The 72,089-nt window shown below is 44.0% G+C and overlaps 1 protein-coding gene across 5 annotated transcripts; it reads right to left on the bottom strand.

Moving 5' to 3' along the window:
• Positions 1–13,983: 13,983 nt before the first annotated feature.
• LOC147619082 (uncharacterized) lies at positions 13,984–70,769 on the bottom strand. 5 transcript variants are annotated; one of them, XR_015262021.1, is made up of 6 exons: positions 70,298–70,766; positions 50,164–50,304; positions 16,780–16,899; positions 16,567–16,662; positions 14,810–14,930; positions 13,984–14,371 (listed from the first exon to the last, which is right to left on the bottom strand). XR_015262021.1 is itself a non-coding variant. In XM_086774284.1 (6 exons), the coding sequence occupies exons 1-6, from the start codon at positions 70,526–70,528 to the stop codon at positions 15,324–15,326; spliced, it is 864 nt and encodes a 287-aa protein (XP_086630410.1). In that variant the 5' UTR covers positions 70,529–70,769; the 3' UTR covers positions 14,995–15,323. The 5 variants fall into 5 exon arrangements, 3 of the variants coding, with proteins under 3 accessions (XP_086630410.1, XP_086630411.1, XP_086630412.1); XR_015262022.1 differs by having other exon boundaries at positions 14,837–14,930; XM_086774284.1 differs by lacking the exons at positions 13,984–14,371; positions 14,810–14,930 and adding exons at positions 14,995–15,370; positions 15,776–16,004 and having other exon boundaries at positions 70,298–70,769.
• Between the last annotated feature and the right edge of the window lie 1,320 nt (positions 70,770–72,089).

The raw sequence follows: 72,089 nt of genomic DNA, 5'->3' as shown, positions 1-72,089 counted from the left end.
CTGAAGATGACGATCCTTATAGTAATCTTGTGGATAGGGCGGACCCTTAGTGGTGGCTGACCTTCCAGTGGCTGCTTGGAGAACCCGTCATGTCTGAAGATGACGATCCTTATAGTAATCTTGTGGATAGGGCGGACCCCTAGTGGTGGCTGACCTTCCAGTGGCTCTCCCAAGTCCCTCCCCAAACTTTCTCTCTATTTTTTGTTTCACTAACCTCTCTCTTTGCCAATAAAACGTTAACCTAAGTGAGGAACTAACTCAAGAGGATCTCACCACACTACATGGACCCTACTATCATTATGTTTATCTTTACAAGGGCCCTTAAACTTCAAGCGATGCTATTCATGTATATATATCCCTTACACCCTATAGTCCTTAATTCTTTATCTTTGGTGCAGGGTGCTGATTAACTCTACTAACTTTTAATGAAGGGGAGGAACCTATTTATCTAATGCTACCATCTCTTCCTAACTCTTATGTAGCTCCCCTCCCTAAACTATACGAAATTTTAACATGGATGCTAACTCACAGTGGATGGGTAGAGTCTTGGGACACCCACCAACACCTCCTCTTACATAATAGTAAAATTTATCATCCCTATGGCATTCTTGACCTTTTTGATATAATCTGTGTGCATTTATAAACTTTAGTAACAAGCTTAATCTATGATTTTGCACAAGTGCACATAGACTATCCCACATTTACTGAGGAAGAAGATCTACATGCTCTACATGATTTAATCATCTATCGCCACCTTCCAATGATGGGGATGAGGATGGGGATAAGAGGGATAATGTAGAGGACAATAGCTACCCGATGTTTAGTCCTATATCCTCTTATCTATATATTCCACATGGAAGTAAAAATATAGACCCCAATGCACCACTAACTGAGAGAGGACCCCAATGCACCACTAAGTGAGAGAGATTTTCTTGACACCTCTTTCAATTTTCCCACTAACCCTCTCACCCCCGAGGAACCACTGGACGACCAACCAAAGGATGAAGTCGATCCCTTGCCCCAAGACCAAGACATTGTGGGTTCTACTCTCAATCCCTTGCTTGCCCCAAGACTAAGACATGGTGGGTTCTACTCTCAATCCCATCCCACATCTCTCAGCCCCCCCTGGAATATGAGCTGATCATTTTGGTTCGGAATTCACTTTTGAAACCTCACCTCATGCACCAGACCCTCTCATAATACAGATAACACCATTTGACCTAACAACACCTCTCCAAGTTGTAGCATATGCAAGTTGTGGCCTTCAAATGTCTCCTACCCTTTAGTGGGTGATAAGCCAGAGGACAGAGAGCTAGGGCATATGGCGGCACACAAGAGACCTTATGGTGTCTGATGTTGCTCGTGGGTGGATTTGCTTGAGATATGAATTTTCACTTACATGATTGCCCACACATACAAGCAGTGGAGGCCCAAGAATTCCATTGTCATGGTCGGGAGGCTATGACAGAATTCAAGTGGAGACTAATGGCCAGATTTCACTTGCTAACTTTGTTATCCAGCCAGCTTGGAGATTGTTGCCTTTCCTCTCCAATCAAGGAATATTCTGACATCTACATGGCATCTTCCCACGGCATCTACGAGTGGACCCCCTGTATATGCCGATCAAAAGAAGATTCACAACCCCAGGGAGTTCCACGAAAGACATGCTCTTGGCTCACATTTTGTCTACAACTTTCCCTACTTCAAGAACAACACATTTGAGTCCCTTAGTCAATAATGCCAATTTATGCTCACCACAGTCCATGCATGGCAGGTCATCCCCAATCCAGCAATAGTAGCCATGGTCATATTTTTTAAACTCACAATCCTTCCTTCTCATAGACATTTAGGACGACTATGTCCATGACTATAAACAGGGAAGGTATGCGGTTTGACCTTAACAAAGTGCCTTCCAATAGTGGCATATTGAATTATTATCACCGCCTCCACCGTCTTTGCTCTTATATGCACACAACATTTGAACACGATTGACACAAACTTCTAGAGCGATCATTGTATTTCTTGCACCGTATCTATCGTGTCCTCTAGACACGACAGAGCCGTCACAAGGAATACTTGGGACAGCAAGCCCTATGGGGCAATGACTTCGAGGACGGAATCTGATCAAGTAGGGGGGATGTTAACCCCATTATGGGATTAACCTAGCATCTCTCCATTACACATGAGACATAACACACTAAGTGTCATGTAATGACAGTCTAAATGTTGTAATTATGAGAATAGCTAGCTATCCACAAAATCATGTAATTTATAACTATTAAGTCCAAATTTCATTAAGTTTTAGGTGCCCAAGTGTGAATAAAGGCCAAATGTGAAAATAACACTATTCTCAAAGTGAAAGACACAATCCCCCTTTGTGCCAATTGAGTTTAGTTTTATACCCTTTCTTTCTTCCTTGTCTATGGTGTTTGAGGGAGAGAGTTGAGAGGAGAGAGCTACATTCTTGGTACATGTTCCTTTCATGCTTATGTACTTGAGTGTGAGAGTTGAGAGGAGTGAATATCCTTGTGATGAGAAGCATGGAAACCTCATGGTCACAGCTTGAGGAGGAGGCAAGAGAGTGGTGCATAGATACCACCACTAAAGCTTGGAGTCTACAGAGATACAAGCTTAGATATAAGCAATTACCCCAAGACAAGTTAAGGTGAGCGTTAAATCCTTTCCATTAGGGGAGGGGTGGGGTAGCCTATAACAACAAGGGGCCCTAATTGTGTTTCTCTCTACATGAGCCTCTACCACCTCACCTGAGGCTAACCATCATCAAGAGAGGCAGAGCCCCTTCCCATGACTATCTTGGAGCTAGTGGCCTGATCTCTTCCTGGATCCTCTAGATGGCCCTATTTCATCGTTCTTGTTTCTACAGTCTAAGTTCTCTCATTATCTTCTAGTTGTCCCCAAGACTCCCATGTCGGCTCTCATTGCATGTTGTGCATGATTCTCGATGTGAGGGAACATTGTCCAAATCTTCTCTTTTGATTTATCCTTTATTTTAATTAGGTCCACAAGTAGTCTAATTTTATGCTCCCTGAGTCCCTTCCACATCTCCTATTCTTTGGTGAACCATTCCCAAAAAATATACTCCCTGAGTCCCATCCATATCACCTATTCTTTGGTGAACATTCTTGAAATTTATTTTCAGGTCATCTTTTCTCTATAACTCCGCTTTGTGCTTATCCTTAATTTGTTGGAATTGTGCTTCTATTTTGGCCAGCTCAGTTGGACATGCATGAGTTTAGCAATTTCTCCTTTGTAGCTTCTTTTTCCTTTATGCTAGTCCATGATAGCCTAGGTGAGATGTCCTTCACCTTCTTTTTTAGCTCTTTGATGGCCTCTATGTCTTTTTTCTACTGCTCTTTGAATTCTCTATATGAGTTTGGAGTGCTTGTTCTTCGTTTATTTTCTTTTCCAGCTATCTTTGGAAGTATCCCATAGCATTCTCCCATAGCTCCTTCTTCTCAAGTATGTTATCTATTTATGTATTTGTCCTGAGTAATAGCTCCCTCTTGGAGGTCTTTTCCTATTGTACAATTACTTTTTTGCCTTTTTCTTCTAGGTTTTGAAACTTTCCTTGCAGTTCTTTTTATAACTATTCATTCTGTTCTTTGAGAGCATATGGGTTTCTCAAATCACACTCTCCTTGAACATTAGAAGCCTGGTTCTCTCTTTGGATCCTTCTCCTTGAATCACACTCTCCTTGAACATTAGAATCCTGGTTCTCTCTTTGGATCCTTCTCCTCGAATCACACTCTCCTTGAACATTAGAATTCTGGATCTCTCTTCAGATCCTTCTCCTACCTATGCCAATTGGTCGTATCCTACTATCCTTTTCCCTCATCTAGATTACCTTGGCTCCTCTTCCTCCGTACGTATTAGATCTTGTACTCGATTCTGTAGTGGGCCTATCAAATTGGTTGTTAGGTAATGTATGGTAGCCTGAATGCGCCCGACCCATTCCTGTTAGAGCAAGTGAACACGAACCTTCAAGGTTGGTTGAAGGCAGCATGCCTTTAGGACCTGTATCTATTGTTGGTTCTAACAAACCCAAGGGTGGCTTATCTTTAGGACCCTTATCTAACCAAGGCCTTCTCCAAAAACAAGAGTCATACCTTCATGAAAATATTGCATTGTACTTGTGCCCGTTTAGAGCCCTCTTCGCTGGGGATTAAGTCACCTCGTTCAGACTCAAATTGCTTTTTATCATCTTTTTTGTAAATAACCACCTATCTACATAGGTGGGGTTGGGTGCTTCCAGCATAGCTTTAAGCTTGTTAAGGTATCCCTCCCACACTACTCTGAGCTCATCCATAGTATGGTCTTCCCATTCTTCCATTTTTTTTTGTAGCATCAAGCTCATATATGATGTTGAGATATCAAGATCAACTACTATTATGGATATTAATGACCCACCTGGGTGATGGCTTCTAAACTGCATGGTTGGTTAGATTATGGTTGATATTATGCTGCTAGTGGGAATGACAGGCTATGTGGCGGCATAACCACATTTGGATTACAAGAGTATGGCATAGTTATAGGACTAACTCATATAATCGGGTATCCACTATCGACCATTGTATGTTATAGTAGGAGAGTACTTTCCTTTATTGTATATATGCTTATCCCTATGGTTTATGGTTGTACAGAAGAGAAGAAGATAGATAAAATTTCATCCATCCATCTCTCTCGTGTGTCTTGCTCTCTCTATAAGTGTATGTTTTGCTTGCAAAAGGAACTCAAGCTCTCCCTCTCCCCGCATTCTCTTTATGGTATCAAAGATCTAGTTTTTTATGTGAGAGAGTTAACGAGGTAAGCAAGAGGCAAGAACAATGCAATCGAGGAAGCGGTACATAGGTAAAGGTTTTTCCATCTCTTTTCCTCTTTGATTTTGGAGCAACACCTTTGGTAGCTATGAGAGCTACAAGAAGATAGGGAAGTCATTGTCTTAGATTGAGGCATCCTTCTGGGTGAAGGAAGAAGACCCTATAGGCACATGACAAACGTGGCATGTACCTTGATGTTTGAAAAAAATATGTCAAATTATTTTTTTGGCAGAATCAGCAGAGCAAACTATTTTTACATTATGAACACTGTAAAATAATTGTTTATGGTATAACGTCTAAATAGAAGTTTATAGGCGTAAAACTAGATGTGTCTCACTTGAAAGTGTTTAGATGTGCATGTTCTCGATGAAGTGAGAACATAGTTGGATCCAAATATAGTGAAATGCATCTTTATTGGTTATGCAAGAAGTGCACAAGTCCAAGGAGAGAAACATAGCATGTTCAAGACCCCCAGAAATTGGTTGGCGTCAAGAAAAACCAAGGAGAGGGTTTCATAAGAGTTGGTAGCTAGTTGGGGCTACCCCCCTATGAATCACTCCATGGGATGAATTTCATCCAAGAGGTGGAGCCAAGGGTGCCACTATCGGTTGTTTGCAAGAAGAAGGATTCATGTTTATGTATAGGGACTTGGTAAGAAGGCAAGAGGACAAAGTGGAACAGAAGCATAGATCTCTACATTAGATCTAGAGGAGATTCAAAGACATAAGGCAAGATTGCCAAGAAGGGAAAGATGATAGGTAAGGAGACCATATGTGAAGACCGGGGTTGATGACAATCATCAAGGATCAAAAGTTGAAATCTCGTCATCAAGTTCAGGAGAAGGGGATGTCATGTGTATGCACATGGACATGCTAATCCCAGGCTAATTCTTGATTTACAATAGATAAAAATATTAGTTTGTTGTCACAAACTTAAGGAGGGCTAAAAGGTGGAGCACAACCTTGTCGACCAGATTTATGAGGTCGTGTACTTTCAATCAATAGAAATGACCACATGGCTTAGTCTTTTATAGGCTAATCAAACACCAATTAAGATGGCCGACTAGTAGTTGGCCTACAGAAAATACCCAATATCTTGGTAGACCAATAGTCAGCCCATATCTTTTGTAAACTATCATCAAGCATGCTGCACAGTGGGCCGACGATTGGTTCTTAGACCTCTAGACTACCTTCTAGTGTATACTTGAGCCTGCCTAGTGCCCTAATATAATGTCTTTCTACTGCCACCAGGGATAAGCCTTGGTTTAAACATTTCCATGTGCATGCACATGACATCCCCTTCTGCTAAACTTGATGATGGGATTCCAACCTTTGACCCTGGATGATTGTTATGTCTCCGTATGTGGTCTCCCATATGTGTCGTCATTTCCTTCCTAGTAACCTTTCACTAAACATCTTGCCTTAGGTCTTTGAATCCACTCCAAATCTTACGTAAAATATAATGTAGAGATCTGTGCATCTTTTCCACTTTGTCCCCTTTCCTTCTTACCTTATACCTAAACACAAACATGAATCCTTCTTCTTGAAAACTGATCATGGAACCCTTGGCTCCTCCCATGGATGAACTTCATCCCTTGGAGTGCTCCATAAAATCTTATGAGGTAGCCCCTTAGGTTTTCTTGAAACCAACCAGCTTCTCGGGGTCTTAACACATGCTAAGTTACTCTGCTTGGACCTATGCACTTCTTCTACGACACCAATAGCACTTAACATAGTTGAGCCTGATGCTCTAATACCATTGTGACATGTAGAACCTCTAGGTAGTCTTCTTTCAGCCCTAAATGCTTCATAGGAACTCTTGATGCAAGAACAATCAACATAGATAGAGAGAATATAGAGAGAGATGGCTATGTATTCGGTATATTCATATCGTACAAAAAAGGTAGAAGCTTTGGCCTTCCCAAAAGGATAACTAAAAGCCTAGCTATGGCCAATCTCCCCTTGGGGGAGACATAACCAACAATGAGCAATGAGATGCCTTGGGAGGAATAATCAAGTGGCTAACCTATTCTAGTTCCATGGACACTCATAACAAACATATAAGCTGCCAAACAACTGGAATTACACAACCTCGTAAATCTAGCCGACGGGGTTCCGGTCCACCTTTTAGCCCTCCTCAAGCTTGTGAGCTGCAACACTGCTTCAAAACCTAATGTTTTAATTTTCAAGGATTAGCATGTCCATGTGCATGCACATGACACAAAGACATATCCTATTATGTAATAGCACATAGTGTGTCACTAGTGCATGTGACCAAAAATCTCCACTCCTCATGGACTACATTAGCATACTGCTTTTTGCTTTATCATTAGAAGTGTCAACTACCGCATTACTTGCATCTTTCTTCTTCTCTTTTGCCATCCGCTTTCTACATTCATTTATGTAGTGGCCAGGCTTATGACATTAGTGACATTTTCCCTTCCTTTCGGCTTGCTCGCATCCCTTTTTTCCGATTAATCACCCCTATAAGAGAAGAGGGCTATCTATGGCCAACCCTATTCCATTTGTGTCCTCCATGCTTAAAGCTCTTTGCTTTCCCTTTTGTCCTTGGGCTAAAAATGCCTTGTCGCCACCATGGTTGCTTGATAGGTTTTCTCTTGTTTGTTCTTTTGCAAGAGTAAACCCATCAACTCTTCGAAGGTGACTCGATAATGAAGAGAAAATTTAGGGTAAAATATTTGTGACACAAATTGAGACACAGATTTTGACCCAAGTTTTAGGCCGTCAAATAATTTTTTTAGACACATTGTTGGGCCTCCAAGGCCTCAGAGGGGTTAGATGAGCTCAAAAGGGCCCAAGCCAGCACCACAGACCTAGGCTTAAATAAGGCTCCTTAGGGCTTCCCAAGGCCTCAGAGGGGTTAGATGAGCTCAAAAGGGCCCAAGCCAGCACCACAGACCTAGGCTTAAATAAGGCTCCTTGTCTAGGCCTTGGGCCTAGGTTGCCTTGTGCTAGGCCGTGGGCCCTTTTGAGCTCATCTAACCCCTCTCAGGCCTTGGAGACCCAACAATGTGTTTTAAAAAAATCTAAAGGCCTAAAAAAATATTCTTTTTTTAATGTTAGATTTTTTCATCATTACAAGAAAATAAAAAAATAGGTCAAATTTTTCTTAAAACATTTTTTTGGAACACTTCATTGATTTCACCTCCCTCAAGCCTTGGGAGAGTCCATCCTGGGGTAACAGTTAACTCCTCCTCTCTTGGAACCAAATCCACCTCTCAGAACTGACCCTCATGGAAGAGTGGGTGCCTCCCACTTGGGTTCTGGACAAATTCTCCTCAAAACCATCAGGGGTTGAGTTCCTAGATTTCCATGCCCCAAGTTTTCCTATTTTATGCTAAGGAAGTACATGAGTAATTTAGTTCATACAAAAAAAGAAATGTGTGAACCTGTATATGTGAGCCTCGAGGCGTAAGTTTACATACGTGAACCTACATATGTGAGCCTAGAGGCTTAAACCTGGACACATGAACCTACATATATGAGCCTAGAGGCATAAACCTGGACATGTGAGGTGAGAGATGTGAGCCAAGAGACATGAACCTGCATACATGAGTCTAAACACGTAAACCTATAGACGTAAGTCAAGACATAAACTTAGAGACGTGAACATGGACACATGAGACTAGCAGCAGCAAAAAAAACAGACAGACAAATGAACAAATTTACCTTTAAAAAAACTTGTCTAAAACCATTCTTAGGCTTGATCTAAAACACAAGGGATCTTTCATGCGTAATTGAATTGGACTAATTTCTAGAAACAACAACACAGTCAATTATAGTGCATCAAACTAGACCTCCTCAAACCTACCAAGCCTTCGATCCCAATAAATGTGACTAGCACTCAACAGAGTGCTCCCTAATTAAGAAAGCTAGAATCCTTTTTGATCCACCTCAAGTGAGGAATTTTGGGAGGAAATAAGGTAATAAAACACAAACATAAGTCAAGGAACATCAGAACACCTGGAAATAGGAGGCGCACGGTCCTTAGAACTTTGGATTCACTAACTCACTCTATAAACAACACCTAAGTTTTATGAAGAAAGTGTTCAACCGCTCTATTTTTGGGTAGGCGCTAATGGAGGAGCAATAGCAAGACTTGAAACCTTAAGGTTCGCTCCCATGAGCCAATAGACTTGGTAGATAACCTACAAGACAAGGATGTAGAAGTCATCCACCCAAACAAACCAAGAGATAGGGAATGCATTATCCAAAAACTCATTGTCCCAAGGGTGCCACCAATGAGAGTCCTAGTCAAGGAAATTACCATGGATGAGTTGGCAAAGAATCTGCTAAACCAGTTAGGCCAAGTCCCAAGGGCAACCGCAAGGCCACCAACACCTCAAGTAGACACCCATATCTATTCCCACGGAGAGATATCGTTTGGTATACGCAATATCCCCGCAAATTATACAAGCACAGATAATCCAACACTGAGACCTAGATAATGATAGTATTGTGCTCATTACCATTGTCCACAAGAACCATGACATAGCTCATTGTTGATACCATGGAAACTTGGCACCACAACCTACGTTCCCGGTGCCAAAGAAACCACTAGCCCTATCGCACATACTAAATGCTTCTCAAGAAAAAACCCTATATCAAGATAGATGTACACATTGTATTGGTGTGCGATTCCCCTTGGAACCGTGCACCAGTACAATAGTGCTCAGTGACTTTGTCAGTGGACTCAAAGAGTCCAAAAAAGGAGAGCTATGAGTCATATAAGCAATATGATTTATATGGGTATCCTAACAAACCTCCAACCATAGACTACACCTCTCTCTTTGAAGCCATGGTGCAACAAAGAGTAAGGAACCTCATCAATATGGCATGTAGGCCACCTCTACAATGTTTCCATTGTAAGGGGCATTGGGTTGCCGAGTGCCCCCAACTCCATCCCTGAATCGAGTGCCAAACCCCAATGTCATTCCATACAAAGGCATATGTTACAAGTGTGGATTCGAACATGCCTTCAAGGATTGTCCCAATAGAGTCACAATCACCTTAGTGGCAGGAACATCAACCACTTCAATGAGCCTTAAATTGTTAAGTGTCCAAGGATGACTTATTCATTAATACAGTCTCCCTTAATGCCCAATAGAGTGACAATACCCCACTGGTAGGAGCATCAGCCACCACTTTAATGAGCCATAACTTGTTAAGTGTCCATGGAGGACATATTCATAAAATCCCCATTAATGTCATCACAAGGCTCCAAACCAAGTCAAGGGTATAATTGTCAAGGAAACATTCAAGGTAACAAAGAAGTAAAAAGCTTAAGCTTCGACTTTGAAGCCGCAACCCAAAAGTGAGAGGTGCAAGCCCCAAAGGCTACACATTCCACAAGAAGAAGACCTCAAAGAGCACGCAAAAACACAGTCAATTTATCAAGGGCAATGACGTCATGACCATTGAAAGAGGTTCGGCGGATGATAGCTCTGAAGCTCGTGAAGACAACAATTGATCTCTCGTTCAAACCAACTCTTCTGAAAGAGTAGAGTCCCATTGACAACCTTTCAAATAAACTCAAGGAGAAGCCGAACCTTATTGTTGGAGAAAGAGAAAATGAAAAGCCCAAGAGCTTGTAAGAAAGGTGCAAGTTGAACTACAACTAGTACTTGAGTAAGTGGTCGAGTATGAACCATTGACCCTACCTGAGCCTAACTCTATCACCCCAAAGCCAATCATAGAAGCAATAAGGGAACCTCAATGCCTGCCAAAGGCCTTGACCGAGACCGTAACCATTCTTAAGAGGTGACGAAAAGATCCAATTCTGGAGCCTCTACCTCTAGAGCCAATCTGACTAGATTCCACATTGCTAGATGCATTGAAGTTTGCCTTCCATGGATCATCAGTCACCACCATAAATTTTTCTCCATATTAACCCCATCAAAGAGGCACCACCTCTTAGGGAAGGATCAGTGCTCATCGCCTTCTTTGTTACATCACTCTGACAAGATTTTCAAACTAGAAAAAGGCACACCTCAAGGAAAGTGGTCACATTAAGCCCTAGGTTAGTACAAATTGAGACTAAGTTGTGGTGTCAATAGCCAGCAACAACTATAAATATAAATGATATCTAAATGGCACTACATCAAGGAGATATAAGAAAGGGCATGATCTTGTCATAGCCAAAACTAGAGTGGAAGTACTCAAGCTACTATCCAAAAAGGTGTATGTTGTAGGGGAAACCAACCATCGAGGTGCATGTTATAGGGCAACTGGCCACTATCAACCCCTTGAGTGTAACTACCATCTCCTTCGAGTGGCTTGCACTGCAGAGTCATCCACTGAAACACCTTATTGGGACACCCCTACAACCCAAGAAAGTGGAGTTGAGACCCATATCTAGCATGCCTCCAACTGGGTGGAGTATTTCTACGCTAAAATACACATAGCAAGCACTACCCACAAGAGCAAAATTCAAAATCCTCAATTGCTTACCAAGGTCATTTTCCATGCCTTGAAGTGGGAGATGTCAGTGTCAAATAGACTAATAACTCAAGAAGAGGCTAGATATGAGGCCCTCCAATAGAGCAAGGCAACAACGGATTGATTATTAAGCCACTGTGCCACGGTCTATCTTCACTACTTGGTACAATTGTTAAGAATCTTTCCCATCAAGCCACACTAGAGTCAAGGTAACTCTAGCAAAACTATAAGTTAATCGACCAAGATTATGCGCATAGCTACTCCTTGAATTGATCCTTTGTCACTATTTTAGTAAAAAAAAAATGAGGCCCTTTACTTCCAAGTAAACTCCATAACTTCACTAAAACCATCATAATGGAAAGGCTTTAAGATGCCAATATGTTGGAGTGGCAAAGCCTAATACCAAAGCTCAACAATCAAAACCTTACCCACAATAATGGTAACACCACCTCAAGCAAAAGCTCAAATTCCTTGCCAAGGGAAGTGGCACAAGGCCTAACTGATATCAAAATGTAACCCACAAAATTAATAAAAACAAAAGGAATAAGGATTGCTCAATCATGTGGATAAGTTAGAACCATGTAGAACGATAAAAATTCTCACAGAGACCTCTGTCATTGACCTTGAGCTCTTCACAAAGCAAGGTATAAGACAAGCATCAAAGAGACAGATTGACTAGGAAAAATACCACAAATATAATTCAAGGTACTCAATGGGCTAAACTCCCTAATGAGAAAAGCATAATGATAGAAAATACCCAAGATCCAAGACGACATCCATAAAGACTGCTTGGATCACTCAAATTAGCTTTGAAAAATAACAAAGACAATGTATAGAGCCTTGAGGGCGCCTTTGTGTGCCACCTACACCACTTAACTGTCCACTTTCTAGAGTCTACCCTAGGTTGATCTAGTCCCTAGTAATTTGCCACGTTGCTTGGGACTTTTGCCTTTGACAAACCTTTGCACTTACACAAAGTGCTAAATAAAACGTCCCAAAAACTTAACACTTACATCCAACAAATGGATGGTTCGATCACACATTTTTTAACACTCTTTCTTGCTCAAAGAATCCATACCACACGGGGTACTTTGACCAAGGAGCTCAGAAAGATGTTCACATATATCATTCATGTTTACCACCATAGGTTATAAACACTAAGTTATAATGATACATAGATCTATTGCATACGGCACAAAGTCAATGTAATGCCTACCAAGTTGATGACAAAGTGTCAATATCACCAAGGTTATCCTAAATGAAGCATGCAAATCAAAAGAAGTTTGCATAGACACTTCAGTGGTAGAAGGCCCCACCAAAGTGCCAATGATGGTGTGACCAACAAAACTAGGCAAGTATGCTTGACACAACATTTCGACAAGGATCTCAAAGAAATAGGAGATGATGCACAACACGTGCACACCCACAAAGTGGTTTGCAAATATACATACCAAGGACGTGAATGCCATCAAGGCATTTCACACAACTTAGGGAATGAAAATGCATTCCAAAAAATGTCCACAAGGATGTTTAAGACTATATCTTCAATCGATGTGTCAAAAAGTTGAAAAAAACAAAGGCTCATGGTAGCTTGTTGCTTGATTCTTCATGATGACACAATCAATCATCTCTTTGTACTTCCTAAAACAGAGAAAGTACTAAGATAGACAAAGTGTCTTTCACAAACAATACTTTTATTCTACCATTTCACATAGAAAACTATTCACAGAGACAAAATCACAAAAGTAATTGCTCTTTCTAACTCTCCAAAGTTCCACTTAATAAAGAGGCGAGAAAGAAGCTTACAAAGTACTAAGCTTCACAAAGACAACACTTATTTCCATATTGTGCCAATCACTAATAAATAACAAGATTTACAACTTGACTTACCCACACATCCACTATTATCTCACACATGAAATTGACTCCTTGAATTTGCACTCTGATATCATGTAAAAAAAATTATTAGAAGACCTCTCCCAATGACTTTGGGCTACTCATAAAGTAAGATATAACAAGCAACAAAGTACTAAGCAAAACACAACAAAGATGATTCAAGGAACTTATCAATAGTCTGAAAACTCACTAGTTATAAAAGCATTGACAAGCTTAGAAGTGATTAACACACAATGTAAGAGCATGTTCACAGAGACCACTTGGACTACTCAAATTAGCTCCTAATAATACATCCAATTTTAGGACTCATCAGGGCATCTCCATGTGCCACCTTTGTGTGTCATCTATCCCATTGGTGCCCAATGTGTCACTCACAGACAATCTACTCTAGGTTAATCTAGTCTCTAGTAATTTGCCACCTTACTTGGGACTTCTATCTTTTTGTACTACCTAAAGTGCTAACTAAAAGTCACAAAGACTTTCTACTAAGCATCCTACAAATGTATGATTTAATCTCAAGTTTAACAAAGCCCCATAAATGTGAAAAAGACATTGAGAAATGCTCAAAAATATGTTGTAGTGTACATCCATGCAAATGTGCATGTTTGGAGAGAGAGAGAGAGAGAGAGTTATATTAATCGTCTTCAAAAGACCCATGCACTTTCAACTCTTCAACCACGAGCTTTTTTACCTATGGTGCCTTGACTCTCGCATAGGACCTATATTTCAACACGCTACTTAGTAACCTTCTCCTTTAAAAACATTTGCATCATGACTTCAAAGTTTATTGCTTTTCTATGCTTATGAGAGCATGCATACATCCATCCCATTCATTATGATTTCATGATAACAAAATTTCATTACACAATCCAAATATGAAGCTAGCAAATGTAAGTCATAATTATGATGACACAATTTACAATCATAAAACACACCACAGAGGATGTTTTCTCTTACTCGTGCTCTTTGCTCTTACTCATGCTCTTTGAATGATGGTTGACACTCCTAATCATAATTGAACTTTATGACAGTCTTTCCATCTCTTATGCTTCACTTGTTTCACAGTGAAGAACTCAATCACAGATTTTTCACATGCCTCTTTTACATTTAAAAACCTCTCGAATATTGTTCTGCATGTGTGGATTAATCGGTTTGTCCATTTAACTAAAGGATCACAACCTGAAAACAATTGAAACAAATCATTTATGTAATAAGCCCCATGAAAGTTGTAACTAATACAAAAGACCACCATCCATTTAAAACCTCACCTACAAAGGGCAAGTTGAAGGCTTCAAACTTCAGAATATACCATCAAAAATGTCACATGTACGACCAAGATGCAACCACGTGGGTGGGTCATGCCAATGCTGTTGTTGAGGGGCTCACACCAGATACATACATGAGCGCCACAGAGGGGCTAATGCAAGTGTGTACCTCTAAAGAATGTTGATAATAAATGACACACAGCAGTTTTTTTTTCCATGAAATTGGGCTTGCAAACTCTAAATTCACAAGGACATGTAAGTTAATAAGTGAATGCCTAATTCATGCATTATCACAGAAAAATCCTTACATTTTCTACCAAAGGCACTACAAGTTGCATGAATACATGTCTACCTCTCAATTGGAGGCCAGATACACAACCTGCAATGGTCCAGGGAGTTGGACAGACGAAGTTGCCCATCCATCACTGACAAGCAGCCTAGATGGACCCTGTTGGCAGGCAGGTGTATCCAACCTGAATCACAAAAATACATTCTCAAGAAATTCTTGATCCTGAAGTCAAAAGAATTAAGTGAGACTACACAAATGCTGCAACTTTCTATAGAAACTTGAATCAAATGTTAGGAAAAAGATTGGCAAAATTTGATGCACCTATGTTGCATGGCACATAATTAATTCAAAAAGCAGAAGTTCTGGCTGCATTTTTTGCCATCATAAGACTTTTCATGAAAACATTGAAGAGTTTGTAAACACCACAAAAAACCTCCTAATAGATATAACCTTTGAAACTAAGGCCAAAAAAAAAAAAATTGCCCCCTTGAGAATTCCACGCGTGCATGCGTACTATTGCAGCTTTTTGTTGGACTTCTTTCCTCTTGAGAGTTTGTAAACAGCCATTCTGGCAATTTTATAGAACCAGAAAATGCTCACAAACTGGATGCCCAAAGATCCCACCTGAAATATGCATCATCAAAACTCATCAAATTGAACAAACACTCATAAGCACCCAGGCATACGCCCACATCTATGCACACCTGTGACATGTGAGGTCTTCGACCGTAGTAATCACAACCTTAGTCTAACTAAACTGCACTTAATGATGTTTAAGAGATAGACAAATATGTGTCAATGCAATGCAATGCAATGCAGCTATATTAGATGATGAATGCGGTTACAATGAGATCTGAATAGATCTATGATGCTGAATATGCTGCCTATATGCTGAATATACTGATATGCTGAATGTACTGCTGTCCCACTGTCTTTCCCTAGTCTCCTGGGAAGGAAACGCTGAAGGGATGGCTTTGGGACTGAAGCAATGCTGATGTGATGCTGAAAACACAGATGTTCTCCTGTTACCTGGGAAGGAAACACTGAGGAGATAGATGCGTTTGCTGAATATGATGGACTGAATGCTGATGCACGGCTGAATATGCTGCTCCCAAGGCTTCCTGGAGGAGAAACGCTGGAGAACACTTTGCTGAATACTCTCTGTTCTACGATGTGATGATGCGCTTCTATTTATAGGAGGGAACAGGTGTTGGTCGCCCAGCTTGGCTGCAGTCGGCCAGATGCAAAAAGCCCACGACTGGGATAAAATACCATAAATGCATAAAAGGGTACAAACGCTGGTCAGCTGATGTATACATGCTGTCGGCTGCCTCCACAAGCCCCAAATGCTGGTCTATATGGCTAATGTGATGCTACCATGCTGAATCCAACTCATACCATGTGGTACATGCTGAAAACATTCATTTAAATGCCTGAATAATGCCTGATAAATCCTGATGATGTTTATGATGCCATAAAATGATGCCATGTCACTGTACACATGAATGGTGTGCACGTGACAACACCCCACACATACCCATGCACACGTGCACACAACCCCCCACACACACACATGCACACCCACGCATATGTGTGTATGCACATGCACACCCCCACACACACGCATGCACTCCCACTTCCTACGCTACTTTCCATGTCTCTAATTTCAAACAACATATCTCCAAACCACCTTGTATTTTTGCAGCTTCTCAGCACAGATGTGGCATATACTTTGTTTGGGTATACTTTTGCTTCACACTTTTTACGTACATTTTCAGTATGCAAAGTTAGATATGGGAGTGTCTTGAGCTTATGCACACCTTCACAGGTATTGGGTTGTCAGCAAACACCGTCAAATACACCAGGTAGGGTCCAAGTCCCACCCTAGCCAAACCAAATACAAGAGCAAAACATGCCTACAAAGCACATTGAGAAAACATTGGGACACATCGTTAATAGAGTAGTCCAAAAACACATGCAGAATATCTTCTGTGTGCCTCGTGCAAAATTACACGGGGGTTGTGCAATCTTACATCATTTGCAAGAGCCAAAGTTGTGTCTTTCAAACCAAGCTCTTTCAGAAGTTCGCGGGCATGCATGAATGGGTTCGAAAGCTCCGACAGCCAAAGACACATCACAATCTCAGTTCCACACTACACACAGTCCACAAAATAAAAAATTCAAACCCTAAACACTCCTGGAAACATGCTGATGCAAAACGCAGACATGAAGAGAGAGTAAAGAGAGAGAGATGCTGGAAAATTCAGTATATTCTAATGGTACAAAAAGGTACCTAAATCTGCAGCCCTAGGCTGCCTTCATACAAAAGGTGTTAGACACCCAAAAGTCTAGTCCTAATATGGACCCTAAGGACCCAACTCCTAAATGAGTTGAATGAAAAGAATGAGGAGCAACTCTTGCTATTTATAGTCTCTTGAACTTCATGGAGAGCTGGCCGACTGCTGTTCGCCAGCTGACTGGACAAAAATTCATTAATCATCATGCGCCTATAGCCGCCTTTGTCTTGGTTCAACCGACAGCCCTTCTGGTCTCAGCCGACAGCTCCTGTTCTATTTCTGGTTCAGCCGACAGGGATGCAAGTCCATTCTCCAGTCCAACACTGCACCTTGTGCTCCAAGTCCTAGCTCTATCTGCACCATGAGGGTCTACTCACAATTTTGCAGCAACTAAAAGAGCTGAACCCACATACTTCATCTCCTGAATAACATGCACCCCCATACAGTAGTCAATCGCAAATGTTCATTTCAGCATTCTCTTTGTCTTGTGTTGTTTCCATTTCATAAGTGCTAAGTGCTAATTCTTTACGAGACAATTCCCAAGAAGTACTCACACTTGATCGGGTGAATTACATTGTGTGAACTTATCTTAAGTGGTGTGAGTACATTGACAATTTTCAATCATGGGTGCATGAGTTCACATCAAGCCCATAGGTCTAGTGGAGGGCAAAAGACTAGACCCATGGGCTTGGACGAGGCTAGGCTGAGTCTATGGATCTCGAAGTAGAAAAAGGATTAAACATTTCAAATTGGGCGGTCAAGTGGACCCAAGTTGTGGATACTTCCAAAACAAAACAAATGTGTCTGTTAGAACAAGAAAAGCCTAGGATGAGTAAGTTTAGTTTGGCAATCATAAAGAGGGATAGAAGAATTATCGAGGAGTCGGAAAATCTTGTTGAGTCTCGAGGAGCTGCTCGATATGACTTGCTTCTGAGAATTACCAAGGGAAAACACCTAAAGGAATCATTCACCTTTGTCTAATCAAATTGAGAGGAGATGACAGAATAGCCATATGTTAGACATTGTGATATGAAGCCTCGAGTGAGTCGCTCTATCCTTAGTGTGATTCCGCTACCATACATAAAGAGTTAGAGCTCTCACAGGTGGTATCAAAGCTAAGCCAAGTTTAAATATGAGCTCACCATATTAGACGTGATTTTATCATATGGTGCACAGCCTTCGAACTGAAAATTATGGTATGTTATTGGGTTTCTCTTTATAGATAGAGCACCAAATGGCGAGACCTTATCTATTAGGAGCCCCTGAGTTAGCTTCGAAGGATGACATGATAGCCTTTGTAACCATATTTGGTAGTGATGTGTGCGAACACACTAGGACCAGCCGAGGTAACTTTTTCCTTCTTCAGGAGATTTTTCCCATACTAGTATACACCCATCTTGGGGTATACTTATCGTCTTTGTACAACATACATTCATGACCTATCTATCATCTCATTGTGTGCTCCCTTGAGCTTCTCCACTGTGTGTGCGAGTGCGCGCACGCATTTTTGCAACCCTATTTCCAACATTTGGTATCAGAGCATATGCTCCTCGCCCGTGTTGCCGCCTACCCTTTGTTGAGATATCGAGCTCGTCTAGTGAGGCGGTGGACACTGATGACCCGCCTGGGGGATAGGCTCCACACTTACACCACTGGCATGGTTGGTGAGATCTTGGGTGATATGCGGCCAGTGGGATGACAAGCTGTGTGACAGCCATTCTAGAGACTGGCATAGTTATAGCGCCAGCTCATTTAGTCGGGTTCACACTATAGAGAACCCGTGTATGTATTTGGTTGAGTACCTTTCATATTGGGTGTACTCTTATTCTTGTATATGGTGTGTTGAGTGTTGAGTGAAGAAAGAGAAGATTTTCAGCCTCTCACCTTGTGTGTTCTCTATTAGGGTTTTGTGACTGTGTGTGTGTGCTTGCAAGAGCTCAAGCTCTCTTCCCCCCTGCATCTTTTCATGGTATCAAAGCTTGGTTCGTGCTAAGGGCTGAGCTGCAAGCAAGAGAACCACAGGAAGCGGTACGAGGGTAAGAGCTTCAACTACTCTTCCCTATTTGTGTTGGTGACTACACCCTTGTCGGGAGCTCTACGGGAGGCACCGGCAACGATCTCTGATTGAGGAGCTTTCTTCGCGGGAGTAAAGCTATAAGGCAACTTTACAGTCCTATCGGACTCATTTTCTGGACCGAAAACGCGTTTCGGGCGCGTCTGGACCTTCGTTTTTCAGAAAGCAGGCGATTTCGAGCACTGCGGGTAAGTCATCGATTCTCTGTAGAACTCTGTTTTAAGAACTGCAGGAAGACAGATTGACTGTGCAGACACTGTGGGTGCTGCAAAGAGGTCTACAGTTGCCATTGGGTGTATGTATGCACATTGAAGTCACTGGTTGTGACATTTGAGAGTACTACAGTACCGCTGCAGAAAATACAGCAGTTATGCAGAAAAAAACCAGAGTGCAATTTCTGGTAAAATTGTGTGTTTGGCAAGATGTCTAATGATGGCATAACACAGATTGTGACTGAGAAGCTGGATAAGAATAACTTCCATGCTTGGAGGTTCAGGTTGACGAATTTCCTGATGGGAAAAGGCTATTGGGACTACATAGAAGGTGAGCATGAAGAGGCACCGGAGATACCGGATATAAATCCGACTGCTGCAGATGTAAAGAGTTTAAAGACTGGAACCAAGGAGCCAAGAAAGTCATGTATTGGCTCTCCATTAGTATACAGGACACCATGATTGGGCACATTCAGGATGCCAAGTCCCCCAAGGAGGCGTGGGACACCTTGGTAAAGCTTTATGAAACAAATACCAAGGCACGTAAGATACAGTTGAAGAATGAACTTCATACTGTGGAGAAAAAGAGCATGTCTGTGAATGACTATGCGTTAAAGATAAAGGGCATTGTGGTCCCTTGCATCTATTGGTGTCTCAGTAGATGATGATGATAAGGTGGAGGTCTGTCTACGTGGTCTCGGGCCACAATACAAGGCGTTCAAGACGCCCATTCAGACTCGGGAAAACATTCCCAACTTTATAGATTTGGTGTCTATGCTGATTATCGAAGAGAAGAACTTAGGTGAAGACCAACAGTCTTCACAAAGCAAAAACAGTTCAGAGCAACAGGCCTTCTACACGAGTTCAGGAAGAGGACGAGGTAGAGGAGGCCGTGGACGCGGTCAAGGAGGTGGCCGAACAGGTAATCAGAATTATGGCCAGCAGCAGCAGCAGCAACAACAGTCCCAGAATCAACAACAACAACAACAACACGCAGGTGGAAGAGGCAAATTCAGAGACAGGGGGAGTCAAAGAGGACGTGGAAATTGGCAAAGGCAACATAATGATGCACGTGAATGCTATTATTGTGGTAAGCCTGGACATGTGCAGGCAGAATGTTATAAGAAGCAGGCTGATATGCAAAATGGGAAAGTGCAGCAAAACAACTATGCATCCTCAAGCAGAAATAATGAGGATAATGAAAGGTTGTTTGTTATGCAGCATGTCGTGAATGCCATGTCTGAAAATGTTGATGCAGCACAAAAAGAAAATGTATGGTATGTGCATTCAGGTGCTTCGAACCACATGACAAGTCATGGGGAGTGGTTCAAGGAGATGAAAAACCCAGAAAGACCAAGTTTTGTGGAAACAGGGGATGACACTGCTCATCCAATTGCCCATGTTGGAGATGTGCCATTGTCTATGCAGGATGGCAAAGTGAAGTACCTTGCAGATGTACTTCATGTACCAAACATAACAAAGAATCTGGTTTCAGTTGGCCAGATGATTGAGCAGGGTTTGCAGGTTCGGTTTAACCCTGATGGATGTTATGTTGAAGATTTTAAAGACAAGTGCGGGTTGGTTGCAAAAGGCAACAGAGTGGGCAGAATGTTTACGTTGGATGTAGACATGCCTGAGATGAGTGCTGCAATGTTTGCAAATGGTTCAGGGATTGTTGCAGACACAGACATTTGGCATAAAAGGATTGGACATGTAAATGTGCAGAGATTGAAGTCTATGCAGACAAAAGGAATTGTGACAAGACTGCCAAATTTAAAGTGGAAGGTATGCAGAAAATATGTGAAGCATGCCAATTTGGGAAGCAAACAAAGCATGTGTTTCCATGTAGCAGATATGTGAGCAGAAATGCACTAGATGTTGTGCATTCAGATGTATGGGGTCCTACGAAGACCATATCTATGGGAGGCTGCAGCTATTATGTGACTTTCATTGATGACCACACAAGGAAAGTGTGGGTATATTTCATGAAGGAGAAGAGTGAGGTGTTCACTCACTTTCAGAATTTCAAAGTTTTGGTTGAAAAGCAAACAGGGAAATATATAAAGTGCCTAAGGTCAGATGGAGGGGGAGAGTACTTCTCCAATGAGTTCTCTGAATTTTTGAAGAAAAATGGTATTCGGAGACAGTTTACATGCAGATACACTCCGCAGCAAAATGGAGTTGCTGAGCGGAAAAACAGGCACATTGCTGAGATTGCGCAAGCATTGATGGAAGAGAAGAATATGCCGCATTGCTGGCTGTTTCTATAGCAGTATACATCATGAACAGGACTCCAACTGCAGCCATACATGATGTAACTCCAGAGGAAAAGTTTACTGGCAGAAAACCAGATTTGTCTCATCTGAAAGTCTTTGGATGCATTGCATATGTGCATGTGCCAGATGAGTTGAGAACTAAGCTGGATCCAAAAGCTGAAAAATGTGTGTTTATTGGATACTCCCTTGAGCAAAAGGGATACAGGTGTTATAACCTTGCTACACGTGAGTTGAGGGTAAGCAGGGATGTTGTCTTTGATGAGATGAGCAGCTGGTATGCTACTGAAAAAGAAGCTGTTGGGGCTGATGTGAGTGGAAGTGTGGTTGCACAGAATGCAGGTCAGCAATCACAGTCTTTGAGTGGACCAGGAGAGTCCTCATCTAGTGGGTCTATTGATAGACCATGGAGTGGCAGGCTGCGTCATAATACCAGTCCTGCAAATGTGATTAGTACATCACGTAAAGGAAAAGAGAAAGTGGTTGAGCCCCTTGGTATGCCTGACATTTCTGCAGGGCATTCTCATGTTGATGGAGAGTCTAGTGGCTCAGATATAAGCCTTGATGAGGAGCTTGGGATCCCAGCTATGAGAACACCTGGTGTAAAGAAGACTATGGAAGCCATGAATGAAAAGCTACGAAGATCTGGGAGAGTGAAAAATCCTGTGCAGAGATTTACCTATGATGGTTATGTGGCACATCACTATGCATATATGGCAAAGGTTGTGCAGGTTGTAGAGCCCACATGCATTGATGAGGCTGTTGGAAATGTGTGTTGGGAGAAAGCCATGGATGAGGAGATGGATGCACTATATGGAAATGAAACTTGGGATTTAGTGCAATTGCCTGAAGGCAAGAAAGCCATTGGATGCAAGTGGGTGTACAAAGTTAAACATAACATTGATGGAAGCATAAACAGGTACAAGGCTAGATTGGTAGCCAAAGGATATGCGCAAACATATGGCATTGATTATGAGGAAACTTTCAGCCCAGTTGCCAAGATGGCAACAGTGAGAGTTGTGATAGCAGTCGCTACATCAAAGCAATGGTCTTTACATCAGATGGATGTAAAGAATGCATTATTGCATGGGGATTTGCAAGAAGAGGTGTATATGTTGCAGCCACCTGGTTATGAGGATGTGAGTCACCTCGAGCATGTTTGCAAGTTGAAGAAAGCCTTGTATGGCTTAAAACAAGCACCAAGAGCATGGTCTGACGAGATTTCTGAATATCTTGTCACTATTGGCTTTCATGTAGCCAATGCAGATTTCTCGCTGTATGTGAGACATGGTGATAGAGGAGTTGTGCTTGTTGTCATCTATGTAGATGACTTGATCATTACGGGGGACCATGATGCAGAGATCCTTGATGTAAAGATCTTGCTTAGACAGAAGTTCGAGATGAAGGATCTGGGGGAGCTCAGATATTTCTTGGGCATTGAGGTGATTAGGTCACCACATGGTATTGGATTACTGCAGAGACAGTATGGCTTGGACATGTTGTCCAAGTATGGTATGACAGGCTGTAAGCCTATTTCTGTGCCATTGGATCAGAATGGCAAGTTGAGTGCAGATTCTGGAGAGATTCTGTAGGACCCTACTATGTATAGGCGCATAGTAGGAAGCTTGATCTATATGACCATCACCAGACCAGATTTGAGCTATGCTGTTGGGTTGGTGAGTCAGTTTATGCAGGTTCCACGGAAACCGCATTTGGATGTAGTGAGACGCATACTGAGGTATGTGAAGTCTACCTTGCATTGTGGACTATTCTATGAGACTGGGACAGAGATATGTGTACATGGGTACACAGATGCTGATTGGGCTGGTAGTATCTCAGATAGAAGATCTACCAGTGGATTCATGTTTTCTTTGGGGAGTGCTGCTGTGACTTGGAGCAGCAAGAAGCAGCCTACAGTTGCTCTATCCAGTACAGAGGCCGAGTACAGAGGAGCTGCTATGGTAGCATGTGAGGTAGCTTGGTTGAGAAAGCTACTTGCAGATTTGGGTCTATCAGTGGATAGACAAGTTGTCATTTTCTGTGACAACATTAGCAGTATACAGTTGGCCAAGAACCCAGTATTTCATGCTCGTACGAAGCATATAGAGGTCCACTACCACTTCGTCAGAGAGAAGGTCTTGGCAGGAGATCTTGACCTTGTTTATGTCAGCACAGAGGATCAGGTAGCTGACATCTTCACCAAAGCATTGGGTACAGAGAAGCTCAGCAGATGCAGGGCTTCGCTTGGTGTACATGAGATGGAGTTGAGCTCGAGGGGGAGTGTTGAGATATCGAGCTCGTCTAGTGAGGCGGTGGACACTGATGACCCGCCTGGGGGATAGGCCCCACACTTACACCACTGGCATGGTTGGTGAGATCATGGGTGATATGCGGCCAGTGGGATGACAGGCTGTGTGACAGCCATTCTAGAGACTGGCATAGTTATAGCACCAGCTCATTTAGTCGGGTTCACACTATAGAGAACCCGTGTATGTATTTGGTTGAGTACCTTTCATATTGGGTGTACTCTTATTCTTGTATATGGTGTGTTGAGTGTTGAGTGAAGAAAGAGAAGATTTTCAGCCTCTCACCTTGTGTGTTCTCTATTAGGGTTTTGTGAGTGTGTGTGTGTGCTTGCAAGAGCTCAAGCTCTCTTCCCCCTGCATCTTTTCACCCTTCATCCTGAGTTGACTGTCTTCTTGATTCAGATCAAGGAGCCCTTTTTGGAGAAGAAAGAGGGCCATGAAGTGTGCAGATTTTCGTTCTGGGCACGTTTTAGGGGTCTTTAGGATAATCCTCCCATGAACTCTGTCTCTTGGATACATATGCTCGAAGCATATCCTCCAAAATCTGATTCACTCTTTCAGTCTGGCCATCAGATTGAGGATGATCTGAGGAACTCAAATTCAAAGTTGTTTCCAACTTCTCAAAAACAAGTTTCCAAAAATCACTCGTAAACTTAGAGTCCCTATCACTGACTATGTCCTGCGGTAACCCGTACAGTCTAAACAATTGCTCAATAAACTGCCGTGCGAATTACGTAGCTGTAATAGTCTTCCGGGTCGGTAAAAATCTAGCCATTTTTGTCAAGCGATCTACCACAACCCAAATAGAATCGTGGCCTTGATGTGTTCTTGGCAATCCACTTTCCCATTTATTACCTGGGATTTGCAAAGGATGCAACAACCCAGCTTGTCTAAAGCGTTCAGCTTTATTTGGCTGACAAATTTGACACTTGAGAACATAATCTTCTACATACCCTTTCATCGTTGGCCAATAAAAAGTGTGTTTCGCTAACCATAACGTTCTGTGTACCCCAGGGTGTCCAGCAGAAGGGGCGTCGTGACACTCCTTAAGAATCTTGGACCTAATGTCCCGGATCTGTGGTACACAAATTTTGTCATTACGGAATAGTAAACCATTCCGAATCATCCACTGGCCTCCTGCAGCCTGAATGGTAGGCTGTTCAGTCATCGAGTCTTGGTCAATCAATGAGCTCCCGTCCTGAATCTTCTGTCAAAATGGACCAAAATAACTATCAGTCCTGCAAAGCCCTCTCAATGACTGAAATAAGTCAGTAGAAATCTCAGTGAACGACAAAGTATTCACCTCTCTAATTCGACTAAGCGCATCTGCAATACCATTCATGGACCCTTTTCTATAACGAATCTCAAAATCAAAATCTTGCATTAACTCAACTCAACGAGTCATCTGATCTAGGGAGAGGATAACGGTTCTTAATTGTCAGCTTGTTCAATCTCTTATAATCTACACACATTCTCCAAGTGTTGTCGTTCTTTCTCCTAAAAAACACAGGTGCACCCTAAGGTGATTTACTTGGACCGATCTGGCCCATTCTCAAATAATCTTCGAGTTGTTTAGCCAACTCATCTTCCTCAGCTTGGCTCATCTTGTAAGGTGGAATACTGACAACATGAGCACCAGGGATCAAGTCAATACGATGATCTACGGCCCGTTCAGGTGGTAAACCCGATGGCAATTCCTTAGGAAATACATCTTGAAACGAATCAAGTATCTTCCGTAATTCTTTGCTTTCAGAAACACTTAATTCACTGACATCCATAAAAGGGATGAGAAAGGAAGAAAGTGGAATCAATACACAATGGAAAGCGGTATACAAAGAAGAATCCATTATATTTCCAAAATCAACTGTATTTACAAGAGGTCCCTGAGAGGGATGTATACAATCACCTAAAATACTATACTAGATGTTCCTATGCTAAAAAGAAAAAATATGACTAGACCAATCTATCTGGACTTGAAGAGTCCTTAAACCACGCAATCCCTAATAACAAGTCTACATTTTCTAGCTGCATAACATACCATTCCAGAGTATCTTTGTAGTCCTGAATCTGGATTGGAAGCATCTCCACCTTTCGATCCCATACTTGTCTTCCCGCAGGTAGGCGTACCTCATAGGTATGATCATTGGGTGTCCTATCAAGACTCAATTTCTGCACAAGTTTGTAGTTGACAAAGTTGTGTGAGCTGCCAGGGTCTAGAAGAATGTGAATTTTATGGCCATTCACTTCTCCATAAACTCGGAGAAGATCATGCAAGCCAAATACTTTAGAGTTGAACAGACAATCAGAACATGTACTAGGACGAGAAAGTACAGTAACTGACGTACCTGTCTGTCACCAATTGGCCGACCATTTGGTCCATTCCTAGTTTTTGCGTCTCGTTCACTTGAGGCCAGGCCAGTGTCTCGTGTGAAGAGGCCAGTATTTTGCTGACATGGACGGGAGCCAGACTGGTGCCACCCGTGTGTTAGCAGGATGGTGTCGTATGGACGGGAGCCAGATCAGTGCCACCCGTGTATGACCTGGACTGTGTTCGATCCATGGGACTGTCACGCCATGGAAGAGCCAGTATTCGTGCCGTGTTTTACCTATGGGACTGTCACACCTAGGGAAACTCGTGCCTGGAACTGTGTCTTACCTATGGGACTGTCACTCCATAGGAAGACCAGGTTTTTATGTTTTATGTCGAGCCAGTTTTGTGCCGACAGATATTTTGTACATGTTTCATGAACGGGAGATATGTCCATGTTACTATTTGCACATGCACACATATTTTGCATGTTTGAAACTGTTTTCGCATGACATGTATTCGTGTGTTTGCCTGCCTGACGTGTTACTTACTGAGCGGGGACGCCTGCCAGTGAGTCGTGAAGTCTGCCCTGTATTCTGACGAGTTTCAGTGCATGTGAACAGGTGGTAAGTATATGGTACATGTTGTTTTAATGTTTTAAATTCTAACCCTTTGATTTATAAGGTTAGGGGTTCACACTTATTTAAAAGTGGGCACCCCCTTTGGGCACCCACTTTGGGGCCAAGGTGGGGAGCCTCACTTTTAAGTGAGTGTGGGGGTGGGCATGGTCACCAACCCCCACTAATCCCCCTTCATGCATGCGTGGGTAGCTCTAAGGTTATCTTCACTTCAATTTTTATTTAATATGGCTCTCCATCAAGCGTAAACAACATCGCAGCTTCTTGGCGTTGATTTTTCTTCACCCGGCGATCAACCTTTTTGGCGTGGGGGAACTGTCGACCATCTCCTCGCATGCTGCCTCTTCCATACAGGCTGCGCATGCTTCTATACGGCTGCTTTCACTTCCTCTACAGGCTGGCTGCGAACTGCACAGCAGGGGACTGTTGACTCTACTGCTGGCTGCGCCTGACCCTCTACAGGCGACTGAACCTGCTGCTGCAGGCGGCTGTCTTCCATCTGCAGGCGGCTGTTTTCCACCTCCTCCTTACTGCTGCGCCTGCTCCTCTCCCAGGCGGCTGGCTGCCCCATTGATTGCATCACCAGGCGGCTGCAGCCAGGCCAACCACTGTTTCTCAGGTGGCTGCGCAGGCTGCTGGGTACCCTCTTCCAACAGGCTTTGATCTCTGTTCCTTCAGGTGGCAGCAAACCCGCAAGAACCTCAGCGTATTGCTCCTACAGGTGGAAGCATTCCTACAGGCGGCTGTTTACTCACTGGCTGCGTTGTCTTGTTCTTTTGCAAGCAAACGTGGGCCATCTTCTCTCTACACTGCAGCCAGGCCTCTCCTCCAAGTGGGTTCTCCTTCTTTCACAACAGGTGGCTGTTATTTCTTGCGGTGGTACTTGCCTTGGTGGTTCACCACGAGGCGACTAAGTCTTCATCAAAGGGACTTCGCATCACCTGGAAGACTTCATCATACTACAAGTAATGGTTTCATATCAACCATCTACAAGTAAGTGATTTTCAGATTTGAGTAAAGTACTATATGTTTAAATCTGGTAAAAGATTCGTCCCGCTCGGCCTACACCCGTTCGGTGCCGGGTTGTCCAAGCTATATGGGCGAACCTCGGTCCAAGGGTGCTGAGATCGGGAGAGCCAGGCGTTAGTACGAGAGCGCCTGTCTGTGCGTGGTCTCGGAACACCAGTGTGGTGCTCTCCGCGGAGTCCAGTGAAAGCACAGGACCGTAGCGATTGGACCACACCAGTGGTCGTACTGTTTCGAGTTTTCTTCATCGAAATCCGAGCCTACTTGTTTGGTACTGTTTTCATATGTACATGGACATTATCTGGTTCTCAGAACCCATGGAGCATTGTATTCTTTAAATACTCCCAATAAATATATCATATATTGAGGGGGGGGTCGGCCCGTTCCGGCCCCAGTGCTGGTGTCCATCTTTCCATTTCTGTTCATTTAAAATTCAAGTTGTTTTAAGTTGTCCATTTCATATTTGTGGTTTTAAAGTTGTGCTATTAAGCGTGTGGGTGTCCAACGGAGTCTTTCCCACTTGACGGGATTGGTTTCATTGGTATCAGAGCACGGTTGTTTCCCTCTTCCTAGTGGGGAAACGAACCTGTGTACTGGACATCCCGCTTTTAGCAAACTTTGAACACAATGGACAGCCAAGGCAACCCTTTGGAAGTACCAAATTCGAGGGGTCCCTCTAGAGCTTCTCGTGGGTCTGATGCCCTGCGAGGTAGACACAAGCCCCTTGAAAGGGTTATGGATAGTGAATCCAAAGGTCAACTGTCTCCAGGAAAGACAGTTATGCTTGAACAAGACCCTGATGCTATGAGGGCTGAAATGGAACATATGAGAAAACTTTTGCAGGCTCAAGAGCAAGAATTGAAGTTTTTGCATGAAGATCCTCATCTGCAAAGTGCTATTGAAGCCAGGAAGGCTGATGCTATGGTTGATGTAACCTTTGAATCAATGGCTCGTGAAGTGGGCAAGAAACCAAGGGAGTTGGCACTTGCCTATCTCCTTCGCAAAGGTGATATCAAAGAGGGGGATGACGGAGAGCTGAAATTCAGAAATCCACCTCGTTTAAAGCATGGAGATCCCGCATCCCAGAGGCTGAAATCTTTTATGCAAAAGGAAGAGGTGACTGTCACCTCTCGTCATGCATCCTCTCCACAAGGCACTAAGCCTGATAGATTTGTGTATGCCAGTGCTCATGGAGGGCATGAGAGTCACATGCATGCAAGATATGTATCTCATGGTGACAGGACTACTTCCAGAAAAATTTTGCCTTCTGAGTTGTCTCATGGAGAGACCATGCCATATGCAGGTAAGTCACATGCATCTGAGCTTCGAGTTCGTGGAGCACATGCCACCGTGCCCCATGAAGCTTCTATGACGGCCCATGGAGCCCATGCAGATAGGGCTACCCCGTTGGATAAGGGGAAAAGAAAAAGAGAGGACCATGAGCCTCATGCCAAGAAGCTCAAGGAGTTCAAAGCAGGTGATAAATCTGTCAAATTTGATGTCTTTCATGGTGAACACGATGCTTCTAAGGTGTTAGCGTTTGTGGCACAGTTCGACATTGCTTTTAGCGATGAGGACTTTACAGAAAAGTCAAAGGTGCGCCATGCTAGCATGTTTCTGAAAGGCACTGCTGCCCATTGGTGGATCACCGAAAAGATCACCAAGGATCCCATCTCTACTTGGAAGGACTTCAAAGATAGATTTTATGCTCAGTTCTTGCCACCCAATGCAGAGCAAACTCTCACTCAAAAGTGGGATAGGCTGGAACAAAAAGATAACGAGAGTGTGCAACAGTATGTTAACAAATTTTGGAAAGTGTTGCTGGAAGTGACTCCCTTCATGCTAATCTCTGAGGAGGAAAGAAAGAGGAAGTTTCGTTCTGGATTGCAACCTGCATATAGATCGGGTATTGAATTGCACCCAAAACATACGTTGCAGCAACTCACAGCTTCTGCCCTTGCTACGGAGCAATTGGTGCTCAAGATCAAGCAGGATCAAGGAGGTTCCAAGGCGAAGGACAAGGCTGCCCCAAATCAGCAAAAGGGCGGACAGCCATCTAAAAAGAACTTCCGGGAGTCCTACAAGGGTGGTAAAGCTGAAAATAAAGAACAGGGCCCAAGAAAGAACAAATTTGGATTAACCCCGGAGCAAAGAGAGCAATATGCTAAGGATGGAAAATGCTTTTCTTGTGGTAGCAAAGACCACATGTTTCGGCAATGCCCAGATCGCAAACCAAAGCACGAGGACAAGCACACCAAAGCAAATGTTCATGCAGTTCTTGATGTGCAAGGTAATACAGGTCATGATGCAAAAGAACGTATGGTTTGCAAGGCTTGGGGGCAAATCAAGGATCAGCCCGCACTCTTCATGTTTGATGACTGTGCAACTGACAATTTCATCTCTATGCAAATGGCAGCTGCATTGGGAATTGAGGTTGAAAGCATGGGACCTCAGATTGAAGCCGAAGCTGCATTTATTGGCAAAGAGGTGCAGGTTACCCCTTTGATTGGGAAGTTGCGTATTCATATACAGGGCTACCTTGACAATGAGCATTTCTTAGTTGCTCCTCTGAATGGATGTGATGTATTGTTGGGCAAGCCGTGGCATCATAGGCTTGAGCCCCGCAAAGACTACAAGTCTAATATGATTTCTTTTATGCATAAAGGCCGCATGCACTTTATTGATGCTGGCAAAGAAGGGGATTCTATCCCAGTTGTATCACACATCCAAATTAATAAAGCAATGAAAAAGAGTCTTTCAGCGTACTTGGTTTTTGTGCGTGATAGTCTTGTGCCAAATCATCAAAATATAGACGCTATGTCTAATGATAGGCTGAATTTTCTTAATGCATTCAAAGACTGTTTTGCTGACTCGTTGCCAGGTGAATTACCTCCCCAAAGGCCCGAAGATCACCGTATAGATCTTGTGCCAGGTAGTTCTCCTCCTAACAAACCCGCATACCGAGTGAGTGCTGCACAACAAGAAGAAATTATGAAGCAGGTAAACGAGCTTTTAGAGAAAGGTTTGGTTCAGCCCAGTTCCTCACCTTACTGCTCTCCTGTACTTCTTGTTCAAAAGAAGGACGGATCATTCCGTATGTGTGTGGACTATAGAGCTTTGAACAAGCTTACCATCAAGAATAGATTTCCAATTCCACGTATTGATGATATCTTGGATAAGCTTGATGGCTCAGCTTGCTTTAGCAGACTTGATTTGAAGAGTGGTTATCACCAGATACGCGTGGTGCCACAAGATGTCCATAAGACTGCATTCAGGACAGCCTTCGGATTATATGAATTCTTGGTAATGCCTTTTGGTCTCACCAATGCTCCTGCTACTTTTAATCGTATGATGGATAGGATATTCCGATCCCATCGCAAGTTTACAGGAGTCTTCTTTGATGATATCTTGGTTTTCTCAAAGAATGAGCAGGAACACAGAACTCATTTGGTCACAGTGTTCGAAGAGTTGCGGAAGCATAAACTTTTCGTCAATGCCAAGAAAAGTGAGTTTTTCCTTTCAGAGATTCATTATCTGGGACATATTGTATCCAAAGATGGAGTTACAATGGATCCTGCAAAGATCGAGACTATTCGGAATTGGCCCGAATTGCAAAACGTACATCAAGTACGTAGTTTTCTGGGATTATGTTCGTATTACAGGCGTTTCATAAGACATTTTGCTATGATTGCCACTCCTCTACATGATCTCACAAAGAAGAAAACTGTTTTCAAATGGACTTCAAAGGAACAGGATGCTTTCTTGCAGCTCAAGCATGCGATCATATGTGGTCCAGTATTGATTGTTCCTGACTTGCACAAGTCATTCGTAGTTGAATGTGATGCTTGTGGTGATTGCATAGGAGCTGTCCTAAATCAAGAAGGGCATGCAGTTGCATACGAGAGCCGTCATTTGCATGATGCTGAGCTTCATATGGATATCTATGAGAAAGAGCTCTTGGCTGTAATTCACGCCTTAAAGATTTGGAAACACTACCTTCTTGGGGCTGAATTTGTAGTCAAGACAGATCATCAAAGCTTGAGATACTTTCTATCTCAAACCAAGCTTTCAGAGAAGCAAATGAGAATGGCAAACTTTCTTTCCATGTTTCATTTTCAGATTGTGCATACTCCAGGAAAGAAAAATGTGGTGGCCGATGCACTATCTAGGAGGCCTTATATTGCTGCAGTCTCAGTGGCCTCTCATGGAGATCTATCTGCTATGAGAGATTTGTATCATTTGGATGCTGATTTTTGCCATGTATGGACTGATTTGATGGCTGGTCATTCACATGCCTCTTATGTTATCAACGAGGGTTATCTCATGAAGGATAATTGCCTATGTGTGGTGAAGGATTTGCGTCCAAAGGTTATGGACGAATGTCACGCTCCACCTTATGCTGGTCATAGAGGTATTATGCCTACTACTCGCATGATTCAGAGGTATTTCTTTTGGCCAAGCATGCGTAAAGACATTGAGGCTTATGTGCGTGCATGTATCACTTGCCAAAAGGTGAAATTTGATAGGCAAAAGCCTCCAGGTTTGCTTCAGCCATTGCCTATTCCCTCGCAACCTTGGGAAAGTATCACGATGGATTTTATTATGGATTTGCCTAGATCCCAGCATGGGAATGATGCTATTTGGACTATTGTGGACAGGTTTAGCAAGCAAGCTCACTTCTTGCCCGTCAAGAAAACCATCAAAGCTGATCATATGGTAAAGCTTTTTCTTGCTAATATTTTTAAGCATCATGGTATGCCTAAATCCATTGTTGGGGATAGAGATCCCAGGATTACAAGCCTATTTTGGAGTGCTTTGTTTGATAATATGGGTACTAAGCTTGAGTTTTCATCAGCTTATCATCCCCAAACGGATGGCCAAAGTGAAGCTGCAAATTCAGCTGTGTTGGATTTATTGAAGTGTTATGTGGCAGATCAAAAGAGTGCATGGGAGAAGTATCTTCCACTTGTTGAGTTTGCCTACAACAATACAATCCATGCTTCTACAGGAAAGGCTCCGTTTGAGATTATTTATGGCAGAGTGGTCTTGCCACCCATCCTTCGTACAAAGGATGAGATTTTTGCAGCTGATGAATATGTTCGTGACTTGGATGTTGCCTTTGGTCAGGTGCGGACAGCCATTGCAAGATCTCAGGATAAGCATAAAAAGGCTGCTGATAAGCATAGAAGGGACATGGAAGTCAAAGAAGGTGATTGGGTATTGCTGAAATTTGAGAAGGCTAGGCTTCGGAAGAGGCCAGGACGAGAAGGATCATATCCTAAGCTTTCTCCTCGCTATTATGGACCCTTCAAGGTGATTCACAAAATCAATGAAGTGTCCTACAGGCTTGCTCTACCTAGTCATTGGAAGATTCACAATGCTTTTCATGTGAGTCTATTTCGGAAATATGTGGGGCCAGATCCTGATGAGCCTGTCACAGAAGATCCGCCAGAGATTGAAGAGCTTGAGGAGATCCTCCAGCCAGAACAGATTGTTTTTCACAAGGAGAGAAAGCTACCTGCAGGAAAGCTTTCCAGGAGATACCTTGTGAAGTTTAAAAATTATTTGCCTATTGATGCCAAATGGGTAAATGAGGATTATTTTGCAGATTATCCGCAATTGTTGCAGGCATATCTTGAGGCTTTTAAGTTGAGGTCAACTCTTTAGAAGCCCGGGGGGATGTCACCAATTGGCCGACCATTTGGTCCATTCCTAGTTTTTGCGTCTCGTTCACTTGAGGCCAGGCCAGTGTCTCGTGTGAAGAGGCCAGTATTTTGCTGACATGGACGGGAGCCAGACTGGTGCCACCCGTGTGTTAGCAGGATGGTGTCGTATGGACGGGAGCCAGATCAGTGCCACCCGTGTATGACCTGGACTGTGTTCGATCCATGGGACTGTCACGCCATGGAAGAGCCAGTATTCGTGCCGTGTTTTACCTATGGGACTGTCACACCTAGGGAAACTCGTGCCTGGAACTGTGTCTTACCTATGGGACTGTCACTCCATAGGAAGACCAGGTTTTTATGTTTTATGTCGAGCCAGTTTTGTGCCGACAGATATTTTGTACATGTTCCATGAACGGGAGATATGTCCATGTTACTGTTTGCACATGCACACATATTTTGCATGTTTGAAACTGTTTTCGCATGACATGTATTCATGTGTTTGCCTGCCTGACGTGTTACTTACTGAGCGGGGACGCCTGCCAGTGAGTCATGAAGTCTGCCCTGTATTCTGACGAGTTTCAGTGCATGTGAACAGGTGGTAAGTATATGGTACATGTTGTTTTAATGTTTTAAATTCTAACCCTTTGATTTATAAGGTTAGGGGTTCACACTTATTTAAAAGTGGGCACCCCCTTTGGGCACCCACTTTGGGGCCAAGGTGGGGAGCCTCACTTTTAAGTGAGTGTGGGGGTGGGCATGGTCACCAACCCCCACTAATCCCCCTTCATGCATGCGTGGGTAGCTCTAAGGTTATCTTCACTTCAATTTTTATTTAATATGGCTCTCCATCAAGCGTAAACAACATCGCAGCTTCTTGGCGTTGATTTTTCTTCACCCGGCGATCAACCTTTTTGGCGTGGGGGAACTGTCGACCATCTCCTCGCATGCTGCCTCTTCCATACAGGCTGCGCATGCTTCTATACGGCTGCTTTCACTTCCTCTACAGGCTGGCTGCGAACTGCACAGCAGGGGACTGTTGACTCTACTGCTGGCTGCGCCTGACCCTCTACAGGCGACTGAACCTGCTGCTGCAGGCGGCTGTCTTCCATCTGCAGGCGGCTGTTTTCCACCTCCTCCTTACTGCTGCGCCTGCTCCTCTCCCAGGCGGCTGGCTGCCCCATTGATTGCATCACCAGGCGGCTGCAGCCAGGCCAACCACTGTTTCTCAGGTGGCTGCGCAGGCTGCTGGGTACCCTCTTCCAACAGGCTTTGATCTCTGTTCCTTCAGGTGGCAGCAAACCCGCAAGAACCTCAGCGTATTGCTCCTACAGGTGGAAGCATTCCTACAGGCGGCTGTTTACTCACTGGCTGCGTTGTCTTGTTCTTTTGCAAGCAAACGTGGGCCATCTTCTCTCTACACTGCAGCCAGGCCTCTCCTCCAAGTGGGTTCTCCTTCTTTCACAACAGGTGGCTGTTATTTCTTGCGGTGGTACTTGCCTTGGTGGTTCACCACGAGGCGACTAAGTCTTCATCAAAGGGACTTCGCATCACCTGGAAGACTTCATCATACTACAAGTAATGGTTTCATATCAACCATCTACAAGTAAGTGATTTTCAGATTTGAGTAAAGTACTATATGTTTAAATCTGGTAAAAGATTCGTCCCGCTCGGCCTACACCCGTTCGGTGCCGGGTTGTCCAAGCTATATGGGCGAACCTCGGTCCAAGGGTGCTGAGATCGGGAGAGCCAGGCGTTAGTACGAGAGCGCCTGTCTGTGCGTGGTCTCGGAACACCAGTGTGGTGCTCTCCGCGGAGTCCAGTGAAAGCACAGGACCGTAGCGATTGGACCACACCAGTGGTCGTACTGTTTCGAGTTTTCTTCATCGAAATCCGAGCCTACTTGTTTGGTACTGTTTTCATATGTACATGGACATTATCTGGTTCTCAGAACCCATGGAGCATTGTATTCTTTAAATACTCCCAATAAATATATCATATATTGAGGGGGGGGTCGGCCCGTTCCGGCCCCAGTGCTGGTGTCCATCTTTCCATTTCTGTTCATTTAAAATTCAAGTTGTTTTAAGTTGTCCATTTCATATTTGTGGTTTTAAAGTTGTGCTATTAAGCGTGTGGGTGTCCAACGGAGTCTTTCCCACCTGACGGGATTGGTTTCACTGTCAAAGACAACTGGTTAGCTGCCTTTGGCTTGGGTCCTGCGTTGGTCTTTGCACCCTTTTGCTTCGGGCACTCGTTACGCATGTGTCCTTTTTCTTCGCAGATAAAACAACGCCCCTCCTTCTTAAGCTTCAAAGCTTTAAGGAGTCGTTTCTTCTTCGCTAGTGTCGAACTTGAATTCTTCGAAGGTTGGTCCGAAGACTTTCCTTCGGTCGTGTTAGCCATAGGTGCAGAGGACTTTCTTTTATGCTTGTTCCCCTGCTCAGTAACGGATTTCGACTTGAAAGAGACCATTGTATCATCCTAGATACGAGCTGAATGAATGGCTTCGTCCAATGTTTTGCATTTGTTATTTTTAACCTGTAAACGGTATGAGTTTGATAAACCAGCTACGAAAAACCCCAAAAGAGTAGTGGGATCCATCTTTGTAGCTTTCATTTGCAAGTCCCTAAACTTCTGGAGGTAGACCTCATAAGTGAGATGCTGCAACGTCATGGTCAAAGCTGTAAACCGGACAACAACATCATAATCATCCTCTTTCTTGAGGAATTTCTTCTTGAAGACGTCTTCGAATTGTGCCCAAGTTGTTGGCTTAGAGTTGAGTTCCTTCCACCAAAGCAAAACTTTGCCTGAGAGGAAACCTGCTGCTAACTGGATCTTTTTTCCATCATCATATGGATGAAACTGAAAATAGACCTGCCACTTATGTAGCCAAGTGTCCACGATCTCCTTGGTACGCTGCTTTTGCTCGCCCCCAAATGGTTCTGGAGTAATATTGGGACCTAAAGCAGAGGCCAAGGTATCCATACCTGAAAGAGTAGATGGAGTTTCGCAAGGCTTACATCTGGGCGGCAATTTGTGCTTGACGTTCCGAAGAAGAAGCTTCGAGAGCAACTTTGAACTCTTGGAAATCTGATTTTGACACATAATCGTCAAAAAGATCGGCATCGGTATCTTCCGTATAGCCGGCAAGCCTTCGCGTTCGACAAGGGGCTCCAACTCTGATTCTTGGGTCTACATCGTGAAGAGGACAAGTGGAGAGAAAATATGATCTTTGCACAATAAAAGTGCGAGGGAACTTGAGAGCTTGAGAGCTTGAAAACTTGAGAGATGTGTGGCAAGAAGCCCACTTAAGGGGCTTATATAACTGTCCCCAAAAGCTACTTGAGCTTTTGCTTTTGTGTTTATATATATATATACATACATATGTATATATAGATACATATATATATACATACATATATATATATACATACATATATATATATACATATATATATATATATATATATATATATATATACATACATACATACATGTTTATATATACATGCATGCATGCATGTATGTACACACACACACACACACACACACACACATATATATATATATATATATATATATATATTCTGCTTTCTTTAAATAAATAAAAAACACCTTTAAACCTTAGAGGAGGCCTTTAAACTCTTTTTAAAAAAAAGTTTAATCTCAAAAAACCGAAAACAACTAAATTCGGCATTTCAATGATTTTCCTGGTTTTTTTTCTCTCCCCTCCTGGAATTAGCGCCGCCAACTTGCCTTGCTGCCGGCGCTGCCTTCGCCCAGGTGGCCATGGTTGTTTGCGCCAGCCTGCGCCTAGGCTTGGCCGCCTGCGCACGGCTGCCTGCGTAGGCCTGGGCGCCTGCCAACATGGCAGCCTACATAGGCCTAGTCGCCTGCATAGCTGAGCCGCCTACTCACTTGCGCCTACAACAGCAGTACAACTATACCCAACCAGCAGTACATGACCAACAGTACCCTGCCAGCACCCGACGTTGCATAGCCAGCAATCGCTTCTCTCGCTCGCTCTCTCTTTCTCTTTCGTGCAGCCAAAAGCAAACGTGCTTTTTTTTTCTCTCACCTGAAACTGTTTACACAGTTCAAAAACATCTTTCCTCTTCTTTGCAAAGCAAACAACCCTTTCTAGACCACAATCACCATCATCATGGATTCCTATGATGAAAAAGCAACATACTGAATCTGAAAAACAACAGTATGCACAGAAAAAACAAGAAGCTTTTTGAACACATACCTTACTTCGATCTCATCTTCTCTACCTACCGACTTGCTCGTTCACGCGGCACGCTCTGATACCACTATCAAATCCCCACCGGATCTCCTCATGGAACGCTCCTGGTGCGAGACTCGAAACCTGCAAACAAACAAACAACATGGGGGTGCAAGCCTGACTCACCTCCCAACCATGACAACCGTGGGCAAGCCCACAGTCTTGGCTGTCCCCACCGAGCCACGAGCTGAGCTAACTAGGTTGACGTACCGACCAATCTCCTCCTCACAACGTCCCATACCGCCACGAAGCTACCCTCGCGGGCCTCGAGATTGCTGCCGGCCTCGGCTGCGTAAAGCAAGTGCACGTCTGCACTAAATCTAGGCTCTAGACCATAGAGCTCTCACAAATCACGCGAGACTCTATATGACTAATGACTAACCTTGGCCACCCTTTTATAGGCTCTTGGCCGGTCATCGGGCGTCCACACTTGGGCACCCGCCCGTCCATACTTGGGTGCCCGCCCGTTAGTCTATCCCTACCTCAACTCACCAATCAGCCTACCTAGCTCCAAGCTTCCCCAAACCTCGAAGCTAGTCTTGTGTGCGTGTAGCACACGGTAGATACACACTGTGCACATGACACACTGACAGTGGCCTGATTACTTGCTTTGGTATTATCAGAAATGACAAACAACCATGTATTTCGGATGTTATTTGCTGAGGACATTCGGTCATGCAGGACTACTAAACATGCTTGTAATGCACTTGTGTCATTGTACCAGGTATGTCATGAAGCACACATTGCTTATCTATGAAGCAATAAGAGTCACAGCATAAGAATGACGGAGACTCCATGGACAATCTCCTTACAAAAATCAAGAATTTAAGGTGCTATTGACCAGTGTTGATGAAGTATATCTTGACAGTTCATTGGTGCCTACTGTCTTGAATGCGTTGCCGGACTTGTATCAATTTCTATGCATGGACATTGCGTGGATTTAATTGCCTATAAACTATTTGTGAGCCATAAAGAAGGGACTGGCCATCCTAGGTTCCCGGAATTTTATAAATAATAATGTGTGGGAAAAATAATAAGTCAATATTATTTTACAAGATAAGTGAAATTTTAGTTATAAACTTTCTACTTTCCATGCTTTTTGTCTATTTTTCAGGTATTAAGAGTGGCCAACCCTCCAATGAAATACACACATACTCCCCTCATCAGAAAAACGTGAGCAGCCTTTTAGCAGCCCGCCTCCTTCGGTGACCGGAGTACAAGGGTGTCCAGACACTGAGGCTAAGTTCAGTGTCCCGCATCTACACGGATGTTGTGTTGTATGGCCACGACAGGGCAAAGCTTCTGTACCAACAGCGCACAGACCAAGAAAGCAGATTGCTGCTGTGTGGACAGCGAACGCCAATGTACAGAGAGCCAGTGCCACTGGACCAAGTGCTGATCTGGCAGCTGGGTGCCTTTGTACCGCCGATTTCAGGTGGTCAGACTGAATCTTGATTGTCTGCTTGATGAGGGAATGTATGGTCTGTTGAAGAACTATCGCTTTTCTAGAATTAAAAGTTTCTGGACTTCGTAGCAACCCGAACTTACTGGAAAAAGAGCGGGGTACGGAAATCCTCAACACCGAAAGCCAAATCCACCCTGGTTGGTATTTAATATATATACCTCGATGAATCCAAGAACATGCCCAAATTAGCCTCATAAGAAAGTGCAATTTAATATTTGTGTGCATGCAGAATCCAAGGACTGTGTATTTTGTGCCTCTGAAAAGCATGCTATCCAGGTTTCTGAAATAAAAGAATACCCAGACGAGAGAAAGGCCGGAGAAGGAAGTGGGAAACAGGGAAGGGTTCCCATTGCAGTGTCTGCGCACAAAGCACACATACACATGCCCCACATACTCTATTGCATATCATATTCCTTTTAAGTTTTCCTACAGCCAAGAATAGCCCTACTGAGGGAAGATGGTGATCTCACCAAATAGTGGTCCTGAGATCTTCACTTGACACTGTTGGCATTATCATCTCCAGATTGGGCATATATGTGCATATTTCATGCTGTATCTGGCCAGATTTATGAGGCCATGCATTCATCTTATTTTAGATATTTTTTTGCTATTTTTGTCTATTTTTTAGACATTATTCTAGTATTTTTTGCATAGTCGGCCAGCCCACTGTTTTTATACTGGCCGACTAGCTCTTGTCCAACCTATAAATAGGTGGCTTGGGTTGTATGCACCTACGGGCAGCCCTCGTGCTCTACTTCAGCAGCTAACAAGTTTTCTACTTCAATTCTTTTGCACGTGTGTTTCTTTGCAAGATCTATTTGCTGTTTTTTCTGATTTACAGCCATTCTTTCATGGTATCAGAGCCCAGTGTTACAAAGGGACCTGGGTTTTCTGTTGTGGACCTGCGTTTTCCATTGAGGAGCTGCGTTTTCCACCGAGGAGCTGCGTTTTCTGTTGAGGACCTACGTTTTCCACAGAGGTGCTGCGTTTTCAGCCTGAGATTTGCGTTTTCAGATCTCAACCCCGTATTTTGGTGCTACAACAGGGTTTTAACCCAGGGGAGTCATTTCTTACCTCTCCTTTTGGTTTGCCACCCTCCCATCCCTTCTTCTCCTTCCTTTGTCTTGGCTGCACTCAGCTTTTGAGGAGGAATTTGCTGATTTTCCGATCAGCTTTGTTGAAGAGGAGGATTCTGCTACGTTATCGGAGATATGGCTTCTGGTCATAGTCATTCTTCTCACTCGGGGATTCTCTTTTCTTCTCCCCGATCCCAAGCCCCAAATTCACAGGGATCTTCTTCCCAGCTTCTTGTTTCTCTACCTTATTCCCAGATTCCTGCTTCTTTTCCTTCCATATTCCCCACCACCACCACTTCTCTTGTTTCTCCCTCCCACAAACCCTCATCCCGATTCCCAACCCCTTCTCATGTGCCATCCTATTCACCCCCTCAAGTGAGTGATTCCATGAAGCTGATTGCTACCAACTATCATACTTGGTCGTTTTATACGCAATTGCTTCTTGAAGGAGCAGGTGTGTGGCCCTCTGTCACCACTCCTCACTTGGTGGATCCTGTGTTTCGTGGAGTTTTGGATGCACGGGGCCATCTCATCATCATCCATTGTATGACACCATCTATCCAGGCACAATTCATATCTTCCAGAAGTGATGCCAGTCAGATGTGGAATGAGATTCAGAGGAGGTTTGGGAGAGTATCTTCCATGAAGATTGCTAAGTTGGAGGCGGATCTTGAGAAGATAATATCATTGATAAGATTGGGAAATTCACAAGGATCAAGAGGCAGCTTGAGGAGTATGGGAGCTCAATCAACAACCTGATCCATAAACTGCTTGGTAAGCTGCCATCATCCTTTGACTCTTTCAAAGATCACAATTATTTCCGTGATCCTCTCCCCCCTTTTGAGGAAGTCGTGAGTTATCTCCACGACAAGTGCATGCTTCGCGGAAAAGGCAAGTCAGAGTTTGCTTTTGTTGCCTCTAACAAGGGCAACGGCAAGCGCAAAGGCAAAGGCAGAAAAGGGAACTCCAACAACAAGCAGAAAGTCACCACAAAGTTATCTTCTAACGACGACGATTTTGACAGCAACAAGGGTTCGAGGATGAAGGAATCTTGTGAGTTTTGTGGCCGACTTGGTCATTCTGAGGCCAAATGTTTTGCCAGACAGGCTGCTTCCCGCAAAGCTAAAGCAAAACAGGAGCCCCCCTCCGATGGCTCACACACTTCACCCACGACAGATGGTTCAGATACTTCGCCAACGACAGAGGAGGGTACGAAGTCTAATGCTAAGATGGCTTTTCTTGCTGTCTATGATCCCCCTGTTTTTTCATCTTCACAGGAGCAGGATGAGTCCATCTTGGTGGTCACATGTCAAATCCCCACGGATCCCCTCGTGATCGATCTTGGTTCGAAACTCGAATCCTGCAAACAAACGAACAACAACAAGCAAAGGGGTGCAGGCCTGACTCACCTCCCAACCATGACAGCCGTGGGCAAGCCCACAGTCTTGGCTGTCCCCACCGAGCCACGAGCTGAGCTAACTAGGTTGACGTACCGACCAATCTCCTCCTCGTGACGTCCCATACCGCCACGAAGCTGCCCTCGCGGGCCTCGAGATTGCTGCCGGCCTCGGCTGCATAAAGCAGGTGCACGTCTGCACTAGATCCAGGCTCCAAGACCATAGAGCTCTCACAAACTCGCGAGACTCTCTATGCACAATAACTAACCTTGGCCACCCTTTTATAGGCTCTTGGCCGGTCATCGGGCGTCCACACTTGGCCGCCCGTCCGTCCATACTTGGGTGCCCGCCTGTTAGTATATCCCTAACTCAGCTCATCAATCAACCTGCCTAGTTCCAAGCTTCCCCAAGCCTCGAAACTAGTCTTGCATGCGTATGGCACACGGTAGATACCCACTGTGCACATGACATACTCCCCTTCCTCTAAGAGCTCACCCCTGAGCTCACTAAAAAGCCAGGGTAATCTCTCTGAAGAGAAGTCAATGTCTCCCATGTAGCGTCGTCCTCAACACGATCCTTCCACTTGATCTTGTATTCCGTGATAAGCGTATGACGCAATCTTCGTTCACGAAAGCCAAGAATCTTTTCAGGTTCGTACGGAACAAATGTCATGTCCTGGACATCTATAATTTCTTGAGGAGTAACTAACTGATCTGCTCCACCCAGTACTTCCTTAAGTCTACTGACATGAAATACAGGATGAACTTTCACATGAGAAGGCAAATCCAATTCATATGCAACTAAACCAATCCGTCGTGTAACACGAAATGGTCCACAGTATCTAGGGGATAATTTCGGAGATCTACCTGTCCGTAAAGTCTCGGAATCTTTCGGAACTCGCAAATACACCATCGTTCCTTCAGAGAACTCTCTGGGTGAACGATGTCTATTAGAATAAAACCTGTCTCGGTCTTGAGCACTTCTAATAGATTCCTTCGCAACTTGTAACATTTCCTGCATATCTTGCAAAAAATTACGTGCTGCATCATGCTGAAGTCCTGAGAATCCTACTGTAACAGGTGATCTTGGTTGAAAACCGTACATAAGCATGAAAGGACTAAACCCTGTACTCGTATGCTTAGTACTGTTATATGCAAATTCTAACATAGGAAGATAATCCTCCCATGAACTTTGTCTTTTGGATACATATGCTCGAAGCATATCCTCCAAAATCTGATTCACTCTTTCAGTCTGGCCATCAGATTGAGGATGATCAGAGGAACTCAAATTTAAAGTTGTTTCCAACTTCTCAAAAACAAGTTTTCAAAAATCACTCGTAAACTTAGAGTCCCTATCACTGACTATGTCCTGCGGTAACCCGTACAGTCTAAACAATTGCTCGATAAACTGCCGAGCTAATTGCGTAGCTGTAATAGTCTTTCGGGTCGGTAAAAATCTAGCCATCTTTGTCAAGCGATCTACCACAACCCAAATAGAATCGTGGCCTTGATGTGTTCTTGGCAATCCGGTAATAAAATCCATGGAAATACTTTCCCACTTATTACCTGGGATTTGCAAAGAATGCAACAACCCAGCCTGTCTAAAGCGTTCAGCTTTATTTGCTTGACAAATCTGACACTTGAGAACATAATCTTCTACATATCCTTTCATCTTCGGCCAATAAAAAGTGTGTTTCACTAATGATAGTGTCCTGTGTACCCCAGGGTGTCCAGCAGAAGGTGCGTCGTGACACTCCTTCAGAATCTTGGACCTAATGTCCGGGATCTGTGGTACACAAATTTTGTCATTACGGAATAGTAAACCATTCCGAATCATCCACTGACCTCCTACAACCTGAATGGTAGACTGCGCAGTCACCGAATCTTGGTCAATCAATGAGCTCCCGTCCTGGATCTTCTGCCAAAATGGACCAAAATAACTATCAGTCCTGCAAAGCCCTCTCAATGACTGAAATAAGTCAGTAGAAATCTCGGTGAACGACAAAGTATTCACCTCTCTAATCCGAATAAGCGCATCTGCAATATTATTCATGGACCCTTTCCGATAACGAATCTCAAAATCAAAATCTTGCATTAACTCTGCCCAACGAGCTTTCCTGCCTCTCAAATCATCCGCATCACACACATACTTGATTGACTGATGATCAGTCAATACCACAAACTTGGAGCCATATAAATAATGTCTCCTAACCTTGAGAGCATGAATCACAGCATAAAGCTCCTTCTCAAGGGTTGGCCAACGAGATTGAGTGTCGTCTAGCTTTTTACTTTCAAAAGCAACCGGTCTACCATCTTGAAATAAAGCAGCCCCGACAGCATAGTCACTGGCATCAGTTTCAAGAACATAAGGCCGACTAGGATCAGGCAATGCTAAGATAGGTGCTTCTTTGACTTTATCTTTCAAAAGTCTGAAGGCCATATCCAAATCGTTATTCCAAGTGATAGGCTGATTGGACTTACGTCCACGACCTTTCAATAAGTCGGTCATCGGTAGTGTAAGCTGAGAGTACTCCCGTACAGATTTCCTAAGAAAAACTACAAAACCGAGAAAAGAACGAAGTTGTTTCACTGTTCGCGGTATAGGCCAGTCCAAAACCTTCTGAACTCGGTCATAGTCAATGCTCAATCCATCTCTAGTGATCTTGTGTCCCAAGTAAATGATGTCGGTCATAAAGAACTCACATTTACTGAATTTAGCATATAGTCGATTCTGTCTTAAAATAGATAAGACAATCGTGAGGTGTCTGACATGATCCTCAAGAGTACGGCTATATATCAAAATATCATCCAGGAACACCACCACAAATTTCCCCAAATGTTCACGAAAAAGATCGTTCATCATTTGCTGGAAAGTGGCTGGAGCATTGGTTAACCCAAAAGGTAATACGAGAAACTCGTAATGGCCATACCTAGTCCGAAAGGCAGTTCTTTCGACATGCCTTTCATGAATACGTATCTGGTGATAGCCAGTACGTAAATCTATCTTCGTGAAATATTTCGCTCCTGCTAACCGGTCAATCAGGTCATCTGATCTAGGGAGAGGATAACGGTTCTTAATTGTCAGCTTGTTCAATCTTTTGTAATCTATACACATTCTCCAAGTATTGTCCTTCTTTCTCCTAAGCAACACAGGTGCACCCCAAGGTGATTTACTTGGACGGATCTGGCCCATCCTCAAATAATCTTCGAGTTGTTTAGCCAACTCATCTTCCTCAGCTTGGCTCATCCTATAAGGTGGAATACTGACAGGATGAGCACCAGGGATCAAGTCAATACGATGATCTACTGCCCGTTCAGGTGGTAAACCCAATGGCAATTCCTTAGGAAATACATCTTGAAACGAATCAAGTATCTTCTGTAATTCTTTGCTTTCAAACACGCTTAATTCATTCACATCCATGGAAGGGATGAGAAAAGAAGAAAGCGGAATCAAGACACAATGGAAAGCGGTGTACAAAGAAGAATTCATTATATTTCCAAAATCAATTGTATTTACAAGAGGTCCCTGAGAGGGATGAATACAATCACCTAAAATACTATACTTGGTGTCCCTATGCTGAAAAGAAAAAATATGACTAGACCAATCTATCTGGACGTCAAGAGTCTTAAACCACTCAATCCCTAATAACAAGTCTACATTTTCCAGATGCATAACATAGCATTCCAGAGTATCTTTGTAGTCCTGAATCTGGATTGGAAGTATCTCCACCTTGCGATCCCAAACTTGTCTGCCCGCAGGTAGACGTACCTCATAGGTATGGTCGCTGAGTGTCGTATCAAGACTCAATTTCTGCACAAGTTTGTAGTTAACAAAGTTATGCGAACTGCCAGGGTCTAACAGAATGTGAATTTTATGGCCATTCACTTCTCCATAAACTCGGAGAAGATCATGTATGCCAAATACCTTAGAATTGAACAGACAATCAGAACAAGTACTAGGGCGAGAAAGTACAGTAATTGGCGTACCTGTCAAAGACAACTGGTTAGCTGCCTTTGGCTTGGGTCCTACGTTTGACTTGGTACCCTTTTGCTTTGGGCACTCATTACGCATGTGTCCTTTTTCTTCGCAGATAAAACAACGTCCTTCCTTCTTGAGCTTCAAAGCCCGAAGGAGTCGTTTCTTCTTCGCTGATGTCGAACTTGTATTCTTCGAAGGTTGGTCCAAAGACTTGCCTTCTGTCTTGTTAGCCATAGGTGCGGAGAACTTTCTTTTATACTTGTTCCCCTGCTCGGTAACGGGTTTCGATTTGGAAGAGACCATCGTATCATCATAGATACGAGCTAAATGAATGGCCTCGTCCAAAGTTTTACATTTGTTATTTTTAACCTGTAATCGATACGAGTCTGGTAAACCAGCTACGAAAAACCCCAAAAGAGTAGTGGGATCCATCTTTGTAGCTTTCATCTGCAAGTCACGAAACTTCTGGAGGTAGACCTCATAAGTGAGGTGCTGCGAGGTCATGGTCAAAGCTGAAAACCGGGCAACAACATCATAATCATCCTCTTTCTTGAGGAATTCTTTCTTGAAAATATCTTCAAATTGTGCCCAAGTCGTTGGCTTTGGGTTAAGTTCCTTCCACTAAAGCAAAGCTTTGCCGGACAGGAAACCTGCTGCTAACTGTATCTTCTTTCCATCATCATATGGATGAAACTGAAAGTGAACTTGCCACTTGTGTAGCCAAGTGTCCACGATCTCCTTGGTTCTCTGCTTTTGCTCGCCCCCGAACGGTTCCGGAGTAATATTGGGGCCTAAAGCTGAAGCCAAGGTATCCATTCCCGAGAAAGTAGAGAGGGTAGTGGTCAAGAGAGCGATGGAGTTCTGCAAAGCCTGCATCTAGGCTGCGATTTGTGCCTGACGTTCCGCCGAAGAAGCTTCGAGAGCTACTTTGAACTCTTGGAAATCTGATTTTGACACAAACTCGTCAAAAAGATCGGCATCGGTTCCTTCCGTAGTCGGCAAGCCTTCCCGTTCCACGAGGGGCTCCAACTGATTCTTGGGTCGACATCGTGAAGAGGATACGCGGAGAGAAAATTCGATCTTTGCACAATGCAAGTGCGAACGAGCTCGAGAGCTTGAGAGCTTGAAAACTTGAGAACTTGAGAACTCGAGAGATGTGTGGCAAGAAGCCCACGTGAGGGGGTTTATAAAGGTTTCCCAAAAGCCAAAAAATCTCGAAAAGCTCTGCTTAGCTTTTGCTTTAGCTTTTGTGTTTTTTGTTTTTTTTTCTTGAATAAATATATATATATATTTTTTTAATATATATATATATGGATATATATATTCACTGTTCTTAAAAAAAAATAAACACCTTTGGAAACCTTAGAAACCCTTGAACCCTTGGAGGATACTTTACTCAAAAAAAAAAAACAAAAAAAAACGAAAGCTAAAAAAAAAAACGTAGCTTTTCTTTTTCTTTTTTTTCTCCCCCTGGATTAGCGCCGTCGGCGAGTTGCTGCAGACGTCATCTACCTCCTTGCGCCAACCTGCGCCTGCCACGAATGTCTAGGCGCCCGCCTGCTGTACGTGACCTGGGCGCCGGCTGTGCGTGGCCTGGCCTGGCCTGGCTGGTGCGCTAAGCTGCGTAGGCCTGGCTGGGGCGCCTGCGTAGGCCTGGGCGCTACCCGCCTGGCCTGTGCGCCGGCCTGGCCTGGGCACCAGCCCGCCTGGCCTAGGCGCTGCCTGGTAGACATGGCCGCCTGAGTAGACATGGCCGCTTGGCCACGTGGCTGGCTGCCCACGCACACTGAGCTGCCTGCCAATTGTATCGCCTGCACAGACTCGACCAAACGCACACCCGCCAGCAGTTCTACGCTCGCTCTCTCTCTCATGCGCCAAAAAAACAAACATGCTTTTTCTTCCTTTTTTTTTTCCTGTTTTCTCTCCCTGCAGGTTATGCGTATGCACAACAAAACAGGCCTCTTCTTTGCAAAAGCAATCAACCCTACCAAAACTACCATCTCCCATCATCAACATGGGTTTCTTTGATAAAGGAAAAACACATACCAAACTGAAAACTGCAGTGTGCACAGAAAAAACAGCAAGCTTTTTCAACACATACCGTTCTTCGACCTCTTCTTCTCTACCTACCGACTTGCTCGTTCACAAGGTATGCTCTGATACCACTATCAAATCCCCACGGATCCCCTCGTGATCGATCTTGGTTCGAAACTCGAATCCTGCAAACAAACGAACAACAACAAGCAAAGGGGTGCAGGCCTGACTCACCTCCCAACCATGACAGCCGTGGGCAAGCCCACAGTCTTGGCTGTCCCCACCGAGCCACGAGCTGAGCTAACTAGGTTGACGTACCGACCAATCTCCTCCTCGTGACGTCCCATACCGCCACGAAGCTGCCCTCGCGAGCCTCGAGATCCTTGGCTGCATAAAGCAGGTGCACGTCTGCACTAGATCCAGGCTCCAAGACCATAGAGCTCTCACAAACTCGCGAGACTCTCTATGCACAATAACTAACCTTGGCCACCCTTTTATAGGCTCTTGGCCGGTCATCGGGCGTCCACACTTGGCTGCCCGCCCGTCCATACTTGGGTGCCCGCCCGTTAGTATATCCCTAACTCAGCTCATCAATCAGCCTGCCTAGTTCCAAGCTTCCCCAAGCCTCGAAACTAGTCTTGCATGTGTATAGCACACGGTAGATACCCACTGTGCACATGACATCACAAAGGGGACTTCTGATTCAGAAGTCAGTGCCCTGTCCGCAACAGCGGATTATTTACAGGAGTTTCTGATAGAGACCTTATCAGTTCCTCTAATTCTTTTGAATGAGTATCTCCCTTCCCTTGTGTTGTTTCATGCTGATGCTATTATTGCAGATTTTCTCTCGTCTCTTTCAGAGGAGGATAGTGGTTCTTCTACTGGGCAGGTGGATGATTTTGCCGAGATATCCTCACATATTCTCGAGCTTCCTACTTTGGCAGTTGCTTCTCCTTCCTATGTTTCAGAGGAGGCATCTTCCACTATCTTGGAGCCTGTCCCTACTTTGAACCTGACAACTTCTACTATCACTGATGATCAGTTTGTTCCAATGGTTGTTTCATTTCCTTCTTCTTTAGAGGATTAGTCTACTTCGGTCCAGATACTTGTTGCAGATGGAGAGGAGGTACCATCTATGGTTCCATCTCCTGAGGGCTTCTCTCTTCAGATTGACCTTATTGTTTCATCTTCGATATCTTCTCGATCTTCTTCTCGTGGCTTCTTCCGAAGACCTTCTTGGTATTTAGATGTACCATATCTCCGCAAGCTTTGTGCCTTTTATGAGGAGGAGGTTCCTTCAGACTCTTTGGAGGTCTTTCTTCAGCGTGCTGAAGTTGGTCCGCCCATCTGGCGCTGAAGAGGAGGTGTTGGCATTATCATCCCCAGATTGGGCATATATGTGCATATTTCATGTTGCATCTGGCCAAATTTATGAGGCCATGCATTCATCTTATTTTAGATATTTTTCTTCTATTTTTGTCTATTTTTTTAGACATTATTCTAGTATTTTTGCATAGTCGGCCAGCCCACTGTTTTATACTGGCCGACTAGCTCTTGTCCAACCTATAAATAGGTGGCTTGGGTTAGCATCATTAGCACATCATTATTCAGCCATTGCTGTTGGTTGTATGCACCTACGGGCAGCCCTCGTGCTCTACTTCAGCAGATAACAAGTTTTCTCCTTCAGTTCTTTTGCACGTGTGTTTCTTTGCAAGATCTATTTGCTGTTTTTTCTGATTTACAGCCATTCTTTCAGACACATGCTTAAAAATGAAGCTAAATGTTGTCTTTCTTGATGGGCCTTGAGAAAAATGCCCAAATAATGGGGCCATCATGCTTTCACCCCCACATACTAGAGGCCACCCCAGAAGCCCATGTCCTGATTCTCGTATGCTGACAAGATTATTCAGGTTGGGTCAACATTTGTTGAGACCTTGGTCTCATGCTAAGTAAACTCAAAGCCCAGCACCCATGCTATCCTAACACATTTACCTCGATACACACAAATCCCATAGTGCCCATACAGCAAGGCAAGCAGCCTTGCAGAGGGCAGGCATTAACTACACACATCAAGGCACCCGTCGTTACGCTAAAACTGGCGATCTTCATGCCATCTGCTGGTAAAAGTTGCTAGAAATTTTTTGAATGCTGACTGGCGTTCATTCCCATTCATGTTCCAGCTTTGGCAGGCACCAGCTGGAGGCCCCATCAGCATGCCTTGGGTGAGCACCTCATATGCATAAAGGGAAGGCAACCAAACCGTCGCAGCAATCAAACAGCCATGATTTCACGACCCAAAAGGGTGCTGATGTGACACATACATGTGTGTATTCAGCCTTAACATCTTTAGCTAATAAAAGGAAGAAGATAGGGAATGTCCCATACCTTGTTGTAGAGTACAGAATATGCAAGACTGCTGATGCTGACCGTGTGGTGAACAATGTTGGAATAATCAATGTGTGTGTCGAAAAGACAACAGAAGAAATCATATATGAAATACGCCAAGCTCACTGTCATTGTCAACATCTGTGTTTCAGAAAAAAAAAAAGAGCCAAAGCTTGTTCAGAACCATTAAAGATTCTCATTGGAATTGTCCCTGTATGAAAGAAGAGCCAAAATTCACACATCTTCCCATGCACACAATAAAATCCATGCTGTGGATACACAATTAGCTCAATCTGCCGTAAGAGAGGCCAATGGCACAATACAAAACAGTCAATCCATGCTAAGTTGTGTTTAGTTGTAAATTCAGGGGGTAAAATATTGAAATTTGCCTAGTAAATTTCAAAAGGAATCAGCACACATCCCATGACCCACAAGAATTCAAAGTTCACTTTGTGATTGGCCTTCTATGCTTCTGCAAATCTCCAATAACTGAAATATAAACTAGCAAGTTTGCAGACAAGGAAAAAAAATTAATAAAGATGATTAAGCTCTTAGAAGAAGAGCTTGTCAGCCACATCAAGTCTAAAATAAGCCATGTGCTAGCCACAAATACAATTCAGGCCAAGAGTGTTGGCCTTGCATTCCAATGATTGTTGCGTTTTGTTTGGCTCCAAAGAGCAAGAAGGCCTAGCAAGAATAACAATATCAGTGACAAAATTGACCTCAGCTTCTCATCAAGCCAGTTAACAAACATGAACAGTTTAACTCAGCCCAAAAAGGTGCTCAGTTAGTAGATAATTGAGGATGATAGTGTCAATTTGATACAAAAATGTGTCGCAAGAAAGTAGATGCTATCTGAATCACACTCAAATAGCTGGAGCCTTGATCCTTGAATAGATTTGTGTGCCTCTCTCTCTCTCTCTCTCTCTCTCTCTCTCTCTCTCCCCCCTTGGGGCTTTAGTTCGGCAGCATTATTGTCTTTTCGTCTGTTTACCAATTTTTTTGTAACACAATCTCTTTGTAATCCCTTATGTCTCATAGACCTTATGGTCTTTTGAAGACATTTAATATAACTTTCTTTCTTCTCTCTCTCTCTCTCTCTCTCTCTCTCTCTCTCTCTCTCTCGTGCTAGTGCGAGGGCCCTTATAAAGACCGTGATCCACCCGAGTTCAAGTCCCACCGTTGGTCGTATATGCCCTCATGTTGCATTCTACCGACATTAATACCTCTCTCTCTCTCTCTCTCTCTCTCTCTCTCTCTCTCTCTCTCTCCCCCCCCCCCAAGAGGCAATCCCCGAAGAGATCGTTCATCATCTGCTGAAAAGTCGCAAGAGCATTTGTGAGCCCAAAAGGTAATACAAGAAACTCATAATGGTTATATTGAGTATGAAAACCTCTTCCTCGGATATACATATCTAGCAATACCTTGCAGCCTAGTTGATGGTTTAGCAGACATTGGGTCTACATCATCCTGCATTTGGCAATCCTCCATCAATCGTCTACGGTAAGTTTTCTGCATTGTAAAAGAAGTTCTCCAAAGCAATGAAGCAAATACTCTTGCTTGCGGGAGGGGCCCTTAAGTGGGTAAATTGGGACCCAATCTAGTGTCATCTCTACATTCTCTCTCTCTTCATCCCTATCTCTTGTGAATAAAAGATTAAAGGGGGTTGCTTCATGCTCACTAACATAAAGGTATAAAGGTGGTCATGCTGTGCGTTACACGATCATACCCGTTGCATGTTACATTGGTATCAGAGCTTCTAGTTGTGACCCAGCTTGCGAAAGAATCAAAGGTTGGGTCCTGCCTCGGGAGACAAAGACAGCCTACATCACCATATCAAAGCAACCCCCCCTCACTCTAAGCAGGGTAAAGAGGGAATAATGGAGCAATACAAAAAGAAGCCCAAAATATTCAAATTATGGGGGATATCCCAGGCAAAGAACCCATGACTACAAAATATTCAAATTTTTGGGGACATCTCTAGGCACAGAACCCTTGACTCAATATTTAGATTTTGGGGGACATCCCGGGCAAAGAACCCTTGACTCAAATAAAAAAGGAATAGAAGCCAAGGAAGAAGAGTCTCCCCTTGATGCCGATGAAGATGCTTTTGCATTGTCGTTTCCAAGCCAATGTGACTTGGGGCTCATGCATATTTTTGAAGGAAGATACTATCAATGAAGCCCATGATCCTAAAGAAGATCCCAAAGTTGCAACAACGGGTGTTGTAGTGGCCTGGATCACATTCATGGTGTCAAAGATCAAACAAGTCATGCATGTGAAGGTGTTCAATGAAGACCATGTGAATTACTTCACGAAAGAAGGATAAGATGTAGCCCATGCAGTAAAGAAGAACTCATCCAAAATGGAGCTCATGCAAGAAAGAAAAATGCAGCCATGTGTAATCTTATGGTGGCTACTGATGGAGGCAGCAAACGCTCGATGGACAGCAAGAGTGGGCAGCCAATAGGGTATAGAAAAATGCATAGAATCAATGTGGACAAAAAAAAATGCAGCCCTGATGATGATGGAAGCACAATGGGCGCCCAATGGGGTACAAAAAATTGGTGTGGACAAAGAAACGCAGCCCCAATCATGATGATGATGGCGATGGTAGCATCAAGATGCAGAAACCCTAAAAGTGCAAAAACACTAAAAAATGCAAAAACTCTAAAAACGTAGAAACCCTGAAAGCGCAAAAAAGTAGATGAGCATGATGGCATGGAGAAAGGGTTAGCCAAGCATGAACATGGTGGGATGGAAAACGTAGGTAAGAGGTGGATAGGGTGGCTCTAATACCATGTTGAGATTACATGGTGCTTGAGAGAGAGAGAGAGAGAGAGAGAAAAGAAAGAAAGCAAGATATATTAAGCGTCTACTAAGACCCAACGGGCCTATGAGACCAAAGAGATACAATAATGTCCATGGCATATCTCATCAGGAACGGAAAATAAATACATACACCCAATATAAACAATACATGTGCAAACACTATGCACTCCCAAAACGCACTATTGTACTGCAACAACTAGATGCAGTGGAGCATGTCTTGGATCTGGAGCTGATGAGGAAATTATGGCCGATGTCAGAGAGGCCACAGGCGTCGGGCACGGTGGAATGCAGAGGCTCGGTCTAAGGTAACTCCTCTCAAGCGAGGTGGGTCCGGAGCAGCCCGAGATGGGTGTCACCATTTGGGTACCCAATTGGTTCACACGTGCTCTCATTATGTATGTACATTGGACTGGCGTCCATGGCAGTTGCATATGCCGGGGATTGATGCCACTCATGTGATACTGTGGATTTGGCTTTCCGTTGGGACTTATGTAAGTGTGTACATGCCCGGAAATGCCCGGAGGATTGGTGTTCCATTGGGTCTGGTACCTCATGTACTTGCCTGGAGCACATCTATTTTGGTATAGTTTCATAAACGGGGATTGTCCATACCAATGCTGCATTGCATAGCATCTTTATGTGCTTGCTTGCAATTGAAATTGCATGTTATTTTCATGCTTACTTGACCAATGTGTAGTTCTGGGTAAGGGAACGCCCACTCGTGACCCGTGCATGTGAAATTGTTTACTGACATGGTTATGTGGCATGTGACAGGTGGTAAGTATTGGTCATAAACCTAACCTTAGGAATTAGCACTAATTTATAAGTGAGTGTGTACACACTTCATTAAGTTTTGGGCGACCAAAACTCACTTATAAGTTATGACCAGCCTTGTGTTCGCACACACTGATGTCCCGAGGTGGACAAAACCCAATGCCCACCGCCCAAATCTTATTCCCTTTGTACAAAGGGAGTAACTAGGCATGTGTCCGTTCTAGCTTGCACCACAAGGCACTTGTCCTCGCTACTTGACCCCTAGAGTGGACAACTCACCATATCTCTCTTTCCTCTCTCTAGAAGTAGGCGCCCCATTCATGAGGCCCCTTTGGTTGTATTTTCTGCACTTTTTCCTTTCCAACTCCATATGCAAGCTTGCTTGTGTGTTTTCCAAGCTTCCAATAGTGTTTCCAGGTGGTGTTCACTCTCCCACACACTCCTAGTGAGATTGAAATTCAGTAAAATAGCTCTTATTTTTGCTGTAATTTCTAGTCTTTTTTCTAAAAACTCTAATTTCAGCCCTCTTTTCTCAAGTTGAACCATAGGGGAAGCTTTCCCAAGGTTCCCTTATCCTCTGGAAGACTTTTGTTGCAAAGAATCGCGAGACAGATTAAAGATTTCAACACTCCAAACACTTCCATCGCGAAGACTTCCGCTGTCATCGACTCTACTTGCAATTCGTAAGCTTTGATACTTAAATATGGAAGCAAATGGCAGGAGGGAGAAGCAAGACTCCATGTTCACATACCCTGTGTAGTGTTAATTTGTCCTACGTGCTCTCTTGCAGTTTGTTGCTACCATGTGTTGGTGGAACCATCGCGAAGACTTCCGCTGTCATTGACTCTACTTACAATTGGTAAGCTTTGATACTTAAATATAGAAGCAAGTAGCAAGAGGAAGGAACAGGACTCCATGTTCACATACCCTATGTAGTGTTCTCTTGTCCTACAGGCTCTCTTGCAGTTTGTTGCTACCATGTGTTGGTGGAACAATAGAGAGCAGATGGCAGGGAACATGGACACTTGAAAAAGTAGTGTGAGTTGTAAGTCTACATCGACAACCACATTGTTTGCAATATTGTATTCATATGCATTGGTATGAAAATTTGGTCAGAAATACCCATGACACCATGTACTTGATTCTCCCAAGATCAATATACTTGATTTAAGAGAGAAACCCGCCGTTCCGACTCATTGTGGGTCTCTTGTCAATTCAACAAATTACTTCTTGTATTGAGCATGTTGTCCATTAAATTTTGGTGTATTTAAGTGTAATGATTAGCATTGTGTTCAACCAAGTTACAATGGACCCACACGATCCACTGAATGGGTGTCCTCCACCTCTTGGGTCCGGAAGAAGTTCGTGATGGTTGGCTGGCGAGAGAGGAGTCGGGGTGGCCGGAAGCGAAGCTCACTCAAACAAGTTTGCAGAGCTCAAGCAGGAAGAGCCCTAGGCAATGCTAGTCTGGGATGCCATCCCGCTATGCTATTGATGATCTCCCATCTCTGACAATTGCCAAGAAACCAGGCCTCTACCGGGAGAGTCAGCGGTCGGGAGAGACTCTATCCTGCAATGTAAGGGGGAGTTGTCAAATCCCCACTGGATCTCCTCGTGATCGTTCCTGGTTCGAGACTCGAATCCTGCAAATAAACAAACAAATAACAAGGGGGTGCAGGCCTAACTCACCTCCCAACCATGACAACCGTGGGCAAGCCCACAGTCTTGGCTATCCCCACCGAGCCACGAGCTGAGCTAACTACGTTGACGTACCGACCAATCTCCTCGCGACGTCCCATACCGCCACGAAGCTACCCTCACGGGCCTCGAGATTGCTGCCGGCCTCGGCTGCGTAAAGCAGGTGCACGTCTGCACTAGATCCAGGCTCCAAGACCATAGAGCTCTCATAAACTCGCGAGAATCTCCATATGACTAATGACTAACCTTGGCCACCCTTTTATAGGCTCTTGACCGGTCATCGGGCGTCCACACTTGGACGCCCGCCCGTCCATACTTGGATGCCCGCCCGTTAGTCTATCCCTAACTCAGCTCGTCAATCAGCCTCCCTAGCTCCAAGCTTCCCCAAACCTCGAAGCTAGTCTTGTGTGCGTGTAGCACACGATAGATACACGCTGTGCACATGACATACTCCCCTTCCTCTAAGAGCTCACTAAAAAGCCAGGGTAATCTCTCTGAAGAGTAGTTAATGTCTCCCATGTAGCGTCCTCCTCAACACGATTCTTCCACTTGATCTTGTATTCCGTGATAAGTGTATTACGCAATCTTCTTTCACGAAATCCAAGAATCTTTTCAGGTTCGTGCGGAACAAATGTAATGTCCTCGACATCTATAATTTCTTGAGGAGTAACTAACTGATCTATTCCACCCAGTACTTCCTTAAGTCTACTGACATGAAATACAGGATGAACTTTCACATGAGAAGGCAAATCCAATTCATATGCAACTGAACCAATCCTTCGTGTAATACGAAATGGTCCACAGTATCTAGGGGATAATTTCGAAGATCGACCTGTCTGTAAAGTCTCGGAATCTTTCGGAATTCGCAAATACACCATCGTTTCTTCAGAGAACTCTCTAGGTGAACGATGTCTATTAGAATAAAATCTGTCTCGGTCTTGAGCACTTCTAATAGATTCCTTCGCAACTTGTAACATTTCCTGCATATCTTGCAAAAAATTACGTGCTGCATCATGCTGAAGTCCTGAGAATCCTACTGTAACTGCAACACTATTCATGGACCCTTTCCAATAACGGATCTCAAAATCAAAATCTTGCATTAACTCAGTCCAACGAGCTTTCCTTCCTCTCAAATCATCCGCATCACACACATACTTGATTGACTGATGATCACTCAACACCACAAACTTGGAGCCATATAAATAATGTCCCCAAACCTTGAGAGCATGAATCACAGCATAAAGCTCCTTCTCAAGGGTTGGCCAACGAGATTGAGTGTCGTCTAACTTTTTACTTTCAAAAGCAACCGATCTACCATCTTGAAATAGAGCAGCCCCGATGGCATAGTCACTGGCATCAGTTTCAAGAACATAAGGCCGACTAGGATCGGGTAATGCTAAGATAGGTGCTTCCTTGACTTTATCTTTCAAAAGTCTGAAGGCTATATCCAAATCGTTATTCCAAGTGATAGGCTGATTTGACTTACGTCCGCGACCTTTCAATAAGTCGATCATCTGTAGTGTGAGCTGAGAGTACTCCCGCACAGATTTCCGAAGAAAAACAACAAAACCGAGAAAAGAACGAAGTTGTTTCACTGTTCGCGGTATAGGCCAATCCAGAACCTTCTGAACTCAGTCATAGTCAATGCTCAATCCATCTCTAGTGATCTTATGTCCCAAGTAAATGATGTCTGTCATAAAAAACTCACATTTACTTAACTTAGCATATAGTCGATTCTGTCTTAAAATAGATAAGACAATCATGAGGTGTCTAACATGATCCTCAAGAGTACGACTATATATCAAAATATTATCCAGGAACACCACCACAAATTTTCCAAAATGTTCACGAAAAAGATCGTTCATCATTTGCTGGAAAGTGGCTAGAGCATTGGTTAATCCAAAAGGTAATACGAGAAACTCGTAATGGCCATACCTAGTCCGAAAGGCAGTTCTTTCGACATGCCTTTCATGAATACGTATCTGGTGATAGCCAGTACGTAAATCTATCTTCGTGAAATATTTCGCTCCTGCTAACCAGTCAATCAGGTCATCTGATCTAGGGAGAGGATAACGGTTCTTAATTGTCAGCTTGTTCAATCTCTTGTAATCTATACACATTCTCCAGGTATTGTCCTACTTTCTTCTAAGCAACACAGGTGCACCCCAAGGTGATTTACTTGGACGGATCTAGCCCATCCTCAGATAATCTTCGAGTTGTTTAGCCAACTCATCTTCCTCAGCTTGGCTCGTCTTGTAAGGTGGAATACTGACAGGATGAGCACCAGGGATCAAGTCAATACAATGATCTACTGCCCGTTCAGGTGGTAAACCCAATGGCAGTTCCTTAGGAAGTACGTCTTGAAACGAATCAGGTATCTTCTGTAATTCTTTGCTTTCAAACACACTTAATTCATTGACATCCATGGAAAGGATGAGAAAGGAAGAAAGTGGAATCAATACACAATGAAAAGCGGTATACAAAGGTACAGAAAACTTTCGTTTATGCTTGTTCCCCTGCTCAATAACAGGTTTCGACTTGGAAGAGACCATTGTATCATCATAGATACGAGCTGAATGAATGGCTTCGTCCAATGTTTTGCATTTGTTATTTTTAACCTGTAAACGGTATGAGTCTGGTAAACCAGCTACGAAGAACCCCAAAAGAGTAGTGGGATCCATCTTTGTAGCTTTCATCTCTAAGTCCCTAAACTTCTGAAGGTAGACCTCATAAGTGAGGTGCTGCGAGGTCATGGGTCAAAGCTGAAAACCGGGCAACAACATCATAATCGTCCTCTTTCTTGAGGAATTCCTTCTTGAAGACGTCTTCGAATTGTGCCCAAGTTGTTGGCTTAGGGTTGAGTTCCTTCCACCAAAGCAAAGCTTTGCCGGAGAGGAAACCTGCTGCTAATTGGATCTTTTTTCCATCATCATATGGATGAAACTGAAAATGGACCTGCCACTTATGTAGCCATGTGTCCACGATCTCCTTGATACGCTACTTTTGCTCGCCCCCGAACGGTTCCGGAGTAATGTTGGGGCCTAAAGCAGAGACCAAGGTATCCATACCCGAAAGAGTACAGAGAGTAGTGGTCAAAAGAGATATGGAGTTCCGCAAGGCTTGCATCTGGGCGGCAATTCGTGCTTGACATTCCAAAGAAGAAGCTTCAATAGCTACTTTGAACTCTTGGAAATCTGATTTTGACACACAATCGTCAAAAAGATCGGCATCAGAATCTTCCGTAGCCGGCAAGTCTTCGCGTTCGACAAGGGACTCCAACTCCGATTCTTGGGTCGATATCGTGAAGAGGATAAGTAGAGAGAAAATTTGATCTTTGCACAATAAAAGTGCAAGGGAACTTGAGAGCTTGAGAGCTTGAAAACTTGAGAGATGTGTGGCAAGAAGCCCACTTAAGGGGTTTATATAACTAGCCCCAAAGGCTACTTGAGCTTTTGCTTTTGTGTTATATATATATATATATATATTCTGTTTTCTTTAAAATAAAAAACAACACCTTTAAACGTGGAGAGGCTTTTAAACTTTTTTTTTTTAATTAATCTAAAAAATATCAAAAGCATCGTATGCTTTTGTGTTTTTTTTTTCTCCATCCCTCCCGGATTAGCGCCGCCTGCTGCCTGTCTGCAGACGTCACCCACGCTGCTGCCGTCGCCGACTGTACTGCCGGTGCTTTCACTTCAGCCTCACGTAGGCCTGGCCACAAGGCGGCGTGAGCCTGGGCGCCTACGTAGGCCTGACCTGGGCGCCTGCCCGCCTGGCCTAAGCTCTTGCCTACGTAGGCTTGGCCGATTGCCTACGTAGGCCTAGCCTACTGCATGCATGCGCCTCCAACAAGCACATGACCAGCCTGCGCTTGCGAACTTGCAACAGCTAATCCATCACGTCTCTCGCTCTCTCTCTCTCTCTCTTTCGATCCAAAAGCAACCATGCTTTTTTTTTTCTGTTTTCTCTCTACTAAAACTGTTTATACAGTTCAAAACCATCCTTCCTCTTCTTTGCAAAGCAAACAACCCTTTCTAGACCACAATCGCTATCATGACGGGTTCTTATGATGAAAAAAAAAACAACATACTGAATCTGAAAACAGCAATATGCACAGAAAAAACAACAAGCTTCTTGAACACATACCTTTCTTCGACGTCATCTTCTCTACCTACCGACTTGCTCGTTCACGAGGCATGCTCTGATACCACTGTCAAATTCCCACTGGATCTCCTCGTGATCGTTCCTGGTTCAAGACTCGAATCCTGCAAATAAACAAACAAATAACAAGGGGGTGCAGGCCTGACTCACCTCCCAACCATGACAACCGTGGGCAAGCCCACAGTCTTGGCTGTCCCCACCGAGCCACGAGCTGAGCTAACTAGGTTGACGTACCGACCAATCTCCTCCTCGCAACGTCCCATACCGCCACGAAGCTACCCTCGCGGGCCTCAAGATTGCTGCCGGCCTCGGCTGCGAAAAGCAGGTGCACGTCTGCACTAGATCCAGGCTCCAAGACCATAGAGCTCTCACAAACTCGCGAGGATCTCTATATGACTAATGACTACCCTTGGCCACCCTTTTATAGGCTCTTGGCCGGTCATCGGACGTCCACACTTGGGCGCCCGCCCGTCCATACTTGGGTGCCCGCCCGTTAGTCTATCCCTAACTCAGCCCGTCAATCAACCTACCTAGCTCCAAGCTTCCCCAAACCTCGAAGCTAGTCTTATGTGCGTGTAGCACACGATAGATACACGCTATGCACATGACGAGTGTTGGAGAACAAGCCATATCAAAGTACAAAAGCATAAAGGCATGTGCACACCCTCTTGTAAAAGAGAGTGGATAAAATCCAGAAAGTAACCACAAGGCAAAAGTGACATCTACCTCTGCTAGAATCAAGGAGTTGATATAGGGGAAACGATGGAGAGAATTGTAGAGCCACCCACTCACACCTAATCACTCACCTAATTACAAATGTTAAGCTATATTAGCAGCATGTATGGAGCATATTAAAGGCACTCTTCTCAATGACAAAGAATGCCACTCTCTCATTTGGGAGTCGTGTTCTCTCTCTCTTGTTGGGGTAAAGGCGTTATGCCCACCCTTATAGTGTGTACAAGCCCATAAGTTATAGTACATAGTACACTTAGTACTTTTAATTTACTAAGTGCACTATGTGTACTAGTGCAATATACATGTGTGATAGGGGAGTCACACACTCACACTTGATGAGTTGACTTATCCCCACAACTCTCTCTCTCTCTCCCTTGTTCTCTCTGTGTATGTCTCCCACATGAATTAACCTAACCCTAATTCTTCTTCTCCCATTCAACTGGTATCAGAGCCTTGGTTTAGGGTTTTTTGTGCTGGAGTGCTGAATCACTGGCTCGTAGGGGTTTCTTCTTCTATCACCTCTCTGACGCAGGCAGGCAGCAGCTCGACTCTCCCATTCAATTGGTCGTGGCAAAAGGTAGCCAACAGCCAGTTGTAGGCTTGCAGCAAGGCAGTGAAGTGCAGGCAGGCTTGCTCGTGTGAACGTGGTGAGGCGTGTAGAAACGCTGGCCACCTAGGCGAGTGGCGCTCAGCAGATAATCAAGCGAAGAAGCAAGCGGGTGCCAATCAAGCGAAGAAGCTGGCGGGCGTCAATATAACAGGCCAGCGCACTTAACCTTGTCGCGTGTAGCGCTGGGCGTAGATGCGCTAGGCGAAAGCAGCGCGTGAACACGTAAGAGCCAAGCGCAAAGTTATCGCCGTCAACCATCAATTGCTGCTGGGCGTAGAGGAGTCGTGTAACGTTGGCTCTGGTTGGCTCGCTTCTTCAGCCAACACGTTGTGTATCGGCCATCGCTGCCTGCTGAGGCAGCCTACACGTCACCGCTGCCTGGTGGAATGAGAGAGGCCGCCTACACGCTGCCCTCCAATACTGGATGCAGCCCAAAAGCTAAGCGTAGGCAGCCAGCAGCATGGGTGTACAGCTACAGCAGCTTCATCACCCCCCTTCTGCACAGCATCAGATTTTCTGCAACAGCGAAAATCATCAACCCCTTTTCCTGCAACAAAAAGAAAAATCAGAAATTACAAGGTATTCTGCTTCAATTTTTTTTTGGGATTTGCAATTGAGCAAGTACAATCATCAATTGAGCAGGTACAGGTGCCGAATTGCTCAATTTTGAGCAAAATTGGCAAAATTGGGTGACATTGGTCACAATCAGGATCAATTTGCAGGAAATTGGTCACAATCAGAATCAATTTGCAGGAAATTGGATGTCGAAATTTGGGGCTTTTGATGTAATTGTGCAATTAAGCACTCATACATGCTGTATGATGTGAAAAATCGCACATTCGGGCAAAATTGCAACAAATTGCAGTGCAAATCAAGGGGCTTTTGTGCCGATTTGTTTGATTTGTATGCAGGCAATCGCATTTGATGCTGTGGATAATGTGTTGATGCCTTACAAGCACTCAATGTGCCTGTAAATCAAGGGGCTTTCATGTATTTGATGTATATGTGGCCAGGGGGAAGCACCTTGAAGACTTTGGATGCCTTCATGTGCGTCAATGTACCATGTATGATCAGCAATTGATCTTAAATCAAGGGGCTTTTCAATATTTAATGCTTGTTGAGCTTGGCAAAGCAGCAGGCAAGACATTTATGCCTTGAATCCTCAGAAATCAGCTTGCAGTCAAGGGGCTTTTGCCCAATTTCTGTTCGGGACTGTTGTATGCAGTGTTCGGGACTGTAAAAGTCTGATTTTCACTCATTTGGACAGCCAGGAGAGCATTTATTGCTACTGTACCTGTTGGTACAGATTTGGCACAGCTTTGTGCAAGTTTTGGCATGGCTGTACACTGATTTGAGTGAGGAAAAGGGTCAATTTCAGCTGCTGTACTTGCCGGTACAGGTTTGGTACATCATTGGTGAGCACTTGGTACTGCTGTACAGTACTTTGGAAGGGCAACAAAGGACATTTAAGGTGCTGTCCAAAATCTGCAGCAACCAGATTTTGGTGATTTCATCACATAAAGTGGGAGAAAAGTTGCATTTGTGCTTCCGCAGTGGGAGATAAAGCTTGGGAGAACAACTGTGAGCACTTTGTGTGCTTTTGGTGCAGTGTTTGCACATTTTGCAGGGAGTCAGGCATTGACAGGTTGCATATTGCTATGGCAACCACAGGTGAGAGCTCTTCATTGCTTCACATCAAGAAGCTTGAAGGCTCACATAACTATGATATTTGGCAAACCCAGTGCTACAATGTGTTGCTCCAGAAAAAGCAGCACAAGCCTATCAAAGAAAGGGGTGTAATGCCCGCTTCTCTTACTGCTGAAGAGTGGGAAGATATGGATGAGCTGGCAAGATCTACTATCATGTTGTCTGTGTCAGACTCATTACTTTTCAGCATTTGTGAAGAGAAGACAGCTTGGGGAATGTGGCAGAGATTGCAAGACTTGTATGCCCAACAAAGTGCCTCAAGCAAAGTGTATTGGTTGAAGAAACTCATAGGTCTTCAGATGAAGGGGCGTCTATGACAGCCCATCTAAATGAGTTTAATGGTATTGTCAGCCAGGTCATTAATCAAAAGTTGGCAATGGACGATGAGTTCAAAGCCACTTTTTTGTTATGCACTTTGCCAGAGAGTTGGGACACATTCAGGACAGCCACTAGCAATTCGCATGCTATGCTGTCATATGCAGATGTTGAGGGTGCTCTTCTTCAAGAAGAGATGAACAGGAAAAACAACTCTGTTGGAAAGTCCAATGCAATGAATGCACGTGGGAGATCCCAACAAAGGGAAAAAAGCCAAGAAAGGGGAAGGAGCAAGTCCCGCTCCAAAAAGGATTTGGAATGCCATTATTGTGGCAAGAAGGGACACATCAAAAAGCAATGCTACAAATGGAAAAATGATCAAAAGGAAAAGGGAAAAGGCAAAGACAAAGACAAAGATGAAGCCAAAGATGTAAAGCCAAAGGGCAAAAGTGGAGTCAAGATTGAAGAAATCAATGTGTCACATGCAGGTGACAGTGAGGATGAGGTCCTATTTACGTCTTCACTTGATGCCCATTCACTTCTTAGAGGTGGTCATGGTATGCACTCATGGATCATTGATTCGGGTGCCTCTTTTCATGTCACAGGTTGCAGAGACTTGTTTGCCAGGTATACTGCTGGCAATGAAGGAGTGGTTTATTTGGGTGATAACCATGCATGCAAGATTCTTGGCAGAGGTGATGTGAGGCTTGTGTTTTCAGATGGCTCACAGCTTATGCTCCATGATGTCAGGCATGTGCCTGAGATCAAGAAGAATCTGCATTCTACTGGACAGCTTGATGATGCTAATTATGTTACCACATTTGGTCATGGAAAGTGGAAAATTAGTAAGGGCTCACTGGTTGTTGCCAGAGGCTCTAAGGTGGACACTCTTTATTTCATGCATGCAGGTATTTGTCACCATGCTACTGTAAATGCAACCGAGCTGCCGGAAATCTCTATGTGGCATAGCCGGTTGGGACACATGAGTGTCAAGGGAATGGAGCAATTGTCTCGTTTGGGTTACTTGCCTTCTCTAAAGTTTTCAAGTTTTCAGTTTTGTGAGCATTGTATGTCACCAATTGGTCGACCATTTGGTCCATCTCCAGTTTTTGCGTCTCGTTCACTTGAGGCCAGGCCGGTGTCTCATGTGAAGAGGCCAGTATTTTGCTGACATGGACGGGAGCCAGACTAGTGCCACCCGTGTGTTAGCAGGATGGTGTCGTATGGACGGGAGCCAGACCAGTGCCACTCGTGTATGACCTGGACTGTGTTCGACCCATGGGACTGTCACGCCATGGAAGAGCCAGTATTCGTGCCGTGTTTTGCCTATGGGACTGTCACACCATAGGGAAACTCGTGCCTGGAATTGTGTCTTACCTATGGGACTGTCACTCCATAGGAAGACCAGGTTTTTTATGTTTTTATGTCGTGCCAGTTTTGTGCCGACAGATATTTTGTACTTGTTCCATGTTACTATTTGCACATGCACACATGATTTGCATGCTTGAAACTGTTTTCGCATGACATGTATTTGTGTGTTTGCCTGCTTGACGTGTTACTTACTGAGCGAGGACGCCTGCCAGTGAGTCGTGAAGTCTGCTCTGTATTCTGACGAGTTTTAGTGCATGTGAACAGGTGGTAAGTATGTTGCACATGTTGTTTTTATTATTTTATATTCTAACCCTTTAATTTATAAGGTTAGGTGTTCACATTTATTTAAAAGTGGGCACCCACTTAGGGGCCAAGGTGGGGAACCCCACTTTAAGTGAGTGTGGGGGTGGGCATGGGCACCTACCCAAACTCCCCACCCACATGCAAACGTGGGTATCACAAAGTAAAACTTCACTTTAATTTTATTTAACTCCCTTCTTCAAGCGTGAAAAATCCATCGCTTCTATCTGGCGTTGAATTCATCAACCGGCGATCACCTTCGCTGGCGGCTCTTTCGTCTACAGCACCTGGCGGCTGCTTCACCACCCATACAGGCGACTGTTTCTCCCTCTCCTACCAGGCGGATGTTCTGCTGCACCTAACCCTTGGAGGCGACTCTGAAGCGCTGCAGCTGCTCCCACAGGCGGCTGAATTTCAGCAGACTGCACTGTCCTCACCTCCACGTTGAAGTTATCTGCAGACTACCCATCTTCTACCAGCTGTCACCTCCGATAGGTTGAGCTGCTGTACAGGCCAGAGGCGGCTGCCTTTTCCTCTGCAGGCGGCCATAACAAGCAGGTTGTGCAACCTGTCCTTCTCCTCCTCTGCACAGTAGCTACTATCAACAGAAGGATACAATCGGCTGCACCTCCACGCCATCTTCCTTCCTCCACGCTGCAGCCAGGCATCACCTCCCTTGCAAGTGGATGCTTCTTCTCTCACAGCAAGCGGCTGTACCCTTTGTGGTGGTGTTTGTCTTGATAGTTCTACACGAGGCAACTCTTTCTTCGACAAGGGTGGCTTCATATTCTACACAAACACCACAAGTATTGGTTTTCTATCAACCATCTACAAGTAAGTGAATTTCAGATTTCAATAAAGTATTTTATGTTTAAATCTGATAAAGGATTCATCCCGCTCCGCCAACACCCGTTCGGTGCCGGGTTGTCCAAGCTATATTGGCGAACCTCGGTCCAAAGGTGCTGAGATCGGGAGAGCCAGGCGTTAGTACGAGAGCGCCTGTCTGTGCGTGGTCTCGGAACACCAGTGAGGCGCTCTCCGCGGAGTCCAGTGAAAGCACAGGACGGTAGCGATTGGACCACACTAGTGGTCATTCTGCTTCGAGCTTCTACATCGAAATTCGAGCCTACTTGTTTGGTACTGTTTTCATATGTACATGGACATTATCTGGTTCTTGGAACCCATGGAGCATTGTATTCATTAAATACTCCCAATAAATATATCATATATTGAGGGGGGGGTCGGCCCGTTCCGGCCCCAGTGCTGGTGTCCATCTTTCCATTTCATTTCATTTAAATTTCAAGTTGTTTTAAGTTGTCCATTTCATATTTGTGGTTTTAAAGTTGTGCTATTAAGCGTGTGGGTGTCCAACGGAGTCTTTCCCACTTGACGGGATCGGTTTCATTGTATATATGGCAGGCAACTGCAGTGCCCCCACAAGAAAGCTCTTGGACAGAAAGATGCTCAGTTAGAGCTTGTGCATACAGATGTATGTGAGATGCCTCAGCTTTCTTTGGGAGGGGAAAAATACTTTGTGTCTTTTATTGATGATGCCACACGCAAGGTGTGGGTCTATCCTCTTCGCTTGAAGAGTGATACATTCTCAGTGTTTCAGAAGTTTGTTACTCATGTTGAGAATCAAACAAGCAAAACACTGAAGCCTTTGCGTTCCGACAATGGTGGAGAGTATATGTCCAAACAGTTTCAGGACTTTTGTGATGCTAAAGGCATCAAGAGGGAGCTCTCTACTCCTTATGATCCTCCACAAAACGGGACAGCAGAGAGGATGAACAGGACCATTCAGAAGAAGGTCCGTTCTATGTTGTCACATGCTGCGTTACCTCATGGTTTTTGGGCTGAAGCTATTATGACAGTCGTTCACCTTATAAACAGGTCACCTAACACGAGGCTTGGTGGGAAAGTGCCAGAGGAAGTATGGACAGGAAAGCCTCCGTCATACAAGCACTTGAGAGTATTTGGTTGCGTTGCGTACGTGCACATACGCAGGGAAATGCGCACCAAACTTCATCCTAAGTCTCACAAATGCATATTCCTAGGATATGGTGACAGAGGTGAAATGGGGTATAGACTTTGGGATCCCATGAATAGAAAGATCATACGCAGCAATGATGTCATTTTTGATGAAACATGCATGTATAAGGAGCCTGCAAGGCAACAGGAGCCTAGCAGAGTCATCTTTGATGAAACATGCATGTATAAGGAGCCTGCAAGGCAACAGGAGCCTAGCAGAGTCATCTTTGATGATGATGGACATCATGGACAACAACCAAGGGCTGTAAATCAGCCATTACAGCAGGAAAACCAGCCCTTAAATGGTGCTGAAAATGGTCCAAATGGACAGCCAGAGATGGCAGAAGATATCCCTATGGATATACCACAGTTGGAGGAGATACCGGGCATGATATTTCAGCCTTATGGCATGGAACAGGAGCCACCAATGGGTGATATGCAGGCTGCACAGCAACCTGCAAATGATGGTCATTGGGTACGGAGGTCCACTAGACCCTCCAGAGCCCCTGACAGGTTTGTTCCAGGGGTTGACTACTTGATGCTCACTAACTGTGGGGAGCCCTTATGTTATAAGGAGGCTTTACAGAGGGCAGACAAGGCTCTTTGGGAGCGTGCCATGAAGTCAGAGATGGATTCTCTGCACAAAAATGGAACATGGAAATTGGTGCATTTGCCTGCAGGCAAGAAGGTTTTGCCATGCAAGTGGGTTTACAGGCTCAAAGTTGCACCAGATGCAAAGCCAAGATACAAAGCCAGGTTAGTGGCTAAGGGCTTCAAGCAGGAGTATGGTGTGGACTTTAATGAGATCTTCTCTCCAGTGGTCAAAATGACCACACTTAGAGCTGTATTAGCTTTGGTTGCTCATGATGATCTGGATTTGATTCAGATGGATGTGAAGATTGCTTTTCTTCACGGTGATCTCCATGAGGAGATATATATGCAGCAGCCAGAGGGTTATGCAGTAAGTGGAAAGGAGAAGCTTGTATGCAAGCTGAAAAAGAGTCTTTATGGGCTCAAACAGGCACCACGGGAATGGTATCATAAATTTGATACATTCATGAAATCTCAAAAATTCAGGAGAAGTGACATAGATCACTGCTTGTACACCAAGAAAGCTTTGGATGGCAGTCTATTGATCCTCATCTTGTATGTTGATGATATGTTGATTGCCGGGAAATCTCGTAAAGAGATGGATGCCTTGAAGAAGAGGCTGCATGAAACCTTTGATATGAAGGATTTGGGTGATGCAAATCACATTTTGGGTATGCGGATACTTCGGGACAGAAATCAGCATGTGTTGTATTTGTCTCAGAAGGAATACATTGGCAAAGTTTTGCAGAGGTTCAATATGGACGGGGGGAAGAAGACTAGTACTCCTTTGCCTCCATATGTGAAACTCAGTGCTATGGACAGCCCACAGTCGGATAGAGACAGGGCTGATATGGCCAAGATTCCGTATGCTTCAGCTTGTGGCAGTCTCATGTATGCCATGGTTGCTACTAGGCCGGACATTGCATTTGCAGTGGGAGTGGTTTCTAGATACATGGCCAAACCTGGCAAGAAGCATTGGGAAGCAGTGAAAGGTGTCATGAGATACCTAAAGGGCACACAGGATATGTGCATTTGCTTTGGCAAACAGGATGCATTACTGCATGGTTACACGGATTCGGATTATGCCGGTCATCCAGATAACCGGAAGTCTACTACCGGTTATGTGTTTACATTCACAAGAGGTGCTGTGTCATGGATATCCAGGATGCAGAAGTGCACTGCCTTATCTACTACAGAGGCCGAGTATATTGCAGCCACAGAGGCTTGCAAGGAGGCATTATGGCTATCTCGGTTAGTGGTTGATTTGGGTTATACAGGGGATATTCCATTGTTGCATTGTGACAGTCAGAGTGCCATCCAGTTGGCAAAGAACCCTGTCTTTCATGCAAAGACGAAGCATGTGGATGTGAAGTATCACTTCATCAGAGAGGTGATAGAGAACAAGCAAATTCAGCTTGTTAAGATTCATACGGATGACAACCCGGCTGATCTGTTGACAAAAAGTTTGCCTCCGGAGCGGTTTGCTCATTGCAGACACTTGATGGGCATTGGATGAGGCCAGTTTCAGCCTTGATATGGCCTTGTATATTATCATGTACATGCTGATTTTTTCTTTTCCTTCATTTAAGGGCACTTTGCCTTTAAGTGGGAGGTTGTTGGGGTAAAGGCGTTATGCCCACCCTTATAGTGTGTACAAGCCCATAAGTTATAGTACATAGTACACTTAGTACTTTTAATGTACTAAGTGCACTATGTGTACTAGTGCAATATACATGTGTGATAGGGGAGTCACACACTCACACTTGATGAGTTGACTTATCCCCACAACTCTCTCTCTCTCTCCCTTGTTCTCTCTGTGTATGTCTCCCACATGAATTAACCTAACCCTAATTCTTCTTCTCCCATTCATCTCTCTCTCTCTCTCTCTCTCTCTCTCTCTCTCTCTCTCTTTACGCCATAGCCATGGCCATGTTCCTATTTGATCCACCATAGCATCCACGTCATGTTTTCTACACAAGAAAAAACATGATGAAGAGGAAGAAGATGAATAGACCTCTAAAAGAGATGAAAAGCCTAGCATGGCATACTTTGTTTAACCACCCAACCATCATATATACCAATGACCTTGGGCACCCAATGTATACCTTATCGGCCACACACCATATTCATGTGCCCTAATTGTCCCCGCTGGTATCCCCATGCAACACACCACTAGGTCTTTGGCCTACAACTGCCACCCATGAACATTACCCATTCACACTTAATCTCATAAGCGGTAATGTGTAATCATATGCTACTGTTGGGTCCCACACACTGCTGGCATGTCCCATACTTTCCTAGCATGTCCCACGCTTTGCCAACGTGTCACATGCTTTGCCAGCATGTACTTGTAAGGGTCATAAACACCCAACCTGCAAGTCAAAAGCCCATGGGGTGACTTGCCATACATTCTCAGTTGTGTCGGCACATCAAACAAAACCATCACCTCCAAGCCATGTACTTTCCAAATGCTCTGCCTCCTGACGCTCATGATGTCAGTGAATAGGCACAAGTCCACTTATATCCTACCACTACAAGCCATAGGCCACGCGGACAGGAATATGTGTTCCACCACCCATTCTCTTCCTCGTAATATGCTGCACTAAGGCTTCCCCATGGCATGTGCTAATTATCCACGTGGCAAATTACCCTAGAAATTTGTCTTCTTGAAGTTTGGTTGAGTTCCCTCAGAAAGGAAGGTGTGAATGAATTGAAAGAGAAATTGAGAAGTGCATGTTTATTTTGAAGCAAGCTCTGGGGATGCAGATCTCAAACAATGTAAGAGCTGGCCTTCTTTAGTAAATCTTAAAACTACCGAGATTTTCAAACATTTTTAACCTCTTTTTATTGTACTCACAGCGCTGCTAGCACAGCCTTCTGCACAGAGGAATGTTAAGATCTGACGAGAACTAAACGCAAACCCTAATTCAATATTCATTTTTCCCCCAAATTTTTTTTTATAAAAAACCATCTGAGTTTTGCTGGCAATTAGAAGCAGGAAAAGCTGACCTGCATAGGGGAAGGGGAGCTGCCGAGGGGCCAGAATATGCGGTGCCAGTCCTGGACGGAGAGAGACGACAGGGCCAGCGAGACGGCCACATGGATAAGAGAGACTAGGCGGTTGCAGAAGTCGTGGGAACGCTTGGGTAGCAAAGCTCGCACCAACAGAAACGCAGCAGTCCACGCGCAAAACCCAACCCCTAACACCTTCGCAGGCTCGATCTCCATGTCCATAGACATAGACAGCCAGAAGAATCTCTCTCTGAATTCAAGTTCGCCTTTGCGTTCGCCAGTAATGCAGCTTCAAACATCATTTTATAGAGGTAAGAGCCCCGTCCCGCGCAGGGGAGCGCGGCTTGTCGGGCGCGCTCCACCGAGAGACGATACAAGACGCGGAATACCGTTCTTCCCAAGACATGTCCAAACGGGGCATCTTCCCAAGACATGTCAATCCTTGCCAATAGAGCCGCAAATGGGGCAAGGAAAGGCATGTGTGAGTGAGTAGATAACTCTCAAAATCAAAACTAGTTTTCCCCTACTTTTACCATACCCCTAGCGGTTGGCAAAGTACAACATAAAAGAGCCCATGCATGTTGAGAAACTATTATTTCCCTCTCTAAGGCGTGAAGCCTGGTTGTGTGATACTTTTCTTCATTGGCATGCATGCTAAGAAACTATTATTTCCCTGTCTAAGGAGTGCAGCCCCGCATGATCATCAATAACAAGACACCACCCTTTACTCATGTACATCTAAAAAGGGGAAACCGCAACCATCTAACCCCCCCTTACAAAGAATGGTTGTCGAATAGGTGCCATGGTGAAAGAATTGGATGGGTGGATATGTGTGTAAAGCCCTTAAGGTGTCTGTATAAGCGCATCTCCATTGGTTGGCAACCAAGTAGAATTCGATGATGGTTGCCACCATTTTTGATTGTTCAAACTCTCATGATAAATGAGTCCATGCTACGCCACGACAAAGAGAAAGTGTGTATAGACCTATTCATCACATAGCCATGTAAGCCTGCATGTGTTTGCAACAGATCTTAAAGTGGGGCAATAACAAAGCTACCAATGTTCAAATCGAAGGTTTGTGATTATTAACCTAGAAAATTTTTAAAACGCGTAACCTCATGCAAATTGTTTCTTACATACACTTTATATCATATTTAAAAGATTGTATCTATATTCAATAACACGTAACATCATGCAAATTGTTTATTACATACACTCTATATCATATTAAAAGATGAGATAAAATGTCTTGCAACATAATCAATTGTGATACAGTAGCCTTCTACTTCAATGAAGGATAAACCTAGCTCTTGCAAGTTGGCACACATAAAAGCATTTGTGGCACATGGTAGCCTGCAATGAAGGATAAACCTAACTCTTGCAAGTTGGCACACACAAAAGCCTTTTAGGTCTTTATTTTCCTTGTTTTCTATTTAGAGCCCTTAATAATATTCATGCCTACATTAACCTAAACAAATATAAATTTACTCAAAAACTTCTTTTGCAAAAAATATATAGTTTCTTTAAGAAAGCACACATAATAGTCATAGTTAAGGATATTGAGTACATTTGTTCTCTTTGCATACTTTCTAGGCTCTCCATACACTCTCCATACACTCCTCCCAAAATCAAACGACTAAAAAATAAAGCCAATGTGTATATAAAGCAACAAATGTCCTATAACATAAAAAGAAGCAACTTAGGCCGATGTGGACTAAAGTAACAAATTTTTATACTGTTGATTGCACAAGAAAAACATATGCTCTCAAAAGGTAATGTTTTCACATCA

The sequence above is a fragment of the Cibotium barometz genome, chromosome 34 (assembly GCF_041138505.1).
Source record: "Cibotium barometz isolate CiBa-2024 chromosome 34, ASM4113850v1, whole genome shotgun sequence".
Taxonomy (NCBI): Eukaryota; Viridiplantae; Streptophyta; class Polypodiopsida; order Cyatheales; family Cibotiaceae; genus Cibotium; species Cibotium barometz.
Note: the sequence above shows the minus strand (reverse complement) of the source record. Positions and strands in the feature narration are given on the sequence as shown.

Bases quoted from the DNA above. Each gene is read 5' to 3' on its own strand.
- LOC147619082 (XM_086774284.1), bottom strand. From the start codon at position 70,528: ATGTCTATGGACATGGAGATCGAGCCTGCGAAGGTGTTAGGGGTTGGG. The intron at 50,305-70,297 runs GTCAGCTTTTCC...TCTGAAACACAG, and splicing joins GCTCCCCTTCCCCTATGCAG to ATGTTGACAATGACAGTGAG. The intron at 16,900-50,163 runs GTATGGGACATT...GACTGTGTGTAG, and splicing joins ATTCTGTACTCTACAACAAG to TGTGGAACTGAGATTGTGAT.